Genomic DNA, 72,089 nt, shown 5'->3' with positions numbered 1-72,089 from the left:
ACTTCTTGGGGATCTAGTTTGACTCCTCAAATAATTGGTATCAAATCTAGTAGATCTATTGAGGGGTGCAAAATTAGTTATGCGTGTTGTAGATTGTTATATTGAGAAGATGCCTCCAAAAAAAATATATAGAAGGAGATACAAGAGCTGATATAAGCTACTAAAATAATGGATAGAGAGTTGAGGAAACAAAGAGACTAAGATGCAATAAGTTAAAGAGAACTAAGACAAGTAAGCAAGTAAAATGCAACCATCTTGGAAATCTTGGAAGCTTTGGAAAGGATTCCTACAAGGGATGTGCATGAAGAACAAGAAAGTGATGCTTAAGCACTTGAGAATCCTCATGGAGAGGATGGAGGGGACTTAGATCTTGAAGAAAGAAGGATGATAAGGTTGTTGAAGATATTTCAATGTGGTAGAAGAAAGACAATAATTGATTTCCATATCTATCATGGCAAGATAGATAGTGAAGAGGTTTCGGGGTTGATAGATTCCCAAGAGAACTATTATAATTATGGAGATATAAGTGAAGTAAAATAAGGTAAAGCTATACAAAACATAGCTAAGAGGGACAACATTGACATGGTGGATTAGTGTAATGGAAAAGAGGTTTTGTAAGGGTGGAACAAACATGACCAAATGGTGAAGGATGTGCCTCTTCCATCAAATAATACAATCCAAAAATAGAGGATAAGGAATAACTTGAAAGAAAAGGAGATGGGTTTGATGACCTACATAGAGGAATTTCACAAGTTGAGCATAAGAGGTGGATTAGAGCATAAAGATGAAAATGTTGCAAGGTATCTTAATGGGCTCATATAAAACTTGCAAAATGGGATTACCTTGATTTTTCCTAAGATGCTTAGAGATAGTTTCCAATTGTCTATAACTGCATGAGATATGGTCAATAGGAAGAAAGAGAGACAAGAAGGTGGTAGAGGAAATCCGAACAGAGGAAGGGGAAGAAATACCAATAATATAGGAATAGGACAAGGAAGAAATGACAAGGGTAATGAATCTTTTTTTCTTATCAAAGAGGAGGCTATAGAGTTGGAGGAAGATTTTGTTTAGCTAGAGGAACATGGATGTTTATAGGAAGGGTAGGGAACACATCAATTAAGTGTCAATTAAATGATCAAGGTGAAAGGAAGATTAAGAAGAGGGTCAAGAAGTTAGAGCACATAGAGGTTCAGATCCTTATCTTTAACTAATTTTAGAGACTAAAGGATAAATGTTGATATTTATAAGTGAAAACAAAAAAAGTGAAACCAAAGCTATTAATTTTTAGAGCACAATATAAGACTCAAGATAAGTTGTGAATGACAAGAATTCATCTAGGTTCCAATGATAGTTTAGTTTCATATGAAATGGAGAAAAATTTATATTTGGAATGGTCACCACACAATAGGCCATATAGAGCATCACATGTAAGTAGTGATGATTTTTTTAAAAGATAGATGACTATGAGGTGACTATCCTGAATTGAATGACATCTCTAGGAATTGATTGGAATCTAGTTCTATATGATTGTGCTCTACTTTAAACAAACGAAAGTTTTGAGCATTGTAAATCTATTTCAAGTCATTAGAATGTGACTCCCTAGAAGTATGTACTTATAACTATTTTAAACTATGTCAAACTCTTCATAAAAGCTATGACCCAAATGCATCACCATTGTGTTGAATCTTCTAATATACGTCTCCATTAAAATATGCTTGCTAGTGTAAACCTATGAGGAATAGTTGGTATTAGGAATGTGACCAATTAATGCTACAAACCTTAGTATTGACATAATTTAACCATATTGCGGGTTGAATTCAATTGGGTTTGGAAATAAGTTATTATTAACATGTGTATGAACTGCATGAGAAATTCTAAATATAGTAGATAATAGCCTTCCATGTTTGATATTGAGGGATAATGTATGCACATGCTATAACAAAACTGGAGGATCATATTATATGCAGATTGAAATTTCTATTTTTCATTCAAAACATAGTAAAAAAATTATTCTAGGAAGTCTATGCTAAAAACTATAGTGTACAAACAACCATTACTTCATAAATCACTTCAACTCAATCATTACGTTGTACAAACAACCTCATCATATGTCACTTGAACAAACTGATCATGTTACAATAGTATTAACCTCATGGAACACACATGGGATGAATATACATAATCAACTATTAAACCTTTCCAACACGCCAACTTTATGATAATAATGAGTCAAATTCCAACAAATTGGAATCCTTAGAGAGAACTATAAAAGGTACTTGAACAAAGAACACTAATAAATATTGAGGATGTGAATTGATAATACCATTTTGCAGATGATTTTGGCGTCTCACCCTTTATTGCTTGTGTGTCAACTTTATTAGCCCTCTTCTTTGGTGACCTAAAAATGAAGAATTAGCACAGTAAAAAATCTAAGATAAGATTTTAAAAATGGGTCCTATTAAAGAATCTAATATGAATTCAAATAATGTATCTAGATTCTAAACAAATAAAATTAAATCTCATCACTTACACATCATAAAAATACGGTCCACCTTAGTCATGTGATAGTCTTGGGAAAGAGATTGTAACATTGTATTTGGATCCAATTGATCACTTTTTATCTCTCTCCCTCTCTCCCTATTCAGTCTAATGAGTCAACTAGATCTGCTTGACATTTTAATGTCTCAAGTATTGCCTCATGGTCTAACTTGTGAACTTTCCAAAGAATCTTATTATGTCATTTTCCACCATATTTTATCAAGTGGACATTTGATGCAACAACAAGGTTTGAATAATGAAGAATCTTCCTCTCTATTTGCCAATCCTCGAATAACCACAAGTTAGGATTTTTCATAGGATATCATCTAAGCCATGTGCCTGTTACAACCACTGCACCGACATGGTACTCTAAACCTTCACCATCTATAACCGAGTGATCCAATTTTTGTTTGGCTTCAACACAATGACACAAATAATAATCTGACCCTTCTTCATTGTCTTCAGGTGCAATAATAGCAAAAACATGGCCTGCAGTGACAAGTGTACAAAATGCAGTCATTAATTCAAAAAATGCTTGGGTAAAAGTTATAAAGTTACATATTACAAAGATATATATATATATATAACCAGGTTGCACTAGATCTAACAAGCGGTCAAAGTCAATAGACGAATCCATCTCTACCATTTTTAGTGCTTGTGGGGGACAATAGGTATCAATTGGGTCCAACACCCATATATCCCATTTGTCCACCCATTCAGTTGACTCACAGTCATCCCAATTTTCCTCTGCACATGATGGACAATAGCATGCCATTTTTCGTGTGTGGATACTCCATGAACCTGCATCAGAGCTTCTAAAAGAGTGTAACTCACTAGATCCTGTTCGTGTGCAACAATCCTGATATAGTGAAATGTTAGTATTATCTATCAACCAAAACAATCTACAAACTGTAGATTCACCTTCCTTACCTGGACCCATTGTAGCATTACACCATTGGACGATGGATTTTGCATCTATCAATTTTGCTCCATCTTTGTACTTTAGTTCTTCACAAGCCAAGGCTCTTTTAATGCATGCAGCTGCACCATCCTATTCTCCCTTACCATGACTAGCCTTTGTGAAATTCCACATATATTGAATTCTACACAACCTGTGCATCCTACTCAACCAATAGAACATCCATGCATTCTTGAATTGAGATGTACAATTGTCTAACCAAATAATGTGCTAACGATATGATATGCCCCTGTTAGCCAAATCTTCATAAAATAGTTGAAAACAACCATGTACGAACTTCATAGAATGTGATTGATCATCACTGATGTAAAAATGGTAATCCCTCAAAATTTTCCTATCATCCTCTATACTTGTAGGTGAATGCATGAATGCTATGTGAACAAATATGGAAACATGTTGAGATGTATAATACTTTGCTTGCACCTCATTTTGTGGTTGTAGTGTGTAGTTCTCTACAAAATCTACAATCGAAACAATGGTATCCAATGGAAACGTATCTTTGCACAACTTGAATTGCAAATCCAACCATCGAGCTCTATGGGTATGCCTTGCGTACTCATAAATAATCTTTTCATGAAAAATCTTCATGAACTCGTACACTAGAATCTTTTCAATGACTAGATCACATTTTTTACCATGTTTTCCATCTTTTAGAGCATATGTCACTATCTTGAATTTTTTGTAATCTACTATTTCATTCCAATTGCATGTGTACTATCCATATGTTGACAAGTTGATAAAAGTTGCAAAGAACCACAAAATAAGCACGTACTATCCAAGCATGATGTCTTGTAAAATTGTTGGCCATCCCCTATTTCACATAAAATGTTGGATATGAATTCTCTTGAAGATCTTGGTGGCTCTTTTATGTCACAATCCTGCAAAACAAACTGAGAATGCAAAACTACACATATATGCCTAAAAACATCAAAATGGTTAGAAAATTCAATATGTATCCTACAACAAGAAGTTGTGCATGTGTGATTTATTTTCACATAAAAAGGTTTACCCATCTCAAAAAATCTTTGACTTATTCAAATTTGAGGATACATACTAATAAATTTTGCAAAAAATTGTGTCTAAGTTGAGTCCAAAAAATGTTTCGCATGTGGCTCGCAATTTTGACTACCAATCCTCCTTCTTACAACATCTCTTTAATTAGGAGAAACAAGTGTATTACTTTTCCAAAAATCTTCGATCAATGATTTCAAGGTTTCACTAATTTCTTTATCCTTTCGCAGTAGTCTACTGCTAAATGTCCATAACTCATTTTTTGTTGGATCTTCTAATCTCTCACGCCTTGGCATGGCTCTCCTTAGGTTACCTCTACCAATTTTTAGTGTTTTGCTTGTCTTTCTCATCAGTGAAGCTTTCTTCATTTGGCTACTTACTATTGTCGATGTGAGTACTCGTCTTGTGATACTACTATCTTTGGTGCGTGATTTAGAACCCACTTTTCAATAAGCACTCATTAGATTCTTTACAATATTTCTTTCATTTGAATCGTCAATCTTTCTTAGCCCAAGAATCTTCATGATAGGCCGAAATTTCAAATTTCTCATCATTTCAACAAATAATTGGCATTGACCTGTAATATTTAATTCTTCAAAAAATAATCTCCACATACTATTAACTTTTCTTTGACAAGTACGCTTGCTAATCTTGTCAGGCATTGACTTCAAAATGTTAGTATCAATATCAATCAAATATTTTGGTCTTCTAAAATGAATTCTAGAAGGTGTTCTAGTCTCTTCAATTCTCTCAACATTTTGAACATCAATATAAGGTTGAGTGTATTGTGTACCTTGAACTTAAGATGATGTGCCTTGGCAATAAAATGTAAAAGATGGAATATCACCTACTTGATGTGTTGATGTTGTGCTTTCAACATGACATGATGGAGTGTGTATATCGTTAGATCTACAAATCAGTTTCTCTTCTACATGAGAGGATGATATGCCTTCAACATTGAAAGATGGTACTCCAACATTGGTAGATGGTGTAGCGGACAATATGACTCCAACATTGGAGGATGGTATAGCTTCACAATTCAATTGTCTTCTTGAGCGTAACAATCTCATTCGTTCTCTTTGTCTTTCTAATTCTTCCTCTTTGTTTCTTTGTACTGGTAGTTCTTGATCCTCTTCAAAAGTCAATTCTTCATTATTTCTTTGTAATTTTCTTTGTTCACGTAGTAATTTCATTTTATCTCTTTTAATTGCCAAATCTCTTCCCTATCTTCATTTGTTTGAATCTTTAGTTTCTTCCTTGGCATGATGATGATTTCTACATGTCAAATTATTCAAACATTTGAATTACTTAAAATGTGTAAATTACAAATTATTCAATTACATATAAAAATTATAATTATTTGAATGAATACACAATATATATAAAATGACTTGTCAAATTTCTAACCATTTCGAAATAACATTTCATTCAAACATACAATTTTCAATGAATTCACTATATATTAAATAACATGTCAAATTATAATCAAATTTGTATCTATATATTGACAAACAATATTTAAAATGGATTGCACTAACCTTTTCTATACAAGGAATATTCAAAAAGTCTTCAAATCACGTATCCAATGATTGAATTTGGTGTTTGCTACCTTCCAAAAGTGTTGAAATAGTGTTTGCTATGTTGAAACCCATGATTTTTGTCAGAATAACAGACCAAAAGCAAGAACTGGATGAAATGGGCCCCAAGGTTGGTTTTTTACCTTTTTTAGGTGATTTGAGATAATGCGTACACTCTATAGCACATACGCACTATAAAGCGCGTATGCACTATAAAGTGTGTACGCACTATGTGAAATCACATCACTCCCCATCCTCCCTACTCCCCATCCTTCCTACTCTCTCTCCCATCCCATCCCTCTCTCTCTCTTTCTACTCTCTCTCCCCTCTTCCATCCTTTACAATCTCTCACTCTCCCTCTCTCACCCTCTCTCCTCTCCCATCCCCGACTCTTTAGATCTCTCACACACACTCTTATCCCCCCTATCTCTCTCCCTCTCCCTCTCCTACCACCTACTTTCTCTCCCCCATCCCCTACTCTCTCTCTCCTCTCCCATCCCCTACTTTGTCTCTCTTACACACATTCCCATTCCCCCTATCTCTCTCCCGCTCCCTCTCCCTCTCCCACTCCCTCTCCTACTACCTACTATCTCTCTCTCCCTCTCTACTCTCTCTCTCTCCAATCTTGTATGAGCTCTCTCTACCACCACCTACTCACTCTCACACTCTCTCCCTTTCCCTACTCTGTCTCTCTTACACACGCACTCCCATTCCCCCCCTCTCTCTCCCTCTCCCACTCCCTCTCCCATCGCCTACTTTCTCTCCCCCATCCCCTGCTCTCTCTCTCTCCTCTCCCATTCCCTACTCTCCCGCACTCACACTCTCTTCCATCCCCTACTCTGTTTCTCTCACACACACACTCCCATCTCCCCTCTCTCTCCCTCTTCCACTGCCTACTTTCTCTCCCCCATCCCCTACTCTCTCACACTCACACTCTCTTCCATCCCCTACTCTGTATCTCTCTCACACACACACTCCCATCCCCCCTCTTTCTCTCTCTCTCTCTCTCTCCCACCGCCTACTTCCTCTCCCCCATCCCCTACTCTCTCTCTCTCCTCTCCCATCCCCTACTCTCTCACACTCACACTCTCTCCCATCCCCTACTCTGTCTCTCTCACACACACTCCTATCCCCCCTCTCTCTTTCCCTCTCCCACTACCTACTTTCTCTCCCCCATCATCGTACTCTCTCTCTGCCACCCCCTACTCTCACACTCTCACACTCTCTCCCATCCCCTACTCTCTCTCTCTTTCATAGATACACACACTCTTATCCCCCCACTCTCTCCCTCTCCCTCTCTCACACCCTCTCCTACCGCCTACTCTCTCTCTCTCTCAAGTTCTCTTTCTTCCTCTCTACTCTCTCTCTCTCCCATCCCTTACTCTCACTCTCTCTCCCATCCCCTACTATGTCTCTCTTACACACACACTCCCATCCCCCCTCTCTCTTTCCCTCTCCCACCGCCTACTTTCTCTCCCCCATTGCCATACTCTCTCTCTCTGCCACCCCCTACTCTCACACTCTCTCCCATCCCCTACTCACTCTCTTTCACAGATACACACACTCTTATCCTCCCACTCTTCTTCTCTCCCATCCCCTACTCTCTACATCTATCACACAAACTCCCATTCCGCCCTCTCTCTCTCTCCCTCTCCCTCTCCCACTCCCTCTCCCACCACCTACTTTCTCTCCCCCATCCCCTACTCTCTCTCTCCTCTCCCATCCTCTACTCTCTCACACTCTCACGCACTCTCCCATCCCCTACTATGTCTCTCTTACACACATACACACACACTCCCATCCCCCCTCTCTCTTTCCCTCTCCCATAGCTTACTTTCTCTCCTCCATCGTCATACTCTCGCTCTGCCACCCCCTACTCTCACACTCTCACACTCTCTCCCATCCTCTACTCTCTCTTTTAGAGATACATAGACTCTTATCCCCCCACTCTTCTTCTCTCCCATCCCCTACTCTCTACATTTGTCACACACACTCCCATCCCCCCTATCTCTCTCCCTCTCCCTCTCCTATCGCCTACTATCTCTCTCTCTCTCTCTCTCTCTCTCTCTCTCTCTCTCTCTCTCTCTCTCTCTCAAGTTCTCTTTCTTCCTCTCTACTCTCTCTCTCTCCCATCCCTTACTACCACTCTCTCTCTCCCATCCCCTACTCTCTCTCATGCTCTCCCATCCCGTAATCTCACTCTCTCTCTCTCTCCCATCCTGTACGAGCTCTCTTTGCCACCACCTACTCTCTCTCACACTCTCACACTCTCTCCCATCTCCTACTCTATCTCTCTTACATGCACACTCCCATCCTCCCTCTCTCTCCTCTCCCATTCCCTACTCTCTAGATTTGTCACACACTCCCATCCCCCCTCTCTCTCCCTCTCCCACTCCCTCTTGCACCGCCTACTATATCTCTCTCTCTCTCTCATACTCTCTCTCCCTCTCTACTTTCTCTCTCGCATCCCCTACTCTCACTCTCTCTCTTCCATCCCATACTCCCTCTCACACTCTCTCCCATCCCCTACTCTCTCTCTCTCACCCCCATCTCGTACGAGCTCTCTTTGCCACCTCCTACTTTCTCTCAAACTCTCACACTCTCTGCCAACCCTTACTCTATCTCTCTTATAAATAAATACACATTCCCATTCCCCCCCCCCTCTCTCTCTTTCGCATCCCTTGTCCCACTACCTACTCTCTCCCGTCCCCTACTCTATCTCTCTTACACGCTTTCATTCCACCTCTCTCTCCCTCCCACTCCCTCTCCCACTGCCTACTATCTCTCTCTATCACACTCTCTCCCTATCTCTCTCATCCCTCTGCCATTGCCTACTCTCTCTATCTCTCTCTCCCTTCTCTCATTCTCTACTCTCTCTCTCTTTCACACATACACACACCCATCCCTTCTCTCTCCTCTTCCATCCCCTACTTTTTCTCTCACTCGCTCTCCCTCTCCCACTCCCTCTCCCATTGCCTACTCTCTCTCTCTCTCTCTCTCTCTCTCTCCCTCTCTACTCTCTCTTACATTTTCACTCTCCTATCCCCTACTCTCTCTCTCTTTCTCTCTTACATGCATTTCTATTCCCCCTTTCTCTCCCTCTCCCACTCCCTCTCCCATCGCCTACTCTATCTTCCATCCGCTACTCTCTCTCGAGCTACTTTGTCTTCCCCCTCTCCCATTCCATACTCTCTCTTTCACACACATGCACTCCCATCCTCCTCTCTCTCACTCTTCTTCTCCCACTCTGTCTCCCATTGCCTACTCTCTCTCTCCCCCATCCCCTACTCTTAATCTCTCTCTCCCAACCTGTACTCTCTCTCACACTTCCTCTCTCTCCCATCCCCTACTTTCAATCTCTTTCTCCCATCTCGTACTCTCTCTTTTCCACCCCTACTCTCTGTCACACTTCCTCTCTCTTACATCTTGTACTCTCTCTCCCATCCTATATTCTCTTTGCCACCCCTACTCTTTCTCACTTTCTCTCTCCCCTCTCCCATCCCCTACTTTCTCTCTATCTCTCTCTCATGCACACATGGCCATTCCTTTATCCCCCCTAGTTTTCTTATGCAATTTAGGTCTTAATAGTGCACGTGCACTATAGTGCGTGCGCCCTATAGCGCACATGCGCTACTGAGAAATCATGTTTTAGATAGTGTGTGTGTGCTATAGGGTGCACACGCTATTGAAAGCTTATTTAAACCCAAGCCTAAGGCTTGGTTTTGCCTTGGAGATCCAACCCAAAGGTTTGGAGTTTATGAACAGGTCTGAGATGTGTTTTCTAGCAAACATACCAAAAATGATTATTTTTTCTTATGTGCTCCCCTTCAAGATTCCTCGTGGTTGGGTATCGGTAAGATCAGGTTACGCAGCATTATAGGTCTCTGTGTTAGCTATCTAACCATATAATTTATTTTTAATTTGAACTATTTCAAACCTTTCATCTATAACTTCTTTTGAATGTATGTTCATTTTTTGTCAAAAACCACCATGTACTAATTGGGCTATAGATTTTACTCGTTCATCGAATGTTGCAACAACTAAGTTTTTTAGAAACTAGACTCCATTCTACACACTTTGAAAAAAAAAGTTTTGATTTTAGATTAGTTTTCAATTATTTCTAGGGGGAGCACATAGATATTTCATGTTTTTGGGATGTGTCTAGTTAAAAAAATTATTTTTAAAAAGTACACATTATAAAATTACCTGAAAAATCTGGGATAAACTTCATAGTGTTAAGTAACTTTTGACTAGAGTGATTAAAGAATTTCAAAAAAAAAGTTAAAATTTTAGGGGGGCCACACTTTGTGTTGTGTTATGTTTTTTTGGAATAAACAGTACCACTTTTTGTGGCCCCCTTTTTTGAGGACCTAAAACTAAACTATTTTGAAAAAAAATTAGTAGTTTAGAAACTAAATTCAAAGGACTACGACTTTTGTTTTTGTCATATCTTAAAATTTTGAGTGTAACTATCTTCAAATTCTTGTTGAAGTTCAAAATTTACAGATTTCAGGAAAAAGGTGTCCACTTATACCCCCCTTTTGGCACCACAACTTGGTGCACTTACCTAGTTATGAAAAGAATCTTCAGATATCTAAATGGGATCGAGGATTACGATTTTTGGTATCCAAAGGGATCAAATTTATAGTGACAACATACACAAATGTTGACTTGATAGGTTCTTTGGATGACCAGAAGACTGCCAGTGGAGGAGCATTCTTTCTTAATTCTTGCAAGTAGTTTCTTGGGCAAGCAAGGAGTAATACTTTCTACTTCTAAATTTAAATATATAGCAATATCTTCATGTTGTACACAAGTATTGTGTATAAAGTAAACCTTGAAAAATATTGGGATTAGTTTTCCCAAACTTATTTTGATAATGTGTGATATGACAAGTGTTATTAGTATGTGAAGCATCATGTAATGCATTGTAGAATGAAGCATATTGACATCGAATATCACTTTTTCAAAGAGAAGGTTGAAGAAGGAGAATTTTGATTGGAGTGTGTACCCATAAAGGACTGGATAGAATAAATATCCACTAAATCTTTGTGCAAAGATGCTTTTGAGCATCTTCGAGGGATGTTGGGTATGTTGTCCCTTCCTAGTGCTCACTAATGAGTATCAATTTTTTCATTGAGCCAATGTTTTTCACTTCATATTTCTCCAGATTTGTATAAGGGGGCTTCCTCACAAAGGGATATGTTTGTAGAAGTCGGGGAAAAAAAAAAATTTGTGGTATTCTTCACCCTTTTTTATTTTTGTTAAAGTGGGAGAGTTTTTGCAGAGTTTTAAATGCAGAGTTGTTTGTCTTCCAACAATTTTATTTATTTTTCTTCGTTATTGATAAAAGTTGTCATCAATGAAAAAGGGGATATTGTTAGAATTTTAGGTTGATGATTATCATTTTGGTTATCATTGATGTCAACATGGTTATCATTAGTGTTAACATCCTTATCTCAACCTTTTGTGTTTTGATGGTGCGTGAGTGGTTATAGATCAACTTTTTTTTAGTACTTGTGTTGTATCTATATATGAGCAATGTTAGTATGCTAATAGAAACCAAATTTAAATAAAGCTTCTACAAACTAAACAAAATTCATAAACTTCAAGATAGACTAAGATGAGCTCTCAATTGAGAATATGAGCCATTAATGGGCTCTCTCAATGAGAAGCTCTCTTGTTGAGCAGCTTTGTCTAAATAGATAGGATGTATGCTCAAGCTTATGCTTCAAAAAGGGCTTCAAATGGAGTTGGAATTTGGGTGTGAGTGTATGGTTTTGATGTAAAATGGCTTCTCAAAATGGCATTATGACTTTACTTCATGGATTGTGTTATTTTGCGAAGGGGAAGGATCCAATTTATAGGCAAGAGGCTTGAGGGATTGAGGGCTAAGATGCAAGGATGGGAAAAAGCTCATGGAGGGCTCAGATTGCATGAGAAGAGAGCACATAGATTGTGCTTCCTTATAGCCAATCAAGGAGTGACACATGTCACATGGTGAGAGGATGGAGGAAAGGGAAAGTATGAGTCAACAAAGGAGGCTCAAGGGATAAAATCTTCATAAAGACCCTCATAATGACTTGTAAGAGCAATAAAAGGGCTTGTAAGAGTCATTTATGACCTAGTGGACTTCATAAAGTTTTATGGTTGAGATATTTTGAGGGTGATGAGAGCAATTTTGACTTGGACTTGATTAGGAAGGTTTTAAGCTTGTTTAGTATTGTGCAAATGATTAGAGGATGGATTAGAATGGTTTAGGATTAGCTTAGGGATAGGCAAGTGGATGGCATTTAATGAGGGTGGGTGAAGGAGGAGATATTTGTTAACTTTGGCTTGGGTTAGTAAGTTTTAACCCATGTTTAGGGAATGTGACAAGGTTAGGAGGGGATTAGGATTAGGTTTAAAGACATCTTCTAGAAGAGTCTAGACTTTGGATGAGGATAAAGACTTTCTAGAATAGTCTAGAATTTCCTAGGATGAGGATGAAGACTTTCTAGAAGAGTCTAGAACTTCTTAGGACGAGGATAAATTAGATTTTTAGGAAATAAATAAAGTTTTATTTATTTCAAGGGTTTGGGTTGAGGAGATATTTATTAAAAAAAATTTAATAAACATGAGGATTAATATTTAATCTTAATTAAATATTTTGAGTTGGGATTAGGGGTAGGAAATGATGGGATTAGCCTTTAATCAAAATTAAAGAAGGATTAGAAGATTTTGGAAGAGGTTATTGGTCATAAGGAAATTGGCCAAGTTTTGGGCAAAAAATAAATTTTTTTATTTATTTTAGGATTTTTGGTCAATTTATTAATTAAATAATTAATAAATAAGGAAATAATGTTTAAATAAGATTTAAACATTTTTGGGAGGGATTCCTTAATTAAATATTTTTAATTAAGATAAAGGGATTTAATGGCATAAAAATTAATTAATTAATTAAATAATTAATTAAATAATTAATTAATTAATTAATTAATGATGATGTCATCAGGTATTTTTTCAAAAAATAAAAATACTTTATTTTTTAAAGGATTTTTAGGTGTCTACAGTATCAATTAGTTATGTATTGGTTATCTTCCTCACAAATAGTGTATGCTTCATGTGCTTCTTGCCTTGGTGGTTTCTTAGATCATCTCAATGATTACATGGAGCTTATATTTTGGGGTGATCCTCATATTCATCATATTTTTTGTTATTGAAGATTGCAATAGCATGTAGGTGTGCTCGAGAATCATTGTATTTCTTGAGGTGGTGTGTACCATGATAAATATTCTTTTATTGGTAATTTTGTGTCCCTAATTCATTTTAAGCTAGTGGAGGTGTGTGTGTGTGTGTGTGTGTGTGTGTGTGTGTGTGTGTGTGTGTGTGTGTGTGTGTGTGTGTTTGTGTGTGTGTGTGTGTGTGTGTGTGTGTGTGTGTGTGTGTGTGCGAGCACACACTCAAGACTATGTTCATGTGTAATAAAAGTTTGAACTACTTAGAACTAAGCAAGGAGGTGTTGTCAATTCTTAATTGGAATGGTAGAGGCTTGTCACTATACTCTACTTTAGTTTCACTTTTCATTCTATTAGCAATTAGCCTTTGTATCTATAGTGAGCCTCTTTGTATTTGAGGTGCATCAACTAAGATAGTTAGCCTAGTGTAAGTACCCCATGTTCAGGAAATTAGCCTTGTTGTACTAAATCATCTAATCAATGTCACCTTAAATTATATTGTTATCATTTCATGAGAATTAGCTTCTCTATGGTTTTTCCCAAGTTGGAGTTTTAATGTATGAATCTTGTGTTCACTGTGTCAGTGTACCTATGCTTTAATGTTTATCTTTTGGTGGTGTATTGTTGTGCTTTAAATAAATGATCTTAAGTAGAAGTGGATGTATGTTAAGTGTTTACTAACAATTGACAAATTTTTATGAGTGTGGAATAACTAACCCATCTCCCCCTTCTCATTTATTTGACCTATTCAAAATGATGTATCAAACTTTATATATCCTTGTAGCATTAATCAGAGTTGTAAACTTATATTATATATCTATAGATTAGCTACTATGAGTGTGAAGCTACAAGCGTAAACCTTTTTATTCCAATGAAATTGATTGACATGTAGATGTATGATCTACCAAATTATTAAGAAAAGAGGATATTATTCTTGATGGCAATCAAATGTCACTACATAGGTTGGTGCAATTGTTATGATTTTTATAAGTTTGCACTCGAGATCTTGATCTACTATAGTGTTGGATAGTGTAAATCTCAAAGAAATTTGTGCATAGTTGTTGATGTATAGTATACATAATTTAAAGGGACATGGTAGAGGATGTTTTTTTATCTTCCATGAGTTAATAGTGTCATTTTGGTTATGTTGGTTCCCAAAACCACAAATTGGAAATCCAAGAGCCTGCCACTTCTCTAATAGGATTCCACAATTAGTTATGGCCAACAAATGAGAATTTCCTTGATTCTTGTGCACTTCAAGCTTTGCTACACCTAGGCAAGGTGGCTTTCTCCTTGAACCTGATCACATGGTTCAGAGCTTTTCTAAAGAAAATTTAAGCTTTCAAGAGTTCTTCAGTTGGAAAAGTCCTTGAACTCGATCAAAATAATGTTGAGTGTTATATGTTTGAATTGAATGTTTTGTATAAGTTTTTAACAATGAATTTGAGGTTTGTAAGAAGGAAGTTATAGATTTTCTGACTTCAAATACAAATCCAATAGTTCAATGATAAAAAACTAGTTCTTTAACTTATTTGGGAAACAAAGTCAACTACAATGAAGATTTTCATGTACAACTTTATAATGTTCTATGCACATAAACTATAAACAGTTTAACAATCAAGATGTGACAGATCAAATATATGCACACAATTCCAAAATAGTCTAGATTGCACTTTAACTCTTTAAGGTTGGAGAGACTAGACACAAATTCAGAAATAATTAAATATTTCACAATATCTACAATGATCAAATTTAAAATTCCATAGATGACCATGTTGACTTATTTGACATAAATTGCTTATGGAATTTTTAAAAATAATTATAAAGGATGAATCAGCTATGCTTTAATTTTTAACAAACTCTTATGCTTATTGTTTTGATGTAATTGCTTCTTCATTGTGACCCTCACAGCATGATGCTTGATAACATATGTTTATGATTTGTCCATGATTTGGATGCCTTCTACTATATCATTGTGTATACCTGTTCGAAACAAGATTACACTCTTTTGTGAATGCCAAAAGATCACTCCTAGAACTCTTTCATACACACCCATGATGTGCCTCTAAATGCTTGCCATTTTTTTTTTGAATATCCAAATATTTAGAGACATGAAAATACACACCATTGGCTACCTTTGTTGTGTGGAATTAGGGATATGATCCTAAATTCTAAGATTGTCTCCATAATCACTTCATTTCCAGGACAAGCTATACTTCTTCTGTGTTTTCAAATCATCATATCATCACCAGTTTGGCACCTATCATTCCCTTCCAACAATTTATAATCTTAGTCTTGGGTGGAATGTATTGAATAGCATCCTTTATATATCATGCATACATATCATATGTATTATTAGGGACTAATCAGCTATGCTTTAATTTTTAACAAACTCTTATGCTTATTGTTTTGATGTAATTGCTTCTTCATTGTGACCCTCATAGCATGATGCTTGATAACATATGTTTATGATTTGTCCATGATTTGGATGCCTTCTACTATATCGTTGTGTATACCTGTTCGAAACAAGATTGCACTCTTCTGTGAATGCCAAAAGATCACTCCTAGAACTCTTCCACACACACCCATGATGTGCCTCTAAATGCTTGTCATTTTTATTCTGAATATCCAAATATTTAGAGACATGAAAATACACACCATTGGCTACCTTTGTTGTGTGGAATTAGGGATATGATCCTAAATTCTAAGATTGTCTCCATAATCAATTCATTTCCAGGACAAGCTATACTTCTTCTGTGTTTTCAAATCATCATATCATCACCAGTTTGGCACCTATCATTCCCTTACAACAATTTATAATCTTAGTCTTGGGTGGAATGTATTGAATAGCATCCTTTATATATCATGCATACATATCATGTGTATTATTAGGGACTCACTGGCATTCTGTCAAATTTTTCAAATAGTTGGTTGCCCCTAGAGCCACATGCCAACCTACCCACCTGACAACATTCAAATCGATAGGTGAGTTTGAAAATTGAAAAGAGAGAGAAAACTTTTTTGTGACAAGTAGAAGGGATGAAGATCATTCATTTGAAAGATATGCAAAGAGAAGATCAATAGATCAAGTGCAGAAAGTTTAGAGAGCAAAAGGAATTGGAAGAAGACAAAAGTTGCAACAGAACAATATTTGTTCTTTGTGTTCTCTGTGAGTTTGTTTTAGTTTGTCTTATGAAGTAGTGATTTCTCCAGGCGTTATTGTATGTAGCTTTTAGTGTTGTAAGTTTAAGAATAGTTTTATTAGTTGAAGTACTTTGTATTTCTCTAGTTGAAGCCAAATGCTCCTAGATTTTGTAATAGTTTAACTCAGTTGAATCAAAAGAAATCAAGAAGGCATACTACTATTTGTGGTCTTCTTTCTATTCATTATTGCATGGTGCTTAATATTTGAAAAGATTAGGGGTACAAGTTCTCTATTATCTTTCTCTATGTTTTAATGGTGGAAAAGTTTAGTTAATTTATCTATTGTTAACTCACTCAGTTCACACTTTATACGAGTTCTTCTCTTGGTAACTTGGTCAACACTTGTTAGCATTGAGTCTATTGAGTTACAGTTGTGTGTACCAAGCTTCCACCCTATGCCTATCAAGCTCACTTGGTTCCTTCTTTGTCTAAGTCCACTTGGTCCTTGTGTTTGTTGTGTGTTGAGCTTCACCTTCCTTTGGTGACCAAGTTCACTTGGCATTCATTATGTTGAGTTCACTCAACATATATTATGTGAAGCCCCCTATCGCCAAGCTCACTCAGCTCCTTAGTGTGTGGAGTTCACTCGGTACCCACTGGCTATCACTTGGTACCTTTTGTTGTTGAGAAAAACTATCACTCGACATTAACTAGTATTTAGGAAAATTTTAAGTTGTTAAGTTTTGATTTCTCACATGGTATTAGAGCTTTGTGTCCCCACGTCCATAGTGAGTTAGGGCATTTTTCTAGGTATTTGACATGGCAGGAGATGCAGAAAAAATATGGCAACAGTCATTATCCTTCAATGGAAATAATTATGATACATGAGAAAAGAAGATGAGAACCATGATGGTCGCTAATTATTTGTGGGAGTTTGTGATTAATGGATTCAATGATGTTACCAACCCAACACAGTATGCTACCTTCACAAACCCATATAAGACTTAGTTGAAAGAGTCAAGGAGAAAGGATGCAAAAGCATTATGTCTAATTGAGGCAACAATGATAGAGACTATTTTTCCCAAGATTGCAATAGGAAATTACTCAAAAGAATCATGGGATATCCTTAAGACAAACTTTAAGGGAAATGATAAGGTCAAAGTAGTAAAGCTATAGATGATCAAAAGGGATTTTGAAAACTTTCAAATGAAGGACAATGAACCTATTGCATAATTTAGCTCATGAATCTCCACTTTTTTAAACCAACTCAAATCAAATGGAGAAGAGTATGAAGAGCAAAAGATTGTGGAAAAGATATTGACGAGCTTACCTCAAAAATATGACAACCTTGTGATGACCATTGAGGAAGCAAAAGACCTCACCACATTGAACTTGAATGAGTTGATGGGAACTCTTCGAGCCCATGAGCATCAGATCAATATATCAGTAGCAACTTCCCAAGAGCAGTCTTTCAAGGCTCGAGAGAATTCAAGAGGTAGGGGGAAAGGAAGAAATAGCTCCAATAGAGGCTCAAGAAGCAGAGGTTGTGGAAGGAATGGTCAAAGGAATGCTTGTGTAAAAAGCATAGGATGAGCAAGCAACCTAAAGGGAGCAAGCACCTCTTAAAACAACTCTAGAGGAGGTAAGAAGAATTACAACTCCAATAAGAGCAATTTAGAATGCTACTACTATCATAATTCTGGGCATTATGCAAGTGAATGTTGAAAGAAGTAGGGTGATCATTCAAGACAATGCAAATGTGGCTGATGTGAACATGGGAAATGCAAACAATCCCACAGCCTTCATCATGTGTAACATTGGTGAAGAAGGCAACCCTGAGGTATGGTACTTGGACATCGGTTGTAGCAACCACATGAGTGGTAATGGAAGTTTATTTTCTTTCATTTATAAAAGTTTCAAGTCTAAAATTAAGATGAGAAATAATGAAACTATTCCCATTATGGGCAAAGGATTTATCATGGTCTGCACCAAGCAAGGTGAGAAGGATATACAAAATGTATACTTTTCCTTGAGTATGAAGCACAATTTGTTGAGTGTTGGACAACTCATTCAAAATTGTTACAAGGTGCTAATGGAAAATGACAAGTGTGTCATTCATGAAAAGAATGGTAGTAATAGATTACTTGCAACAGTCCAAATGAAAAAGAACAAGATGTTCCCTTTGAGGATAGAGACACATTTCTCTTCTCAAGTTGGTGTTGCACCTCCTAAACATGCATGTACAATAGTACATCAGCAATCAGCTCTTAGCAGCTTGATTGAAAACCCCTCCAAGCTATGGCATCTTAGGTATGGACATCTTGACTTTACTAGTTTGAATTTGTTGTCCAAGAAAAGAATGGTAGGTGGTTTTCCAAGTATTGTAGATTCATGTGATAAGTGTGAGGCTTGTATTTTGGGTAAGCAACATGTTAGGATAAAACCACATACATAAATAACAATTACATGCAAATATAAACAATAACAGAAAATAATAGATCACACAGAAGAGAACCCAAGACACCAAGATTTAACTTGGTTCACCCAATCCTTGGGCTACGTCCACCAAACATCAAGTCCAATATTATTATGATCCAATGATTACAACCTAATTACAATCTCTAATCCCTTACAACTCAATACCACCACAAGAAGCAATTTTCACATCACACCTTATGAAAAACCCCTAACCCTAAGCCCTTTTATACAAGTATTTTTACTCCTTTAGGGTTATAATTAACAATTACATATCGGTCCAACATCCCAATAAAATAGGGCCAAATTTTTTTTAGGGGCAATATCTGTCATGTCCCCAATTTTTTTGGTGACAGTTCGATTTAATTAATTTAATTAATGGTTGTCCAAGGATGACTAATTAGTTATTTTAATTAAATAAATAAATATTAAAAGATGACCTTGTATTTAATAAAGTGACTTGGAAAATATTTAATAAAGTCACTTATGAGATAAGATCAAAATTGTTCTAGAAGTCTCTGGAGAAGGTGGAGAGAAAAGAATAAATAGGCACCCCGAGGCTCCATTTGGATCAAGCAGTTGTGTTATCTCTCTTGTTTTCAGATTATGATTAAATCACAGGTGCATTGTGGAACCTAGGGTTTCTACAATTGTCTCAGTTGGCCATTGAGAACGAAAAATCTCAATAGGTACGCAATTTTGAGGGTGTGAAATATCATCTGAATTATTGCAGACTGGAGGTGACATTCAGTCATTTCATCGGAGCGATCATTTGTGGCTTAAGGCCAACTTTAGGGTTTATACATCACTGTTTAATGTTTGGATCAGTAAGAGTGGAAAAATCAACATCCTCACAAATTATTGCAGGATATTGGTTGACATTGGATTCGAGGATTCAATAGAGACTGATAGCAAGGTTTGAAATTTATTATAATTTCAAGTGGCAAGAGGAGTAAGGCGATATCTTTAGTCTTCTATAGAGGGGGACGCGGTATGAGCAGATTGGAGGTATGAACTAGTTCCCAAGTTTTCCCTTCCAGCTAGCATTTCCGTATATGGAGCTGTTTGTATAGAAGGCATTTGAAATTATTTGCACAAAGCGAAATTTTGGAAGACCAGATTAATGGCATCTGGCCGAGCCATGAAGGAATCGGGCCGCTCATATTGTTGATACTCACCCTTCAATATCCGGAGCTGAGTCATATTTGAGATGACGGCTACCGGTAACGGATCGGAGAGATGATTGCCACTTAGACCGAGGTTGCAGTCGGGATTTGAAGGGCTGAACAGTTGGAGAGTTTTCTGCCTCTGTTTAGGAACTGCTCTCCCGCAGCTAACCAAGTGCAGATCGAACATCTACTACAGCAGCTCTGTCGAATTCCACCTCCATGCCAAATGCGATGGCGACCAAACCCTCGGTGTCACCAGCTTGGACCTCGTCTTGACTGATGATCGAGTTATTCCTGTTGATGCAGCTAATCGCTCCGTCAGTGACTATGATCCGACCGAACAAAGGGGCATAATCAAGTGGTTATACATGACGCGGAAGCTTACGCATATGGTGATGAGGTTTTAAGGAAAGCAGAGGATCAGGGTAAGGTTCAAGAGGATAAAAAACATAGGGGAATATATAAAGACCTTCTAGATCCTGAACAGAAGCTCCAATTCTTCACAGCTCGACAAGTGGCATATCGTTTGTTAGGCAGCAGAGGATATCTTTGCCAGAATTGCTGGCTTCCACATGAGGATTGTATGTGCTCAAAACTTATATAGCATTCTGCTTGGCAAGGAATTCTTTTTTGGTTATACATGCACCCAAAGGATTTCTTGAGGGAACCATGGCTAAAGACACAAACAAAATCAGGTTCTCAATAGATCATTAGAATCAATTAAAAATTATCAGGCATTGTTATTTTTTCCTGAATTACCCATAGGGTAACTTGTTATTGATACTTGGGTCTGTAATCATTGCACTATTACGAAGGGTTTACTATTATTGGTGTTCCAGTTATCATGGCATCCCTTGTATAACCATTGCAAGAAATTTCAGAGACAAATTCATTCCAGCAGTATTAAATTGTTGGCTAACTGTTTGACAAAATGTCAAACCTTTGAAGTTTAAGTTTTTTGGTGCTGGAGAAAGCAATAACCTGTCAGGGTTATTTCAGTGGTATCAGAGCTGAAGAATAAAGAGTTATTTTTGGTGTTTAAGAAGCAATAATCTTGTCGGGATTATCTCAGTGGTATCAGAGCGGTTTTCTTGCCATCCTGTGGGGTGAGAACCAAATTACATGAGTGATCAGCACTCTACTTCAACCAAGATGGACAGGTACAACACAAAGTCTCCAAGGACACAATCTCGGACAAGTAATAGACGCAGTATTCAGAGTCAGAATTGTGGAAAGGAGGACTATTCAGACATTCAGGATGAGCTCAGAAAAATCAAACATAACATGTCTGAACTGTTGGTTAAACACCACCGTATGCTTGACAGGCTGTCCGTCCCAGCTAAGGTGAATAAATCAACTGGATTTCATTTTGACAAATCTTCTCACAAAGCGTTGACTGATACAATGAGAGATGCTACTAGGAACCTTAATGAGGAGTTCGAGAAACAAGTGTGCAACCAGTCAGAGACTTCAGTTCGGTCACAGGAAGAAGTGGTGAAGGATATTACGCTGATGGATAGTAACTGTCAACTTGACACTCAAGTTGAGACAGTTGAATACGAGTTTCCCAAAGGTGATGTCTCATGTACTCAGGGTAGTTTGGTTCCGACAATCAATGATTACAGTAAGGTGAGTTCAGATGATGATGATGTCATTGTGCATGGTGATGAGATACCTGGTGAAAATGAGCAGACATCGAGCATTTATGATTTTGCTGACAGAGAGTACCAGGCTCAGTTAGATGCTTCGTCACATGAGAATGGCAGTACTTCACATGATTTGTCCAGCCAGCTGAAGGTAAGCAAAGATAGTATTGTGGCTTCTTTATCTCATCATGATAGGATGCGGGAGATGATAGAAGAGCACATCCAGATGATTCAGTTACAAGGAAGACATAAGGGAGTTCAGGCAAATTCTTCCTGCTGTGACTTACATGCAATTGGTGAAGGGATGGGGACGACAAAGCTGAGCTATTTACATCTTCTATCAGATCGTGACCATCTTCTAAGCCTTGCCAAAAACTATTCAGATGCCTTGAGGAGGAAGGAGGAGGAAGTTGTCAAGCTTTCTTGTGAGCTTGAGGACACTCGAGCAACTTTGGCATTACAGGACTGGGAGAGACATGAGAATGAGCATGGCATGGAGCTAAGTTTCATTTCATCTGGTACGTCTAACACTCAGCTTTCTACATTTGACGGATCATATATGGTAGCTGATAATGCTACGAGTTCATCTTGCATTCACATCCAGGATACAAGGACAATGGCAGACAGGTATGTGAAGTTAGCTGGTATTGGTCACATTACTCAGGTAAGTAGTTTGCTTGAGTTACCAGTTGTTTCTTGCATATGGATTCGGGAATGTTTCAGCAGCATTTGGGATTCAGTCAACCGAAGATCTTTAGCACTTTATGATAGCCATGATTGTTTGAGTACTATCATGGATTTGATTAGTAGAATATACGGTGTTATCTTTCCTTGTGCCAGCAGAACATCCGATGTTGGTATTAGTTTTTATGCACCGTTGTTGGGTTTGGTTCATATTTCCAGTCGACCATCCTTGCTGAAAGGTGTTGAAGGTTTTTCATATTTGGAAGCATGTACAGATGAGTCCCAGGATCGTTTTGACCTTGATGACATCCGGGAGAATGAAGTGAACAGTTTTGAAAATTCAGCTTCCTTGACAGTCTCTTTAGGTACAGAAGAGCTTGATAGCAGGACTACAGATTTTGACACTCTGGATGTTGATATGAGTTTTAAAGTTGATTCGGAAAATATGGATGATAATAATCCAGAGACCAGTATTTTTGAAGACATTCCTCCAGTCAATGTGTCAGAGGGAGTTTATAGAAGACAGTCTAGCCAGAGCCATCATGTGGTTAGCCAGTTGAAAGTTAGTGAGCGAGACATTGCTATCGCTTGTGAGCATTTTGATACTGCTCATCATTTGTTGTCCATTACTGGTTGGGGTACGGCTATGACAGATGAGTCCAGCGGTGGTTACTTTTCTTTGGCAGAGATTCATGCCTTGCGAGAAGCTGTTCGGATTTTGAAGCAGGATTATTTACGATTGGTAGCCGACCGTGATCACTTGGTTGAGTGGGGGAGTACAGCATATGAGGCACTCTTGGATCGTGAAGAGGAGGTGAGTGAACTTTCCCAAGGGCTCATAGCGACTACTGAGGCATTAGAGGACACACAGCGAGATCTACAGAAGTCACAGTTTCAGTTGAAGGAGGTGACCGTGGAGTTGGAGGATTTGCGGTCAAAACCAGCCCCAGACCCAGTTCATTTGACTATTGAGGTGGACGATGGTAAGTACACTTCCGCAGTTGCTACTAAGGAGCATATTGTTGAGACTGACACACATGTTCAGGGTTTGGAAGAAGTTGGTCTTAATGAGTTTGGGATACCGGTAGAGTCAAGTTTTCAGATTGATTCTTCTCAGATAGTTGATAGTGTGGTACAGTTGAATATGCCACCCTTACAGGAGGACCCGTTGTGGTGTAAAGGGGAGTATGTAAATGTTTCCTCATATAATTTTTACTGCACTAAATCATTTATGGAGTATTTGCTGGACAGTGCATGTGTTCATTTGGACTCGCATGAAGTGACAGAAGGTGTTCTCATCCATGATACTAGTGTTATTTGCAGATTGGTTGAGAAGATTATAGGGGTCCTTTCTACTATGCTACCTCACAGGGATCTCGAGGAGGGGTTTGTTGAGCGGAATGCACAGGGACCTATACGACCTACAGTCACTCGGAGTCAGAGATTGGAGCCATATGTTGATTACCAGTTCAGTGATGATAAGCTAGCAGCAGAATTTGGAGGTTCTTACCGGCATTATACGGTAGGGTATGCTCATCATTTCTCTTTTGACACAGAGATAGAAGATTTTATTTCATGCAGATGTAGATTGGCTCCAGTTTCTTACCATCCATTAGGGGATAGATTGGCACCATCTTTTGAAAATAAAGTTGGTAGTAGCAAGTTACTCAGCCTGCAGCATCGACACACCCGGAGTAGTTTTTCAGAGATTGGATTTGATGGCAGTGATTCAGGTACCTATGGCTGTTGTCATATCTACAATGTAGTTGGGTGCAGGTGTCTTTTTGACAGGGGCTTGAGTTTTGATAGAGTTGATGTTTTAGTTGGCTTGAGTTCCGCAGAATGGGTTCTTCTACTGACATCTACAGTTGGTTTTCAGAAGATTTCATCAGAGTTGTCAATTGTTTGTATGTTGAGTACAGTTTCTCAGATACTGGTATTGATGATTTCTCCACGGGAGTATGATGAGGATTGGGATGATACACAGATTTACATTTGGGATCCAGGAAGACTGATTGGTTCATAGTTCAGCCATTGCTTGGGGACAAGCAATTTCAGGAAGGGCGGACTGTCATGTCCCCAATTTTTTTGGTGACAGTTTGATTTAATTAATTTAATTAATGGTTGTCCAAGGACGACTAATTATTTATTTTAATTAAATAAATAAATATTAAAAGATGACCTTGTATTTAATAAAGTGACTTGGAAAATATTTAACAAAGTCACTTATGAGATAAGATCAAAATTGTTCTAGAAGTCTCTGGAGAAGGTGGAGAGAAAAGAATAAATAGGCACCCTGGGGCTCCATTCGGATCAAGCAGTTGTGTTATCTCTCTTGTTTTCAGATTGTGATTCAATCACAGGTGCATTGTGGAACCTAGGGTTTCTACAATTGTCTCAGTTGGCCATTGAGAACGAAAACTCTCAATAGGTACGCAATTTTGAGGGTGTGAAATATCATTTGAATTATTGCAGATTGGAGGTGACATTCAGTCATTTCATCGGAGCGATCATTTGTGGCTTAAGGCCAACTTTAGGGTTTATACATCACTATTTAATGTTTGGATCAGTAAGAGTGGAAAAATCAACATCCTCACAAATTATTGCAGGATATTGGTTGACATCAGATTCGAGGATTCAATAGAGACTGATAGCAAGGTTTGAAATTTATTATAATTTCAAGTGGCAAGAGGAGTAAGGCGATATCTTCAGTCTTCTATAGAGGGGGACGCGGTATGAGCAGATTGGAGGTATGAACTAGTTTCCAAGTTTTCCCTTCCAGCTAGCATTTCCGTATATGGAGCTGTTTGTATAGAAGGCATTTGAAATTATTTGCACAAAGCGGAATTTTGGAAGACCAGATTAATGGCATCTGGCCGAGCCATGAAGGAATCGGGCCGCTCATATTGTTGATACTCACCCTTCAATATCCGGAGCTGAGTCATATTTGAGATGATGGCTACCGGTAACGGATCGGAGAGATGATTGCCACTTAGACCGAGGTTGCAGTCGGGATTTGAAGGGCTGAACAGTTGGAGAGTTTTTCGCCTCTGTTTAGGAACTGCTCTCCCGCAGCTAACCAAGTGCATATCGAACATCTACTGCAGCAGCTCTGTCGAATTCCACCTCCATGCCAAATGTGATGGCGACCAAACCCTCGGTGTCACCAGCTTGGACCTCGTCTTGACTGATGATCGAGTTATTCCTGTTGATGCAGCTAATCGCTCCGTTAGTGACTATGATCCGACCGAACAAAGGGGCATAATCAAGTGGTTATACATGACGCAGAAGCTTACGCATATGGTGATGAGGTTTTAAGGAAAGCAGAGGATCAGGGTAAGGTTCAAGAGGATAAAAAACATAGGGGAATATATAAAGACCTTCTAGATCCTGAACAGAAGCTCCAATTCTTCACAGCTCGGCAAGTGGCATATCGTTTGTTAGGCAGCAGAGGATATCTTTGCCAGAATTGCTGGCTTCCACATGAGGATTGTATGTGCTCAAAACTTATACAACATTCTGCTTGGCAAGGAATTCGTTTCTGGTTATACATGCACCCAAAGGATTTCTTGAGGGAACCATGGCTAAAGACACAAACAAAATCAGGTTCTCAATAGATCATTAGAATCAATTAAAAATTATCAGGCATTGTTATTTTTTCCTGAATTACCCATAGGGTAACTTGTTATTGATACTTGGGTCTGTAATCATTGCACTATTACGAAGGGTTTACTATTATTGGTGTTCCAGTTATCATGGCATCCCTTGTATAACCATTGCAAGAAATTTCAGAGACAAATTCATTCCAGCAGTATTAAATTGTTGGCTAACTGTTTGACAAAATGTCAAACCTTTGAAGTTTAAGTTTTTTGGTGCTGGAGAAAGCAATAACCTGTCAGGGTTATTTCAGTGGTATCAGAGCTGAAGAATAAAGAGTTATTTTTGGTGTTTAAGAAGCAATAATCTTGTCGGGATTATCTCAATATCCCAAGCCTCACTCCCAATCAACTGTGAGACTCCCACTATCTCCCACTTGGGGACTGATCAAAGTCCACACTAGACAATGCAACATAGGCTTCCCTTTAATTCTATAAATTCTAGAAGGGCTTGGACACCATTAGAATTGGTGCATTCTAATTTAGTAGGCCCTATGCAAACTACTTCTATTGGAGGGAGTACTTATTTTATGACATTTATAAATGATTTCAGTCGTAGGACTTGGGTGTATTTCTTGAAGAACAAATATGAAGCCTTTGATAAATTTTTTGAATTTAAAGCCTTGGCTAAAAAAGAATGTGGACACTATGTAAAAGTCCTTAGGTCAGATAGAGGAGGGGTGTATACCTCCAATTTGTTTTTAAATTTTTGCAAGAAGAATGACATTAAGAAGGAGCCTACAACCAATTATACTCTATTGCAAAATGGAGTGGCTGATAGGAAGAACATGACCATTATTGAGATGGCAAGAAGCATGATGAAAGCAAAGGGACTCCCAACTAAATATTGGAGAGAGGTTGTAGCAACAACAACAAATTTGATAAATGAGTGTCCTACAAAGTCAGTTCATGACAAGATTCCTCTTGAGGCATGGTCAAGGAATAGATGGATAGTTTAACACTTGAGAATGTTCGGATGTGTAGCATATGCACATGTGACAAAGGAACAAAGGCAAAAGCTGGATGACAAAGGTGTGAAGTGTATCTTCACTGGTTACAACTCAAAATCAAAGGCTTATAGGTTATATGGTCCAATCACGAAGAAGATCATCATTTCAAGAGATGTGGAGTTTCTTGAAAATTAGTCATCAGATGGATTGTTAGATGAATCTTCAAGCACTTCAAGTAAAGCATTGACCATTGAAGAAGAAGAAGATATTGGTGATTAGTAAGATGATGAAGTAGCAAACATGGATAATTACAAACAAAGGAAAAAGGGAAAGGAGCCTTGAACATACCAACCAATAGCTCCTAGCAGTTCAAGATAGACCTGAGCTAGCATACAAAATAATAGTAGCAACAATACTGAGAATTTAGATCCTACTCTTGTCTCCCTATTGCCAAGAAAGACTAAGAGTCTAAGGGAGATATACCAAGAAGAAAGGTATGATGAAGAGTTTGATGAGAGTGTAAATTTTTAATTATTTTCTCATAGTGATCCAATGTACTTTGAAGAAGCTATGAAGGAGGAGAAATGGTATAATGCCATGGATGAGGAAATATACGTTATTGGAATAAATGAAACATGTGAGTTAATTACTTTGCCTCCCAAGAAATAATTAATTGAACTGAAATGGGTTTATAAGACTAAGTGCAATGTTGAAGGAAAAATAGATAGGCATAAGGCACGTTTAGTGGTCAAGAGGTACAAGCAGCAATATGGCAGAGATTATGATGAGACATATGCCCCAATTGCAAGAATGAAAATTGTGTGTTGTCATAGCAATTGCAGCCCAACACAAATGGAAGGTATATCAAATGGATATGAAATCTACCTTCTTGAATGGTGTATTGAAAGTAGAAGTATATGTGCAATAGCCACCTAGTTCTAAAGTCCCGAGTGAAGAACACAAGGTGTATAGATTGAAGAGAGCTCTATATGGGCTCAAGCAAGCTCCAAGGGCATAGTACAATAGAATTGATGCATATTTGATGAGCAATGGCTTTAGCAAAAGTGATGGTGAGCCCACTCTCTACATCAAGGCAGCAAATGGTAAGATTTTGATTGTTGTCTTGTATGTAGATGACTTAATCTTCACTAGAAATGATAGTTTCCTAATTGGTGAATTCAAAGAGGCCATGAAGAATGAATTTGAAATGATAGGCCTAGGCCTCTTGAAGTATTTTCTAGGCATAGAATAAAACAAATGCATGATGACATCTTCATCTCTCAAGAAAAGTATGCAAATTAGATCTTGGAGAGATTCAAAATGCAGAATAGTAAGGCAGCTCCAACACCAAAAACAATAGGTCTGAAGTTGGGCAATGAAGATTGCCGCAAAAGTGTGAATCCAACATTATACAAGAGTATGGTGGGAAGCTTGATGTATTTGACAACAAATCAGCCTAACATGATGCATGCAGTAAGTTTGATTTCCAGATTTATAGAAACACCAAAGGATTCCCATTGACAAGCAGGAAAGAAGATCCTAAGGTATGTGAATGCTACCAAAGGATTTAAGATTTTGTATACTATAGATAATGATTTCAAGTTAGTTGGCTACACTGATAGTGATTAGGCTGGAAGCTTAGATGATAGGAAGAGCACTTCCGAATACATGTTCCATATGGGATTGGGTGCAATTTCATGGGCATCTAAGAAGCAACTTATAATTGCTCAATCTACAATAGAGGTTGAATACATAGCAGCAAATGTAACAGCATGTCAAGCTATTTGGTTAAGGAGACTCTTGATAGATTTGAATGACAAGCATGGAACCACAATCTTCTGTGACAACATTTTCTCAATTGCACTATCTAAGAATCCAGTGTTCCATGGGAGAAGAAAGCACATAGAAATCAAATATTATTTCATCAGAGAGTTGGTGGAGAATGGAGATATCAAAATGAAGTTTTGTAAGTTTGAGCAACAACTAGCATACATTTTCACTAAGCCTTTGGGCATAACAACTTTTGTGCACCTAAGAAGGATTCTAAGTGTAGTTGATTTGGATAAAGTGTGATCCTTGTTTATATGGCTCAAGAGAAAGGGGAGTGTCAAATTTTTCAAACGGTTGGTTTCCCCTAGAGCCACACACCCACCTACCCGCTGACAAAATTCAACTTGGTAGGTGAGTTTGAAACTCAAAAAGAGAGGGAAATTTTGTTGTGACAAGTAAAAGGGATGAAGCTCATTCATTCAAAAGATATGTAGAGAGAAGATCAGTAGATCATAGCAGAGGAAGTGCAAAAGAAAGTGCATAAAATTCAAAGAGTTCAAGAAATTGGAAGAAGATAGAAGTTGTAGCATGTAATGTTCTCCATCTTTTAGGCCCTCAATGGAGTTCTTAGCTTTTCATTCTCCAAAAGCTAAGTGGAGAAATAAGAAGAAATAAATTAAATTGAAGTCAATAAATAAATAAATCTAAAGGCGACTTTATATTTAATTAATTTAATTTTCTAGAAGCACAACTAATTATTGTATTGAAAAGGGGGAAGCTTCTAAAGAGTACATTTTCTAAGACAACTAATTATTGTATTGGAAAGGGGGAAGCTTATAGAGAGTGCAATTAAACAATATTTTATTTTTTTCTAGAAGGGTGAAGGAAAAGAATAAATAGAGGTGAGAGCTTCATTGTTAGGCATCTGATTATTAGTCCCTGCCTTGCATAAGGCAGGTACTGATGCTTTTGGTGATGGCATACTATTAGTGCAAATTAAATCAAAACTAACAATCTAATGTTTCAATATGGAAATATTTAATAATTATTTTCTATTTTCAAAATTCTAATTTTCTATTGGTTGGACGGATTTTTGACAAGGGTAATTTTTGACAAAAAATTGTGAAAAAGCATCCGAAATTAAAAAGGCGATAAGTATTGATTTATTAGCATTTATTATGTAGTGGAGCTATTAGAGAGTGGCAACGACCAATTTATTGCACATGATTACGATGCAATTTTGTGTGAGAAGAAAGGTTTTAAAACATTGCTATCAAGGGTTTGGGAGTTATTTTTAGTGATAGGGACGATTGCAGAAAGCGAGAAGATTACAGAAAGTGACAGTTGAAAATGAAGAAGAGAGAGATGTAAGTTGCAAATCTTAATTTTCTTCTTTGGCAGTCATAGATCATTTGTTCATATTGCATTTGCCCTGTTCACAACCCCATTTGCATTGTTAAGAAGGCTTGAAGTTGTTTTCCGTTTGTTTAGGGAAGACCCTAAATAATCGTTTGCCATATGCAGGCGCATAATGTTGTGGTTCCATGTTCATTATATTAGTGAAATAAATCGAAAAGGAATTATATCTATATATAACTACGAGTTGTGTCGAGATTTCCTCATGACGTTTCAATTGGGCTTCTTGATGAGTTAGAATCCAAATTCTCTTGTGCTCCTCAAAGTCCTTCCTCGCTTTTTCCACAACCTCGGCCTTAGCCTGCTCCTGCAATTTAATCCTCCACTACTCTTCTGTATCATTTAGTTGCGTTCTCTCCTTCTTTGCACCCTCTTTCCTTGCAGGCTTCTTTTTTAGCTTCTTCATGTCTTTCATCTTCTCTTTGCGGGGCAATTGATCCCATTTAGAAACAAGGGTTACTTGAGGCTATGTTCTTGTAAAAGTTTGAAATGATCTTTGATTTTCTCGATTTCTAACTTTACATTCGGTTGCCCTGGATTATGAGTAGTAGTATTGAAACTACTTTTCTCAATAGGCTCCTCGCTAACATTTTTTTGGGAAATAACATAATACGTATAAACAATTCAAAATGGTTTATGTATATTATTAAATTTTAGCTTTCTTAACAATCCTGGAGTGGTTACCTCATATTCTAGAAGCTGCTCTTCCTGCACTTGACTGGCATCGACCCATGTTGACTCTGTTCTTTGCACTCATTCTCCTCAACCCACACTGGCAGGCCAGATCCAAATTTCCATTGAAATGTCTAGCACTAGTAGACAAAGCCAACGAATTTGATTATGTATCGTACAAGCATTTTCCTTTTTTTCTTTGAATGCCTCTGTACTTCACCATATTTCGAGCGAATAGACTCACGAGGCAGCTGGAAAATGGTAAACGAATGTAGCTAAATTAAGTTCCCACCTCCAGAGTGTCTGAAATATTATTATTGTTGTTTGTAATTTATTTATTTGTTTATTTTAAATCTTAAATTTCAAGTCCATTGATCGGTGGGAAAGCTTTGATGGTTCAGGTTTAGTTTGTGAAACTAAAAACTTGGGAATTCGCCGCAAATATCATTATTAGATGACAAACTAGAATTGGAAGGTTGGAAGCCAATCGAGCTGGGTACTTATAAATTACAAGATTTGAATAAATAGTATTCTGTACAAAATATGAAGGAAATCTAAAAGATTTTTTTGGCTTCATCACATTTGGCATTGGTTAATAAAATATTTGTACCTGTGTTCAACTACCCTCCATTTCAAGCTCTACTCTGACGGTATACATAGCTTCTGATTTCCTTTGCTGGCTTTATCCTCTCCTAGGATTTCTTGTTAAACTTGACTAATTGATATATAAACTGTTATGGTTTCCTAGGTTGTACTAAGATTTCATGATCATTGGGATTCATATTCTAATGTTTTAATAGTCCATACAGCCGTAGATGTAAAGTGAAATTTTCAATTTAGCTTGCATGTATTCCAAATCTTTTGAAGGTTTCAAGTGTCCAGTCTTGTGCTGAATATTTTTGCATATATCTTGTCCTGTTACTTGATGAAATATGGTACTGATAATAGTAAAATGCATTCAAAAGTGCTTTAATATCTATAGCTAACAAATTTATATCCACAAAGTTTTCAAAATAGAGGTTCACAAAACTTGAAGTTTTTATGGGTAAAATCTATTACACAAATATAAGTTTATGTAAAATTAATTACTCAGAACAACAAAGCTTTCTATAGAATGAACCAGAGTTGGGCTTCATGATGAAACATAATTTAATCAGGGATGGGCTTCATGATTAACAGAGTTCAGTCACAGTATATACAGATTGTAGAAAGAGTTATTTTTTTTAAACATGAAAGGAAAAAATATCCAGATAAATACAGCTCCATAGGTACTCCATAAATCTGAATCCATAATTTGAGCATCGTGATTTTCTAATAAATATTTCAAATTCAATTCCATCCAGCAAACTGATTGAAGCATAGTAGTACAATATTAAAAAAAAGCTAGTACAGTTATAAATGTAAGGCTTTCTGCATGCTAAATGAGTTTGTTTTTTCCAGTATTCTGCTCTACCAAAAAGCACACTAACATTAGTAATTTAATACTTACATCTGATGTCAGAAAAATGCTTTACATGAAACTCAAAAGGCTTTGTTCATTTCCCAGACTTTCTGAGATTGGTTGTCATGTGTAGTAAACACTATAGACAGAGCTTCTTTTTATTCATGATACATAATTATATTTACAATCTTTATACTTTAAAGACAATAAGCCAGTCACTTTACCGTAGAACATGAACTATGTTACTGATTATTATTATCATGTACCGTTGTCATGCGCATAAACCATTTCTAGTTGATCGTTCTACATTCGACTTCTATTGTTTCAATTTTCTAATTTCTCTTTGGTTCATTCTTGTACATTAAACTTTTGCTATTTCAATTCTCTAATCTCTTTTCCCTATCACAATATATGGTTGCCAGATCAGGACAAGTTGAAATAAAAGAGCTAACAAAACTATCACTTCCTCATGATACATGGTAAGTTATTCATGAATACATCTAATTTGTCAAGCATAGAAATTACATTTCAAATATTCAACTATTAAATCTTACCATTCCTATTTCAAGTTCTAGATATCTTGTAGCAATGGAAAGTTAAGATAAAGGCAACTATGGACATGTTACTTTGGCATAGTTTTAGAAGCTGACATGTACATGTCGCATTGGAAACTGTATGTTCGCTTACTTAGATTTGAAATAGTCAACCAGCAAATACATTAAACTTGATATTCTGCGCACAAAATGCATGGACACAATGTCAATGTTTGAAAATAATGACTATACTCAAGAAAACCTCAATTGTAGTTACATTGTTGTAGCAATGCAAACAACAAATGTGCTTGTCATAAAATCATTGAATACTGTAGTGACTACAAACCCAAAATCTTGCTGCTCTTTGCACTCTATCAAAGTAGCAATACGTGACAAAAGTAACATCCCAACAAACCAATGCCAACACCGAAAAACCAAACGAACTCACACTACCAGAAATAGATTCAAAGAATCGATCTCTACATACCGCCACACAATAAATGACACACCAATACAAGCATGTGCCATTTGTGAAATGCTACACTTTTGCAAAAGCATCTGTCAGATTGACCGAGACATATGAACAACTTTTCTATGCTTCCCATTACTACTGATGTAAAGAAAATTAAGCTAGGACAATTGATTTGCAAGCAATGTCTCACAACAATATCATTTGGCAAAGTGCCTTGCTTTGTTGTGCCTTGGAACATAAGACGAAATCCTTCCATAAATGCAGTCAAAATGTTGACTTCATTAGAAGAAAGACTTGTGTCTTTGCGGATAGCTTTTGCACAAATATGGTAGTTAGGCTTCAAGAGGTCACAATATGGACTAAATGGAACAATCATCAACATTCCTGTAGACTTTGACAAAGTACAAGCAGCACTTCCCAGAGAAATTGATCAAACAAAAATCGTGGCAGTGAAACTAAAGAGAAAGCTACAATATGAAAGCGCATATGCCTAGGGTAATGTTTGTCTTGTTTTTATAATGAATGCACTTGCAACTTTAGCAACCACCCCACTATACAGGACAAAGAAAGTTGTCATAAATAAAGAATGGCACATGTCACTTGTAGCCAAGGCCCATGAAATGAACTCAGAGGTTGAGAACATAGAGGACATAGATGATGCGACATCGAACACTAATGAAGATCCAATAGATGAATCACTTATACATTGGTTTAATGACTCCCACTCAATTAAAGACCTTGAGACAACTGTTCTTGAAATTGCACCTTTTGAAGCCATCAAACCTCTTGGCATTTTCCAAGACACATACTTAGAAGAGATGAACTTCCCAACATTATTCTTTGGACATCCTCGTCCAACTGACATATCTAACAGATTATCGTACAAGAAAATTGCAAAATGGAAGCTAATGCATCGAGATAATGACTTTGCAATGCATATCACTGACATCTTCTTCAAGGCTATCAAGATCATAATACAAAAAATATCATCCCTAGCTTGGGTTTTATAAGGAAAATAGAACTCAAAGGCAAAAAACTTCTGGCCAAGGATGTACATGGCTGAATGAATTTGGAAAAGATACTACGGTCACCCTTGGGATTCAGATCACTGAAAACCATTCAAACATTCCCTGACTACTTGGACAACACTAGAAAGAATATATTTGCAATGATACAAAAACTTGGACCTCTAACATTCTTCGTTACATTAACTAGTGCTGAACATTATTGGCAACCACTATGCAAGGCATTAGACCATATATATGTATATGAGCAATGTTAGTATGCTAATAGAAACCAAATTTAAATAAAGCTTTTACAAACTAAACAAAATTCATAAACTTCAAGATAGACTAAGATGAACTCTCAATTGAGAATATGAGCCATTAATAGACTCTCTCAATGAGAAGCTCTCTTGTTGAGTGGCTTTGTCTAAATAGATAGGATGTATGCTCAAACTTATGCTTCAAAAAGGGCTTCAAATGGAGTTGGAATTTGGGTGTGAGTGTATGGTTTTGATGTAAAATGGCTTCTCAAAATGGCATTATGACTTTACTTCATGAATTGTGTTCTTTTGCAAAGGGGAAGGATCCAATTTATAGGCAAGAGGCTTGAGGGATTGAGGGCTAAGATGCAAGGATGGGAAAAAGCTCATGGAGGGCTCAGATTGCATGAGAGGAGAGCACATGGATTGTGCTTCCTTACAACCAATCAAGGAGTGACACATGTCACATGGTGAGAGGATGGAGGAAAGGGTAAGGATGAGTCAACAAAGGAGGCTCAAGGGATAAAATCTTCATAAAGACCCTCATAATGACTTGTAAGAGCAATAAAAGGGCTTGGAAGAGTCATTTATGGCCTAGTGGGCTTCATAAAGTTTTATGGTTGAGATATTTTGAAGGAGATGAGGGCAATTTCGACTTGGACTTGATTAGGAAGGTTTTAAGCTTGCTTAGGCTTGTGCAAATGATTAGAGGATGGATTAGGATTGTTTAGGATTAGCTTAGGGATAGGCAAGTGGATGGCATTTAATGAGGGTGGGTGAAGGAGGAGATATTTGTTAACTTTGGCTTGGGTTAGTAAGTTTTAACCCATGTTTAGGGAATGTGACAAGGTTAGGAGGGGATTAGGATTAGGGTTAAAGACATCTTCTAGAAGAGTCTAGGCTTTGGATGAGGATGAAGACTTTCTAGAAGAGTCTAGAACTTCCTAGGATAAGATTTTATGAAATAAATAAAGTTTTATTTATTTCAAGGGTTTGGGTTGAGGAGATATTTATTAAAACTTTTTTAATAAACATGAGGATTAATATTTAATCTTAATTAAATATTTTGAGTTGGGATTAGGGGTAGGAAATGATGGGATTAGCCTTTAATTAAAATTAAAGAAGGATTAGAAGATTTTGGAAGAGGTTAGTGGTCTTAAGGAAATTGGCCAAGTTTTGGGCAAAAAATAAATTTTTTATTTATTTTGGATTTTTTGGTCAATTTATTAATTAAATAATTAATAAATAAGGAAATAATGTTTAAATAAGATTTAAACATTTTTGGGAGGGATTCCTTAATTAAATATTTTTAATTAAGATAAAGGGATTTAATGGCATAAAAATTAATTAATTAATTAATTAAATAATTAATTAATAAATGATGATGTCATCAGAGATTTTTTTCAAAAAATAAAAATACTTTATTTTCTAAAAGTTTTAAGGTGTCTACAATACATACTGCAGAACAAACCAAACACAATGAAACAATTGAAGACAAGGATATAGATTTCAAAATTAGGCAAAACCCTGTTCTTTGTAGCCGATATTTCAATCATAGAATCAATGCTTTCGCAAAATGATGTTGGCAAATGACAGGCTATTTGGAAAAGTCTAAGACTACTATTTCATAATAGAATTCTAGAATCATGGAAATGAACATGTTCACTTCATGTTGTGGATAAAAGATGCTCCAGTGTATGGAACCGACAAAAATAGTGACATTGAACAGTTTGTAGACAGATACATTTCATCTAATTCATCACTGCTTGATGAGAACTTGCTAAAAATGCAAACTCATCATCACACAAGGAGTTGCAAAAAATATCGAATCTCAACTTGCCGGTTCAATTTCCCAGTTCCTCCGATGAGAACAACAATAGTGCTTGAACCATTGGAGACAACCGACATTGCTTTCAAGGAGAAAGCAAAAAGCTTCTTCAAAGATTTAGAGAATATGCACTTTACAAAAGAAACCACATTTGACAACTTCTTAGACAACTTCAACTTCAATGAACATGAGTACATTACAATGCTTCGATCTGCATTGACAAAAAGAATTGTGCTGCTAAAAAGAGAACCAAAAGACATTTGGACAAATTCATTTGCAAAACTTGTGCCATCTCTATGGTATGTTAACATAGACACACAGTTCATACTAGATGCATATGCTACTACATCTTACTGTTGTTCATACATGACGAAACAAGACAAGACAATGTCCACTGTATTTTCTCGCTTGCAAAAAGAAAGCACATTTGCATGTGATAACAAGATTCAGTTTATACGAAAACTTGGAAATGCATTACTTAACTACCATCAAATGTCTAGCAGACAAGCTATCCACATTGCTTTGTCATTGCCCGTGTGGAAGTTATCACAAAAAATTGTCTTCATTAACACTGCCCCATTCGAGAGTAGAGTCATCATGTTGAAAAGTCCAAAGCAATTAGCAAAAGAAGAAGACAACTCAAAAAACATAATGTGTGCTTCTGTAATAGACAAATACATACAATGACCAAATGAATTGGAAAACCCATCTCTAGCTAAGTATTGTGCATTTTACTATAACAATGGAACAAATGTCAAAAAAAGACGAAAGCCACATATCATACACTATGTTAGGTACAATGCACTTATTGATTATGAGAACTACTACTAAGAGAAACTTATGTTGCATCTACCTTTTAGAATAAGTAAACAAACACTCCTAGCCAATTACAACACATGGACGGAAGCGTTCACTGCACATAAAACACAATTAGCTAGCAATGAGCAATTGTTCAATGCATAAATTAATCCTACATGGGGAAACATAGAAAAAGCTACAATAGAAAAAAAGACAGAAAAGTTTCCAAAACCACTCTTTGACCATGACAATAGCAAACCTGACGAACAAGCCCAACAAGAAACCTATGACATAATTACTGACCTTGTGCAACCAAACTCTGGAAAATGCAAAGACAAGATTCCAAAGCAACTATTTTCATAAACAACACATCCATGTTTACTCAATAAAATGAATATTTAAATTTATGATGGCAATTGAACAAAGAACAACAAGTGATAGTCAAAGACATCGTCATGTGCAAGAGACTAGCACCACAGACACCATTGTACTTATTCTTGATAGGTGGTGCTAGAACTGGCAAGACATTCATAGCCAAAGTACTGTATTAGGCTATGCTTTGCCTATATGAAAAGGACCTATACAGTGACCCACTTAAACCAAAAGGCATTAGAGTCGCCTCAATAGGTAAAGCTGCATTTAACATAGGAGGTACAACTGCACACTCTATCTTTCGCCTTCCTTGCAATTCTTCCAAAATGTCGTCCCTTGATTTCGACACTTTGGATAGCTTAAGCAAGAAACTTGAGTAGCTACAGATCCTCTTAATTGATGAAATCTCCCTTGTCAGATCTTCAATGCTATATAACATTGACCAAAGACTACGATAGATAAAGCACACACCAACAAAACCATTTTGAAATGTTGACATCATATTCTATGGGGACCTCTACCAAGCACAGCCTATCTGTGACAATTGGATATTTGAATCGCCCATAATTAACAATAATCAAATCCCCTACGCATTTTGGATAGAATCAGTCAAATACTTTGAACTTTATATAGTTGTAAGACAAACAAATGAATAGTTTATCTCCATACTCAATCGAACTAGAACCTCAAACCAAACTGATGAGGACATTTTCTACCTCAATAAAATGTGCCACAAGAATCCTCCTAATGATCCAAATTTATCATATTTGTTCCAAACAAATTCAGCTGTTTAGCACCGCAACCAAAAAATGTTGAGTTTCTTGCACACAACTCTATATGTTCTTGAAGTAATCGACCAAAAAGACATACCACTCGACATCAACAAATACTAGAACGAGAAGACATCACTACCTGCAACAATCCTTGTCAAACTAGGAATCTTAGTAGAACTCATAGCAGGTAATCTAGACATCGAAGATGGTCTGGTCAACGGTGCATACAACATATTCCAATTATACACAACAAACAAGCAAGACATTATTTGGGTATAGTTCAATGATCCAACAATTGGCAGATCCCGCTGCCAACAAATGTAGACCTTGTACACTGAGTTGATTCCTATTACATGGACACCAATATTGAGAATCACTAAAAGAGTCAAAGCCATAAATAAAATTGTAACACGAACACAATTCCCCATCCAACTAGCATCTGCACGAATGATACATAGGGCACAAGGACTCACAATGGAAGCAGTTGCATTGGACCCATCTAAAGTCTGCCAACATGGACTTGCATACACTGCTCTATCACATGTGTAGCAAATCGAATCACTATACCTCACTCATAAATTGCAACATACCAACTTCAAAGTCTCCCACAAAGTAAAAAATGAGATGTAACGCCTCTACACAATAGCACAATGGATAATGAATTACAACATTCCTGCCATACTTGAAACTAGACACATTATATGCTCTCTAAACACACGTAGCTTGCCACTACATAAAGAAGACATAGCTCATGATCATGCACTACTTGCAGCAACTGTCCTTTGCCTTCAAGAAACAAGGATTGCACATACTTCTCATATGACACTATTGACTAAAAACTTTAATTTCCACCCCTTCTTTCATATACATGGCCTACTCACATGTTGGACAAAGCATAGTGTACTAAACAAACTGCAGACCTTTGCAGCAAAGGACTTTGAAACAACGACAATTGACATCTTACATTTGCAAAATTCCCTATGCATCACAAATATCTACCTAAGGCCAAATGCCCCTATTATCAAATTACTCACTTTCCTTGAAAACATTACCAATACAGTACCACAAAATTAAGAATTCATTATTGTAGGAGACTTCAACATAGACATGCTTAGCTCAACAAAACAAAAAAACAATCCTCATAGACTTCATGGAACAACACAATCTGCACTTTGTAGTAAACAAGCCAATGACACATGCATTAACAATAATTGACCATTTTTGGATACGCATCATTGACAATGCACCAGTTACATTCACTATATTAGACACCTATTGGACAGATCATTTTGCAATAGCATTGTGCCTTTAGCTATACTAAATATAGTATGTTTCTCCACCCATCTCAGATCATGGCTACTACAATTGACAAGCTCAAAGACAAAGCAAAAGTTGACACTGTTGATTCAACACAACATGAACACACTACGCACCAAAGCAGCATCCAAGAGGATGAACTGGCAAATGATCTGCAACAACAAAAAAGGCAAGTATATTTATACATTTAAAAAGTATAATACTAGACATATAAACAGAAAAAACTTTCAACACTTATTCTCCAAACTAACATGAGCTCATTGATTGCAGGCTCAAGTTGGAGATAGTCCACCAATCCACCATACTTGACATATGTAAAATGCAATTAGTAGAAGCATTTGAGGGTCATGTTCTAGTCACATATGGCCCAGCATGCAAGACAAGCTCAATAATTGACCAAAAAAAATCCATCGCACACGTTGACCTTACTAATAGCTAGTGCCAGATGACAATTATAGCAAACATTACAAATACATTAATACAAAAATTCCTACCATCATTCCAGCCCAGGACAAGTGTTCGTTTGGAGAAGTTTAAAATTAGGAAAAAAAGCCAATTTGAAAGGGGTGATGCCAAATATTACTTACAGCTGATAGCCAAAACAAAAATACAACTATTCATCTAGTTTTCATGCAACAATGACGCATACCAGATACAAAAATATTACAATTGGTCCACTCCCCAAAGACATATCCAATCGGAAGCCTTGGTGTCCTTGTACCATCCTACAAGCATAAGAGAGATGAATTTTGTTTGCAAATTAGAGATGGACCACTCCCTTCGGATGTTGCTACTATATGAAACTCTACAAACTCATACTTTCTTCTCCCTAAAAGCTTAGAATAAAAACTATTAAGATAAACTCATCATTTCTGACAACCATCATTCTGCCTCTGTGCAGCTCATAGTCATAAAGGATCATGTTGGACCCTACAACAGCCTACAAAAAATATTTGCAGCCTGCACAATTCCAAACCCACTGCTTCTACTTTTGAAAAATGTAATCTGCTAGGGACCATGAGGCTCTGCAATCATACGATCAGGCCTATCTACGTTCATTGGCATACTACATGATGTAGCAATAGAAAAATCACTCACATAATTGGACTCAAAAAATTTACAGGTAATAAAATAACAACCTCCTCTTTGCAGTTATTAAATTAAACTAATTCAATACAAAATGCTCAACTAATTTAGATCTATATGCCTTTGCCAATAAAAGGTAACAGTCACACTAAGGACAAAAAATGTCCATCTCTCATTGTACCAACCTGTCTGCAACATATGTTGCCAAACTGTTTGCCCATCACAAAGTACAAATGATAACAATACACATTGCACCAAATGTGCATGAACCATGCCATTCACTTATCAACCTTATCTACAATGCATACTTGAGACTAAAGACAAGCTACTTGAATGCAACTTGCATGGATGACTTCTACAAAAACACTTTCCAGAGCTTACTGCAATACCATTTCAGACTTACACAAAGGACATGTCATCAACAGTCTACCTTATGCGACAATTTGAGCTGCAAGGAACTTTCATCATTGAAATGAACAATTCAATTGTTGCTATCATGAGCGAACCCACTACAGTAAGCAACTATCCACTTACATCTACCATTTATGCATTGACTGGATACCATTTTCAACACAAAATACTAACGTACAATTACTTGTTCTTTACAAATTTCAGAGCACCTAGCAGAAAATAGATATACGACAACAGAATTTTCCACCACCATACAGTAACATCAAAGGTATGCATGATAGCTTCCACTGATCTTTTCACATTAAAAAAATTGTATGCAACCTCCATTTATTACAACCATAAACTATTCCTAACTTACTCAAACATCTATTGTGTTTGCAAGTTACTTGCACAATACAAAGAATGGATTTTGAAATAGCCAGCACCGTTCTGAAAATCATGCTTTCACAATCATTTTCTACATGTTTTGCTCTCAAAAAACAATGTAAATGTACTTGAATTATTTTTGGAGGCCTTCGAACACTTCACCAGAAAGCCAAATATTAGGATTACAGCATAAATTTTCAGCAAAAAGATAGTCTATTAGGCAACTCATAATTGTTGCACAATACATATTAATACTTAGACTAATTGCAAAATGATTTACATATCTTCTTTTGTCCATGGTTTGATATTGATATTTATATGCTATTTGTAACAAATCTATAAATTTTTGCACAACAATAATGGATAATAGTCATTGAACTTGCATACTTGATCAATCAACACATGTTCATTGATTATTTCAAGAGAGTTGATTCTGAATGAATGAATGAAAGCAAGTTTTAACTAATATTCTGTGATTGATTATGTTTCACATTAAAATCAACTTGTGGTCTAATTGCAATAGACATATTCAGTGCTTGATTACTATTTACAACATTCTTTAACAATTCATTCTTTTACTAAACAGATCATTAACCTTCTTAAGAAACTTCTTAGACATGATTGTGAACATAGCAAATTTAATTATTGAAATCAAATGTCCTTTTTATGTGATCTGAAGCCCTAGTAGGTTGGAAGCTCTTAATCTTATTGATTTTATCCTTGTACCTATTGAAAGTGAGCCTGTATATGGATCTATTGGTGATGATCTTTTTGATTTTAGGTTCCTTACATCCAAATTCTGTGTTAATGAGAAAATTGACGCAATTGGATGGGCTATGATCATTTCCTAAACCTATAAGTTCACCAAGTTCTGAACTAATTTTATACAAAATCTAACTATTATTTAATTCAGGCAGTATGTTTTTGCATTCATACCAAGAAGGGACTATTTTTTTTCCAAATTTTGTTCGTTAAAATTGGGTTCCCAAGCTAAAAATGTAACAGAATGTCCTTTATTAAGTAAATATGGAACTGCAATTAAATCGTTTATAATTTCTAAATTTTAACAATGCAAATACAATACATTATTGGAATGGATAGAAATACTTACCCGTTCTTCATATTGGTCCCTTAACCATCTAATAAGATTCTGATATATGTCTTGAGGACCATTCCATATTGCAAAGATGACTAAGTCATATTGCAAAGATGACTAAGTCTTGGCATTCCCTCCATCTATCCTTCATATCCTCATTGCTAATGATCAAGGCATCTTTAAAGTCAATATGCTCTGGTTCAGAGGGATTATTATTTGAATTACATATAGAGTTCATCAAGGATGAGATAATAACTTTGTGAGAAGTTTGTATGTAAGTAGGTCTCCTAAGAGGAGGGATGTAAACTTGAGTACATATGGATAGAGAGGCAGAGTTGGAGAGCTTGGAAGGCAACATGGAGGGCTTCCTAGGGCCAATAAGGATACTATTAGCTTCAAAAACTTTTGATGGCTTAGATGAGCTCAGATGATCTATTGAGGATAACATTGACTTATTTGAAATCATGGTAGAGCTAGGGTTGTTAGCATATTTGGTTAATGCAAACATCTCAGTTTGTTTTCTAATCGATGATCATCAGACTTATGAGACAACTCCATGTGGGTCTTAAGTTTCAGATTTCCTTGATCTTGGTATTTTTGCGACTTCGTACCTGAATCCATCCTTCCTATGATTGTTTAGATCCGTAATGCATTGGGGTTATCTTTTTAATAGCTTCTTTATCTTTGATGCTATGTGGTTTGAACAAGGAAGCAAAGGAAAGATGGTGTTTGCTTTGATTGACGGTCTAAGTTTGCTTGCTAGACCTAATATTCAGATTTTACGATGATTTTGGATTCTTTCTTTATTCTTGGGATGGATTGGCATTCTAAACTTCTGAACTTCTATGTGCATGAGGTTTGAGCAGATTAATCCTAGAGGCCAGATTTGTTGGAGAAGGATTCTTGTCATTTTATGAATTATGATTATGAGCGCGCTATCACATTTTAGGGGAAATGTCATGCCCAAAATTCAGGGCAAAGACATACTAACAATTTTTTTTTTTTTTAAAATGATAATAGGATTAAATGTAATACATAAGTACTCGAATAGAATTACTTAACTTCCTCATACTCAGGTATAATTACGAAATTTAAGTACCAATCAAATGCAAATTTTCTTAATATATTTTAAACTTAAATTGCATAACTTAATATATATAAATCACTATGTTATATAATTAATCTCAATCAAATGAATAGGATTTTGAAACATAAGAATGTTGCAGGAAGGTGAAACATCATTACTTCTGATTTCGAGAAAACATATGCATAAATTGAAATACCAAAAATATCATAAGCAGGAATATAACTCAATTTTTATAAACAAATGTGGTTCAGTCATTTCTCATTCATTTTATTGAACCACCTGATTCAAGGGCTCTGCCGGGAAAGAACCAAGAAGAAAACCTGGCATTGTTGCCACTACAACAAAAAGTTTAAATACAATTTACACTGGATTTCAATCCCGAACATAATTGAATTTCAACAATCAATTTAAATTTCCTTCATGGCCCTTAACAAGGGACCCATTTCATTTTCTGTAATACATCACTGAGATCATGGAGAGAACGGAAACTGACCGGGTGACAACAACCATAATAAGGAGACAAAATTAGACATTCATTTCCATACCGAGTTTTCACAACAAGTTTGACATTGAATCAAAACTAGGGGGAAGGTGAATTTTTCCAACAGGAGATGTTAGACACAACACCAAAACGAGTGCCCAATTGGGGCTATAACTCAAGAACTTCTATTCTCGCATTCTTACATGCCAAAACTCATACGTGATTTGTGCTAACATGTAGGGGCACATAACACCCTACCCTATCTCCCTCTTCTCATCTTGAGAAGAGACTGTACACTGTTGGAGTCCAACTGAAGACCTTTCCTCGAAAATGGCCACTTCTGCCCTATCCTAGGGTGAGTAATGCCAAATACCCATGAAAGAAAACTTCAAAAATTCAAAACAAACACAAAGGAAAAACATTGAAGAAAAATTGTTTCCCAATCCCTCCCAACATACTCAACACACATATAAACATACATAAGTAATAAAACTGAAACATGAAGCACTACATAAAACCAAAATGAGGTAAAGTATTCCTACCTTCAAGAAAACAGGTTATGGCAATGAACAAGTTTGAGAAGAGCTAGCTTTCCTCTCCTTCTCCTTCAATTCTAAAAATCTCTCTAAAACTAGAGGTTGGGTGAAAAATCCAAACCTCCTCAAATTTGCCTCTAAATAAGACCATAACTCAACCACCTCTAAAAGAAATAACTCCCCCCACTTGCCCAAAAGATCTAGAGGTTTCTAGTTCAACTAAACATAAGGCTAACCTCAAGGTGGGGTTAGGGTCATTCAACCCATGGTGAAATCATTATATTTTCGCACTAAAACAAAAATAGACTTTTTGAGTGACCATAAAAGTCAACAAAAGGGGCTAGGGGGGTGGAAAATGCCCCCAACCGATACCCATACCCCTTGGGTATTAAGATTTCATGATTTTAGGCCTTTAGGATTAATTAGGAACCTAACAAATGCTAGGAAAAAATTAGGACTTACTAACAACCTACTAAAATGCAGATTACTCACTAATCAAGATTAGGGTAATTAACCTCGATTACTCATTGATTAGCAAAAATATCACTAGCCTAATCTGACTTATATCATTAGGTCACTCGGTTAACTCTAACTATCATTTTGGAATGCATATACAATTCACAAGTGTCAAGCGACACTATAAAAACACTGTTACGAAACATTAACATTTAAAGATTACAGAATGATACATTCATTCAATCCATGACACAAATAAAATACGAACAACGAGGTTTGCATCTTTCATCATATTTAACCCTGGTTTCCACAATTGCTACATAGGCTTCAGTTTCGTTTCTCCATTAGATCTACCGGCTAAAATACCCTGCACACTCATTGCACACATTAGTAGCTCAAGAAAATTACATACATATATTCAAAACTTATCTATATAGTTACATAATTCAAAACATGAATCTTTCATAAAATCAACTATTTAATTCATTTCTACCCACATTTAATCATTCGAATCACATAAACAATACCACATAACTCATTCGTTAATTCAGATTAAAGTACTAGAATAATCATCGGTAGGCATGCATACACCTAATCATCATAACAACACCAATTAAAGAATACTGAACTATCTAAAGCATAAAACTCAATCATCAAAATACCAAAAAAAATCAACACCCTTATCATCAGGTGAAAATGCCTCATACCATCGTTAGTGAAATTTTAATGTTTTAATAGTCGAGATAATGTAGTAGTTCTTGAATCACTAAATATCTAAAACATGAATGAATAAGCTAATCTTAGTTTCTTTTAAGACATTCGCAACATAACACATTACTTCATTTCCGATACAATCTCCCATAACAGTTTTAACAAAGGATTCATAATTAATAAGTACGCACGAGGAGGGTCCTTACAGGGGATATCTATTGTAGAATATCAAATTTGTTTGTAATAGGCAGTAGGAAAGATCATGCATATTTTGTTTTCAAAAAGTGTTGCTCTGATTTTTTTTGCTATTTTTTTTACTTTTCGTGGAAAAAACATTTTTTATTTTGAGGCTTAAGAGTAAATGTATAACTTTTATTCATTTTTATAAATTAATTGCTAATTTATTTAATTATCGTATATTATGCATTAAAAAATCATATTTTAGAGAAATGTCTTAGAATAATAATTAATAGTTTTGATTATAATAATCGAAAGATGTTATGCTTTTAAATATTTTATAACATTTATTTTACTAATCTTTAATACTTTTTAAAATGTAATGTCTATGCATTAGCATTTGCATTAGTATTTCCTTCTTTAATATTCACAAGGAATGTGTTTTAAAAAAATAAAAATAAATTAAAAAATGAAATTGAAATGAATGTAATATTTTTTAGCTCTTAGTATTGTGTAAAAGAAAACTAAAAAGTTTGAAAAAAAATCAGTGAAACACATTGTGTTAATGTAAATTAGAACTTTTTTAATCATGTCATTCTATGTGAAGATTAGCTAGAGCTAAAAATGTACTCTCAACTAACAATTGGTACTAAAAATTGCATCTTAGTATATAAATATATTGAAGAGATGATAAAGTGAAACAAAACCTTCAAATCTATATGATAATCAAGCTCCATCACTAACAAGGGACGCAAGTGTCATAGTTCCTGCCTATTGTATAATGCTTTTACTGGTAAGACATGGTGAATTGAGAAGTTGCTTGGTAGAGAGTGGACAAATTGTGTCATAGTAGTCATTTACAAATAGGCCATTTGTCAAAATTCCTGTACGAATTTCTAAGAGACTTTGCAAAAAAATAATTTTTTAATGAAGAAAGTAGAAAATTTTGGCTAAATAAACCTAAAATATGAACATATCATATTTTTTCGAATGCATGTAAAGACATGAACAATTTGTGCAATAAAATATGGTCAAATTTGTACGTTGTTTCTTGATGAAAAGAAAAGAAAAAGGCTCCATCCTATAGCTATTAATCTCAAGTCAGCGAAAAATGTCACGTACAAATAATTGTTAACTGACAGAATAATATTTAAACATAATTAATTTATATTATATTGTATTTTGTAATAATTTTTAGAATTTGTAATTATTTTATATTTATATCCATATTATTTTCCAATTTTCTTAAACATGTATTTTTATTAATTATTCATTTTTCAAATTGTATTATAAATCACATTTTTAAAATTCTAATATTACAATGTTACTCATTAAAATTTAAAATCAAACATAAAAAAGTACATGAAATATTAAATAGAGGGCAATATAAATTTTTAATACCAATACAATTATATTTGTATTTTCTTTCTTATTTTTCTATTCACTTAAATAAACAAATAAGTACAAAAAACAACACATCGATTTATAAAATGTAAGGTGAAGCTCTAATAATAAACAACTACCCCCAATTCCATACAAAAACATTAAATTAATAAAAAAAATACTAGCATAAATATTCTTAGTGTGAAAGGGATTTTTTGTTTTGTTTTTTTTCTATATTTTTCCTATTACTCTATTAATTATATAATTTATTTTCTTATTAAAAAAATAAAGCTATTTTTAAGTAAACTTTAACAAGCCATTTTAATACCTTAAAATCAATTTTATAAATATATTATTTAGAATTTTATATATAAATAGACATATTGATAAGGACTCATAAATTATGTTAAAATATTTAAAGGTTTTATAAAAATTATCTTAAACTTATGTTCACCTCTAGTAGCTATAGATTTTTGAGAGTAACCACTTTATATTTTAGTACTTTTAATTGAATTTGTTTTTAAATTATTTTTTACAAATATACCATGAGTAGACTAAGTTTAATCAAATGAAGTATAAAGTTGCCTTATTAGAGTAGATGACAACTAGGCTAACCTAAGAAATTTAAATTACTTATATATCAATCTATATCCAACAACATCAAGTATCACCATTCTTATCAAACTAAACTTCGCCTCTGTGCAGCTCACAGTTGTAAAGGATTATGTTGGACCCTACAACAGTCTATAAAAAATATTCACAGCCTACACAAGTCCAAACCCACTGCTTCTACTTCTAAAAAATGTAATTTGCCAAGGACCACGAGGCTCTGCAATCATATGATCAGGCCTATCTACCTTCATTGACATACTGCATGATGCAGCAACAGAAAAATCACTCACAGAACTGGACTCAACAAATGTACAGGTAATAAAATAACAACCTCCTCTTTGCAATTATTAAATTAAACTAATTCAATACAAAATGCTCAACTAATTCATATCTATATGCCTTTGCCAATAAAAGGTAACAGGCACACTAAGGACAAAAAAATGCCCATCTCTCGCCATACCAACCTGTCTACAACATATGTCGCCAAACTGTTTGCCCATCACAAAGTACAAATGATAACAATACAAATTGCACCAAATGTGCACAAACCACATCATTCACTTATCAACCTAATCTACAATGCATACTTGAGACTGAAGACAAGCTACTTGAATGCAACTTGCATGGATGACTTCTACAACAACACTTTCCAGAGCTTACTGCAATACCATTTCGGACTTACACAAAGGACATGTCATCAGCAGTCTACCTCATGCGGCAATTTGAGTTGCAAGGAACTTTCATCATTGAAATGAACAATTCAATTGTTGCTATCATGAGCGAGCCCACTACAGTAAACAATTATCCACTTACATCTGCCATTTATGCATTGATTGGATACCATTTTCAACACAAAATACTAACGTACAATTACTTGTTCTTTACAAATTTCAAAGCACCTAGCAGAAAACAAATATATGACAACAGAATTTTCCAGCACCATATAGTAACAACAAAGGTACACATGATAGCTTCTACTGATCTTTTCACACTGAAAAAACTATATGCAGCCTCAATTTATTACAGCCATAAACTATTCCTAACTTACTCAAACATCTGTTGTGTTTGCAGGTTACTTGCACAATACAAAGAATGGATTTTGAAACAACCAGCACCGTTCTAAAAATCATGCTTTCACGATCATTTTCTAAATGTTTTTCTCTCAACAAACAATGTAAATGTACTTGAATTATTTTTGAAGGCCTTCGAACACTTCACTGGAAAGCTAAATATTAGGATTACAACATAAATTTTCTGCAAAAAGACAGTTTATTAGGCAACTCATAATTGTTGCACAGTATATATTAATACTTAGACTAATTGCAAAAGGATTTACATATCTTCTTCTATCCATGGATTGATATTGATATTTATATGCTATTTGTAGCAAATCTATAAATTTTTGCACTACAATAATGGATAATAGTCATTGAACTTGCATACTTGATCAATCAGCATATGTTCACTGATTATTTCAAGAGAGTTGATTCTGAATGAATGAATGAAAGCAAGTTTTTACTAATATTTTGTGATTGATTATTTTTCACATTAAAATCAACTTGTGGTCTGATTGCAATAGACATATTCAGTGCTTGATTACTGTTTACAACATTCTTTAACAATTCATTCTTTTACTAAACAGATCATTAACCTTCTTAACAAAATTCTTAGACATGATTGTGAACATCGCAAATTTAATTACCATAAATACAAACATAGAATAAATTTCCATATACACCTGCAAAACCACATACCTCACCTTACATCAATGCCTCCTTCACTCTCCCCACACAAGGCAGGGACTAAAGCTCAATCAGAGGCCTTGTTGTCAATTGCATTTGATATGAACTTGAGAGAAGAAACTAAGGGTTTCTAATTTCAGTTAGCCATTGGAGAGCATCAATTCTTCAGTGTTGCAACCATTTGAGGTGGTAAAATATCCATTCAAATTGGGATTCAAGAGAGCTTTATTCTAGACTTCTATTTGTGCTTAAAGTTAAGGAATAACTGAAGGGTTTGAAGAATATTGAAGGATTAACAAGCGTAGACTTGAAGATTCATCCTTGGCAACCATCAGTAATCATTTTTTTCTTTGCTACTATAGTGCACATGAATAGTGTTGCCTATAGTACCCACACTATAATATTTATGCTTGATTTTGATTGCAACTTTCATCTCCATCCATGGACATCACTATTATTAGGTTCCTCCTGCAACTATTAGTAGTTAACATTGCAATCTTAGGCATATAATTTTGTTGTTGTAAGTGATAATTCATAATCACATTTGGCATTATTGTAGTCATTATTGTAAGCCCATTTGTATTGGCAAATTCATAGCAACATTATACATGGGAATGAATTCAATAAAGGAGATATATGTACCATACCATTTGTTTGACAAAATGTCTATCTAATAGCATATATGATCAGCATAATAGTTGTATGTCAATTGTTTGTCAAAATGTTAGTTGGTTGTAGGTATGCATTCCATATTTAGTTTCCATGTATATGCATTGAAAATTCCAAAAAGAACTGCACTTGCATATTAGTTCATTGTAAGAGGTATTGTAATATCATTTGTGAACATTCTAAATTTCTTAGCATCATTCAAACTATATCAAACAATCTAAAACACAAAAAATCAGAAATGAGAAAGGCAACATACAAGTGTTTGACAATATTCTTTAAACTAAAATTAGTTAGTTTGGGCAGGGATATTACATTGGTAACAAAGCTTGGTTGCAAAGTGTTTGACGAAATGTCAAACAACTAAATTAGAGAAGAATTTGGTGTTTGATGAACTTATAATTGGTTGGGGTTATTACACAACAACACAATCTTTGTTCTCTATGTTCTCTGTGAGTTTTTTTTTTTGTCTTGTGAATCAGTGATTGCTCCAGGCATTATTATATGCAACTCTTAGTCTTGTAAGTTTAAGATTAGTTTTATTAGTTGAAGTACTTTTTATTTATTTGGTTGAAGTTGAATGCTCCCTAATTATGTAATAGTTTAACTTAGTTGAATAGAAAGCAAGCAGTTAGGCATACTACTCTTTGTTCTCTCCTTTCTATTTGTTATTGCATGGTGCTTAGTATCTAAGAAGATTAGGGTTGCAAGTTCTCTATTATCTTTCTCTATGTTTTAATGATGGAAACTTTCAATTAGTTTATTTGTTGTTAACTTGCTTGGTTCACACTTTAACTGAGCTCTTCTCTTGGTAACTCGATCAACACTTGCTAGCATTGAGTCTGTCGAGTTACACTTGTGCACATCGAGCTTCCACCCTGTGCCTACCAAGCTCACTCGGTTCATTTTTAGACTGAGTCCACTCAATACTTGTGTTGGTTGTGTGTTGAGCCTATTGAGCTCCACCTTCCTTTGGTGACCGAGTTCACTCAACATCCACGGTGTCAAGTTCACTCGGCATCTATTGTGCGGAGCTCCTTATTGTCGCGCTCACTCGGCTCCTTAGCGTGCTGAGTTTTCTCAACACCCACTACCTATCACTCAACACCCTCTGTTGCCCAACAAAACTATAATGACAACCAAATATTAAATAATATTTATCTGTTAAATATTAATATTTATTAATTTTAAATATTTTTTCATTACAAAATATTCTTAATACTATATATTCAATTTAATAACTTATCAAAAGAATTACTTAACCATGCCACCCAAGGTAAATTGGTACTTTTCTTTATTTTATTCACTTCATCCTCACCCATCCCATGCTTTGTGTCACCTTTTTAGGTGTAACTAAAATATGAGTCTTGGTTTATTTAAAGTTCATGAGTAGTTTTATTTTCGAAAAAGAAATATTCCATGCTCCTTTATAGCCTTAAATGGTGGGATGTGTTTTATCAGCCGATAGGCTTTCCTTCTAGAGTTGCCTCCAGTCGAAATTTGTCTCACGCTGGAAATTTGTTATCAATAAATGGTTATGGTTAAAGATCGTCGGTAAGTGGTAAGCAAAAGAAGTGTGCCAACGAAGAGCATTAATTTTCATTACTTCATATGTATTTTGTAGCTGGTAAGAAAATAAAGAACATTGATTAAATAACTATTTGCATGGGAAGGTGCAAGATTAAATGTTGTACGGGTGCTAACATTCATAACTTCATTGACTTAGTATTTAGCCCATAGGCTTCTCCACAAAAATGGTTTTTGGAAGCAAATAAGTGGTTTCTGATCAAATGCATGGCACTTGAATATAAACTTTTGACTTCTCCTATTTACTTTTATAATGGAAAGAATCTAAAAAAATATTCTTTTCAGATATGTCGATATGATGAGATTGTGACAATTAACAACCTGTATGTAAATATATGATTTGGAGAGATTTAGTAGATTTTTGTATAGTTTTCAGGCATTACTATCTTTCCATTACTTTTTTCCAAAATCGATCGTATAATTTTATAACTCTCTTCTGTGAATTGGTTTGCAATCTGTACATTAATACATGAAAATTGTAAAATTTAGAGGAAACTGCAGAGGCACAATGAGACTTTAAAATGACACAAGGCCATCCAACACCACAACTCTAAAGAACTTGTGAAAGCCTCCTGGTACATAGGTCCCTTTTATTTACATATCTCTATACAGTCTTCTAATTTTTCAATCTTTTTCTAAATTTCTTTAGAAGATGTCAACTGCTAAGAACTTTGGAATATTTTGTTTTTCCACCTCACAATCTGTGAGGCCTCGCCTCGACCCATCCTAGCCTCGATGATACTCTATATTTTTTTTTATGGCTCGATATGTCAGAGCATTATTTGTGGCACTGAACATTATTTTGCTGATTATGATGTATGATGCTTTATTTCAGATATTTGATTTCTGTAGTTTAATGTTTTATAACGTATATGCTGAAAAAATAAAAATGAATGAATGCAAACTAACACTTTGAATCTCTAATTTTAATGAGTAGAATGAGATGAATGAATAGGTCATAGAAGAATGGATGTTTTAAATTTCATGAAAATTGTTGAAGCGTATTTTTATATATATATGTACATGTGCTTCTCGAATTACTGACGTGTGCAATGAGTGTGCAGGAAATTTAGCCAGGAAATCCAATGGGAAGACAAAAGTTGGACCCCATGTTTATTTTGTGCTATATTCTTTTTTTACCTAGTCCATCTTTAAGGTGTATGTTTTTTTGGTAGTTTGTTTTCCCTAGTTTTATTGTCCTTATTAAATCCTTAAGTCTTAAAACTTCAAAATTAAGTACCCTAGGGGTAAGGGTTTGGGTTGGGAGTGTTTTCCACTCCCCAAGTCTCCTTGGTTGACCTTTATGGTCACTCAAACACTCCATCTTTGCTTGAATTCGAAAATTGGTTGTCACTTCATAGGATGGTGACCTTGACTCCACCAAGGGGTTACCCTAAGCCTAGTTAAGTAGATTCTTATTTAGAGGCACTTGGGAAGTAGTGGAGGGTTGTTACCCAATCTCTAGTTTTAGAGAGCAAGCTTGAAGATTGAAGGAAAGAGAAAGGAAAGAAGCTCTTCTCAAAAACTTCCATTGTTGCCATAACACTTGTGGAGGTAGGAATTTCTCTCTCATGGGCTTAGCTTTCTTTTTTTTTTAGATCATGTGTGAATCTTGTTTATAGTATTGTGAAGGTTCTTGTCTTTTTATGTTGTGTGTATTGGGAGGATATTGGAGGGAATTTTACCTTGTTTTGGATTTCATTCCTTGCTTTGTTGAGACCTTGTTCTTTGAGTTTTCATGGGGATTGTGATGTCATCACTCACCCTTGGATAGGGAAGAAGTGGCCATGTATGGGGGTAGGGCTTTAGTTGGACCTCATTGGTGAGAGTCTCCTTTCATGGTGAGAGGAAGGAAAAAAGGGTAGGGTGTATGGGCCCCTACTTGTCATCACCTTCCTTATTGATGTTGTGAAATCATGTGTATGAAGAGAAAATGAGTATCCTTGTGATTGGAGCCCCGAAAGGGCCTTATATAGAATGAAAATTCTTAAAATTCAAGCCCCGAAAGGGCCATGTAATGGAATGGTGATTGACTTCTCCCATTGGGAAAATCCACCTCCCCCCTTGTTTTGATTCCATGTATAGATCTATTGTGCAAACCGGGTTTGGAGTGTACGTTTGATTTGATGTTGTTGTGATTATCCACCTTATTTTAGTTTTGTCTTCCCCATTATCCTTTATTGTAATTTTGAAGTTATTTGGAAGATAGCACATGTTGGAAGTTTGTAGAGATTTATGTGAGTTGTAAAATGATGTAAAATGGATTGGAAACTTGGAAGTATTGGGCAATGACCTCGGGTTTTCTTACTGGTTCTTTCCCGAGTGGAGCCTTTGAACCAAGATGAATAATACAAAAAAAAAAGAGATTATGAGAATTTCCTTGCATTGCTCCCATGTCCTTTGGAAAATTTGCGTAATGTATGTTAAATGGTCTTCTCATTGTGTGAAACTTGTTATAGACAATTCAACCACTTTTTTTGTTCATGCATATTATTGTGATGGATGTATAAAAAGAAAAAAAAAAAAAAAAAAATGGATATGTAAGGGAGAATTGTTGGTTGTGTGAGACTATATTATTTACTCTCAAACCTTGGGATGTATTGAAGAAAGAAAGGAAAGAGGTATTGAGTTATCTTATATCTTGTATGATGGATTGAGAATGTTGAATGTTAATCTTGTATATGAAGGAATTATGTTAGGAAAGGCTGAGTTCAAATAGACATTAGAATGGTATGGAGAAAATATATGCATATGAAATTATAGAGAATTTAAACATCCATTGTGATCTTTCTATTTTCCATTCCCATAGAGTAATTAGTTGCATTATGTATAAAATTGGATTCATATGCAGTTGTTGCATTTGTATGTGAAAGAAAATAGAATTGTATTGATCCAACAACAAAGGAAGAGAAACTAAAGTAAGTTTTAAAAAAAAATGTTATAAGCATATCATTTGATTAAATTACGGTTGCGTTCAAGATGTATTATGCAATGTATAGACTCATCAATCTATTGACACCCATGTCTCAAGATCAATGGAGAAATTTGATAAAGACTTAAACTCCAAAAAAAAATTAGAGGCCTGTAGGTGCTCAAACTTGCTGGAAAATGTATGGGCAAAAAAAAGGGGAGACCCCTCTATTACAGTCAATAAATTATAGTAAATCACCCTCCTATTATAAGTCTTCAAAGGGTGGGTGACCTACCTTAATTAATACAACCCATCAACAAAAAAAAATTATAAAAAAAAAAAATTTCTTTTGAATTTTCGGGCAGAGCTTGCGGCTCGTACCCGGCGGCCCCTGTACTGTATGCGTGGTTGACCCCACGCATACACATGCGTGAGGACCACGCATTTAAATTTGCGGGATCCCCACGCATGTGTATGCGTGAGGCCCACACATATATTGCGTGGGATTCCCCACGCATATATATGCGTGGGGCGGTGTTTTAAATTTTTTTTAATTTTTTTTTAAAATTTTTTTTATAGTTTAGTTAAAATTAAATTTTCATTTATATAGTTTAGTTAAAATTAAATTTTCGTTTATATAGTTTAGTTGAAATTAGTTGGTAGTAGTTTTTTTTTATATATTTAATTATCAGTTTAAATTATAATGTGTATTAATGAAGTTCATTAACAACTTATAAATTTAATAATTTTAGCTTAGCGAATTTAATAATTAATGAATATTATTAATTAAAGAATCGTTCTAAAATAGTTTTATCTGTTTATTTACTAATTGTTAATTTGTAACGTTAATTATTAAATTCTGTGAATGCAATATAGTTATTATTTAATGTAGTTAAGGATAACTTAATTAAGTTTAATTAGTCGATTAGCAGTTCTTAATGGGAAGTTTTATTTTCGGGATTAGTAAAATGTGGTTTAAATTTATAAGTCTTAAACATTAGAATTTTATAGTTTAAAATTGATCTATGTCTATTGGAGGGTCATGCAATCCAGATTAACTCATAAAATGAATGATAATTTTAGTTTTACTCCTTGTCGAAGTTGACGACAAATTCATATGTAAAAATTGAAATAAATTGTATTTAAGGAATTTACTAATGTTCTTAGAGTGTAAATCTTTTAAAGGGATTTATTAAATCTATCAATTAATTGGGTCTTCTAATTAAGTTAGAGTAGCTGTTAACTGAATCAATTGATTGTTAAGAGTTCGTGTAACCGCCTTCTTGGCATCCTTGTTTCATGTGAACTTACTGTATCAACTTAGTGCACTTAAGTTTAAATAAATACATTTAAATAAAAAATATTTTTAAAAAAAAAAAATTTGGTGTGTTTTTTTGGCCATAATTTTTGGGCATGACATTTTGGTATCAGAGCCTAGTTTCAACACTAGGAACCTTAACCACTATGCTTCTGAAATTAATTAAAAACTTTCATTGTGTAGGATGCCTCCTGTTACACGGAACAACCGCCGAGGTAGAGGTCGTAGGGCGAGAGGTAGTGGAGTCAGACAGGAGGATGGACCACCACCTCCACCACCACCACCACCACCTCAGAACCCGAATCAGGACATTTTGGATGCCCTTCAGACACTGATTGGTGTAGTTCAGCAGAGACTACCCCCACCTGTAGCAGAGCCAGTTCAGCAGGTTCCCGAAAGGGAAGCACAGGATCCTGGTGGTAGAGAGAGGAGTAGGAGTCCCCCACCGAGGCAGGATGAGGGACAAGGTGAGCACGAGGGGGAATCCATTCATCAGAGAGTACCACCACCCGAGAGACCTCCTAGACACATAGGGGATGACATCAGAGAGCTGATACGTCTTGGACCCCCACTTTTTGCCGGTTCCACAGAGGGGACAGTGGCAGAGGCTTGGTTGCAGAGCCTCCAGCGGTGTTTTGGATTACGTCCCTATGGGAGTAATCTGATGGCACGTGTTGCAGTCCATCAGTTGAGAGGAGATGCCTCCAATTGGTGGCATCAGGAGGAGACGATCGGAGGGATGAGCATGGATACCCTCACATGGGAGACTTTTTTGGAGAGATTCAGAGAGAGATTCCTGTCTGAGCATTTCAGGCAGAAGCAGATAGAGGAGTTTCATTCTCTCCATCAGAGAGGTCTCACTGTAGCTCAGTATGAGAGCAGGTTTCTCGAGCTCCTTCCTTATGTCGAGTACATGAAGGACGAGAAACAGCGTGTGCATAGATTTATCATGGGCCTAAATTTCTCTCTTCAGGGTCCAGTGTGCATGGCTTTTCCTACTACTTTCAGACAGGTAGTTGAGATGGCCTTGGTTGCAGAGGATACTCGGGGTAGACAGGAGTCACGAGATCGGTCTCAGAACCGAAACTCTACCCAGCAGAAACCCCCTTGGAAGGGGAATCAGAACTACTCAGCAGGGTCCTCTAAGGGCCAACAGTCTCAGCAACAGAAACTTCAGCAGCAGCAGCACCAAAAACCCTCACAGGGTTATCAGGGCTCCAAGCCCAAGCAGTGGTACTCACAGGGTCCGAAGCAGGATCAGAAAGTACAGGCCCCACAGTCTCAGCCAGCGAAGTCTCAGCAGTCTTCTAGGGGTGGTTTCAGTGGGTCTAGCAGGTCAGGAGGGCCACAACAGACTGGTTCACAGGGTGCACGGCCTTATGCACGGGGACCATGCTACACTTGTGGTGGCATGGGTCACATAGCTAGAGAGTGTCCACAGGGACAACCATCTAGTGGTCAGGGAGGGGCATTTTCAGAGCCGACAGTTGGTGATGCAGGCAGATCACACAGAGTATTCGCAGCGGTTGACAACCGCCAGGCCGAGCATCAGGCTACAGTCATTGAGGCTGCAGGTATCATTCAGGGTAGCATGGTTACAGTTTTATTTGATTCAGGAGCTACTGACTCCTTTATATCTCCTTTTGCTGTGGAGCGTTGCGGGCTAGTGGCAGTTAGACAAGATGTCGGTTGGGAGGTAGAGTTAGCCTCAGGAGCTAGAGTGTCAGTTAGTTCCATGGTGCATAGTTGCCCGATTCAGATGGGAGCCACATTCACGGTGTCTGATCTACGCATTACCCCACTAGGTTCTTATGATGTTGTTCTTGGCATAGATTGGCTTTATTCCCACAGCGCCAAGATGGATTGTCGACAGAAGACAGTGGAATGTGTGGATGATGATGGTATCAGTAGAGTGATTCTTGGGGTTAAGAGACCCATATCCCTTCGTATGATATCCGCTATGCAGCTTAGGCGGTGCATGCGAAAGGGGTGTCAGCTGTTTGCAATCACCATTAGTGACAGAGAGGAAGGCTCAGAAGGGGAACCATCCCTTGATGACTTTCCTATATTGCAGGAGTTTGCAGATGTTTTTCCTTCAAAGCTCCCTGGTAGACCCCCACCTAGGGCAGTAGACTTTCATATTGATCTTGTGCCAGGCGCGGAACCAGTATCGAGAGCACCATACAGGATGACTACACATGAGCTTAGTGAACTAAAGGTTCAGTTGGAGGAACTCCTAGAGAAGGGGCATATTCGACCTAGTGTGTCACCTTGGGGTGCACCAGTGATCTTCGTTAAGAAGAAGGATGGATCACTTAGGTTATGCATTGATTATCGGCAATTGAACAAAGTAACCATCAAGAACCGATATCCCCTTCCCAGAATTGATGACCTATTTGATCAGTTGCAGGGTGCTCGTGTATTTTCAAAAATTGATCTTAAGTCAGGTTACCACCAGTTGAGGATTGTGGGGAGTGATATCCCTAAGACCGCTTTCCGTACTAGGTATGGACACTATGAGTTCACAGTGGTGCCATTCGGTCTCACAAATGCTCCAGCTGTATTCATGAGCCTCATGAATGGAGTATTTCGTACCTTCTTGGATAAGTTCGTAGTTATGTTCCTGGATGACATCCTGATATATTCTCATGATGAGGAGGAGCACGAGGAACACCTGAGGCAGGTGTTGCAGAAGCTGAGAGAGAATCAGTTGTTTGGTAGCTTATCGAAGTGTGCATTCTTCAGATCAGAGATCCATTATTTGGGCCATATCATATCAGGCGAGGGTATCTCAGTAGAACCATCAAAGATTAGAGCCATCATGGATTGGCCTGCACCCGCTAGTGTCACTGAGGTGAGGAGCTTTATGGGATTAGCAGGCTATTATCGACGCTTCATTGCAGGATTTTCTAGATTGGCACACCCCATTACATCGCTGCAGAGGAAAGGAAAGAAGTTTGAATGGACAGAGAAGTGTGAGAGAGCTTTTCTAGAGCTCAAGAGAGCCCTCACGAGTGCACCTATTCTTGCAGTACCAGACCCATTGGCGGACTTTGTGGTGTGCACTGATGCATCTTTGGATGGCATTGGGGCAGTGCTTATGCAGGATGGTCGGCCTATTTCCTTCGAGTCTAGGAAGTTGAAGACTCATGAACTCAACTACCCTACTCATGACCTAGAGCTTGCAGCTGTGGTTCATGCATTAGTGAAGTGGCGACACTTCCTACTAGGTCACAGATTTGAACTTCATTCCGACCATCAGAGCTTGCAGTACCTATTCACGCAGCCAAACCTGAATGCTAGACAGAGAAGGTGGATGGAGTTCCTTTGCGAGTACGATTTTGATGTACATTACATCAAGGGAAAGGAGAATGTAGTTGCAGATGCCTTAAGTAGAAGGCGCCATGAGCTCTCATCTATGACTACGAGCACCGATTTGAGAGAGCAGATTTTACAGCACTTGCCAGCAGATGAGCTTTTTACAAAGGTTAGTCAGGTTGTGCATTCTCAGAGACCCTTGGAGGGGAAGTATTCAGAGTATTCCTTGGAGTCCGATGGACTCTTGCGTCATAGAGGACGTGTGTATGTACCTTCCATCGGGGGTTTGCGCGAGCTCATCATACTTGAGGCTCACAGAGCACCTTATGCGGCACACCCTGGTGTTAAGAAGTTGCATGCAGATTTGAGATAGTTGTATCATTGGCCAGGCATGAGAGCACAGATTGCCGACATAGTGGCGAGATGCCTCGAGTGTCAAAGGGTGAAGGCAAAACATCGTCATCCCGGTGGGCTCCTTCAGCCTCATGAGATTCCAGAGTGGAAGTGGGATGTTATATCGATGGACTTTATTGTTGGTCTTCCTTTGTCTTCTCGTCGTCATGATGCCATTATGGTGACAGTAGACACATTGACCAAGGTTGCTCACTTCTCACCTGTGCGTACTACGTACACAGCCCGAGACATAGCTCAGGTGTTTTTGCGAGACACTGTCAGACTTCATGGCATTCCCCGTAAGATTATCTCTGATAGGGACTCACTATTCACCTCATCTTTTTGGAGAGAGTTGCAGTCAGCTTTGGGCACTAGGCTCAATTTCAGTACAGCGTACCACCCTCAGACTGATGGGCAGACTGAGCGTGTGAATCAAGTGTTGGAGGACATGTTGCGTATGTACGTGATGGATCATCAGGTCAAGTGGGAGGAATACCTCCACCTAGTTGAGTTTGCCTATAACAATGGGCACCATTCCTCCATAGGTATGCCGCCTTATGAGGCCCTGTATGGGAGACCTTGCAGGACGCCTTTGAGTTGGGACAGGATCGAGGATCGAGTTTCCATTGGACCTCAGTTAGTCAGAGATATGGAGCAGCAGGTGATTCTGATTAGGCAACGCCTGAAAGAGGCACAGGATCGACAGAAGAAGTATGCTAATGCAAATAGGATGGATCGGGAGTATCAGGTTGGGGATAGAGTTTTCTTGAGGGTGCAGCCACACAAGAGTCCGATTCGATTCAGAAAGGGCTCTAAGTTGGCACCCCGTTTCGTTGGGCCATTCGAGATCCTAGAGAGGATAGGACCAGTTGCCTACCGTCTAGCTTTGCCACCTAGCCTGTCACGCATCCACGATGTGTTTCACATTTCAGTACTTAGAAGATATATCTATGATGAGTCTCATATTATAGATTGGGATGCTTTGCAGGTGGAATCGGACGGCCAGTTAGCGCTGGAGCCCATCCGTATTATTGCCCGACGGACCCTCGCACTTCGAGGTCGAGAGCTGGACCAGGTTAGGGTCCAGTGGGATTGCTACGATGAGGTCACGGCCACATGGGAGGATACGACGCAGATGCGATCTCAGTACCCATACCTTTTTGATGAACTCCAGGAGGAAGTTCATGCCTAGTGGGGGAGGATGTGAGGCCTCGCCTCGACCCATCCTAGCCTCGATGATACTCTATATTTTTTTTTATGGCTCGATATGTCAGAGCATTATTTGTGGCACTGAACATTATTTTGCTGATTATGATGTATGATGCTTTATTTCAGATATTTGATTTCTGTAGTTTAATGTTTTATAACGTATATGCTGAAAAAAAAAAATGAATGAATGCAAACTAACACTTTGAATCTCTAATTTTAATGAGTAGAATGAGATGAATGAATAGGTCATAGAAGAATGGATGTTTTAAATTTCATGAAAATTGTTGAAGCATATTTTTATATATATATGTACATGTGCTTCTCGAATTACTGACGTGTGCAATGAGTGTGCAGGAAATTTAGCCAGGAAATCCAATGGGAAGACAAAAGCTGGACCCCATGTTTATTTTGTGCTATATTCTTTTTTTACCTAGTCCATCTTTAAGGTGTATGTTTTTTTGGTAGTTTGTTTTCCCTAGTTTTATTGTCCTTATTAAATCCTTAAGTCTTAAAACTTCAAAATTAAGTACCCTAGGGGTAAGGGTTTGGGTTGGGAGTGTTTTCCACTCCCCAAGTCTCCTTGGTTGACCTTTATGGTCACTCAAACACTCCATCTTTGCTTGAATTCGAAAATTGGTTGTCACTTCATAGGATGGTGACCTTGACTCCACCAAGGGGTTACCCTAAGCCTAGTTAAGTAGATTCTTATTTAGAGGCACTTGGGAAGTAGTGGAGGGTTGTTACCCAATCTCTAGTTTTAGAGAGCAAGCTTGAAGATTGAAGGAAAGAGAAAGGAAAGAAGCTCTTCTCAAAAACTTCCATTGTTGCCATAACACTTGTGGAGGTAGGAATTTCTCTCTCATGGGCTTAGCTTTCTTTTTTTTTTAGATCATGTGTGAATCTTGTTTATAGTATTGTGAAGGTTCTTGTCTTTTTATGTTGTGTGTATTGGGAGGATATTGGAGGGAATTTTACCTTGTTTTGGATTTCATTCCTTGCTTTGTTGAGACCTTGTTCTTTGAGTTTTCATGGGGATTGTGATGTCATCACTCACCCTTGGATAGGGAAGAAGTGGCCATGTATGGGGGTAGGGCTTTAGTTGGACCTCATTGGTGAGAGTCTCCTTTCATGGTGAGAGGAAGGAAAAAAGGGTAGGGTGTATGGGCCCCTACTTGTCATCACCTTCCTTATTGATGTTGTGAAATCATGTGTATGAAGAGAAAATGAGTATCCTTGTGATTGGAGCCCCGAAAGGGCCTTATATAGAATGAAAATTCTTAAAATTCAAGCCCCGAAAGGGCCATGTAATGGAATGGTGATTGACTTCTCCCATTGGGAAAATCCACCTCCCCCCTTGTTTTGATTCCATGTATAGATCTATTGTGCAAACCGGGTTTGGAGTGTACGTTTGATTTGATGTTGTTGTGATTATCCACCTTATTTTAGTTTTGTCTTCCCCATTATCCTTTATTGTAATTTTGAAGTTATTTGGAAGATAGCACATGTTGGAAGTTTGTAGAGATTTATGTGAGTTGTAAAATGATGTAAAATGGATTGGAAACTTGGAAGTATTGGGCAATGACCTCGGGTTTTCTTACTGGTTCTTTCCCGAGTGGAGCCTTTGAACCAGGATGAATAATACAAAAAAAAAAGAGATTATGAGAATTTCCTTGCATTGCTCCCATGTCCTTTGGAAAATTTGCGTAATGTATGTTAAATGGTCTTCTCATTGTGTGAAACTTGTTATAGACAATTCAACCACTTTTTTTGTTCATGCATATTATTGTGATGGATGTATAAAAAGAAAAAAAAAAAAAAATGGATATGTAAGGGAGAATTGTTGGTTGTGTGAGACTATATTATTTACTCTCAAACCTTGGGATGTATTGAAGAAAGAAAGGAAAGAGGTATTGAGTTATCTTATATTTTGTATGATGGATTGAGAATGTTGAATGTTAATCTTGTATATGAAGGAATTATGTTAGGAAAGGCTGAGTTCAAATAGACATTAGAATGGTATGGAGAAAATATATGCATATGAAATTATAGAGAATTTAAACATCCATTGTGATCTTTCTATTTTCCATTCCCATAGAGTACTTAGTTGCATTATGTATAAAATTGGATTCATATGCAGTTGTTGCATTTGTATGTGAAAGAAAATAGAATTGTATTGATCCAACAACAAAGGAAGAGAAACTAAAGTAAGTTTAAAAAAAAAATGTTATAAGCATATCATTTGATTAAATTACGGTTGCGTTCAAGATGTATTATGCAATGTATAGACTCATCAATCTATTGACACCCATGTCTCAAGATCAATGGAGAAATTTGATAAAGACTTAAACTCCAAAAAAAAATTAGAGGCCTGTAGGTGCTCAAACTTGCTGGAAAATGTATGGGCAAAAAAAAGGGGAGACCCCTCTATTACAGTCAATAAATTATAGTAAATCACCCTCCTATTATAAGTCTTCAAAGGGTGGGCGACCTACCTTAATTAATACAACCCATCAACAAAAAAAAATTATAAAAAAAAAAATTTCTTTTGAATTTTCGGGCAGAGCCTGCGGCTCGTACCCGGCGGCCCCTGTACTGTATGCGTGGTTGACCCCACGCATACACATGCGTGAGGACCACGCATTTAAATGCGCGGGATCCCCACGCATGTGTATGCGTGAGGCCCACGCATATATTGCGTGGGATTCCCCACGCATATATATGCGTGGGGCGGCGTTTTAAATTTTTTTATATTTTTTTTTTATATTTTTTTTATAGTTTAGTTAAAATTAAATTTTCATTTATATAGTTTAGTTAAAATTAAATTTTTGTTTATATAGTTTAGTTGAAATTAGTTGGTAGTAGTTTTTTTTTATATATTTAATTATCAGTTTAAATTATAATGTGTATTAATGAAGTTCATTAACAACTTATAAATTTAATAATTTTAGCTTAGCGAATTTAATAATTAATGAATATTATTAATTAAAGAATCGTTCTAAAATAGTTTTATCTGTTTATTTATTAATTGTTAATTTGTAACGTTAATTATTAAATTCTGTGAATGCAATATAGTTATTAGTTAATGTAGTTAAGGATAACTTAATTAAGTTTAATTAGTCGATTAGCAGTTCTTAATGGGAAGTTTTATTTTCGGGATTAGTAAAATGTGGTTTAAATTTATAAGTCTTAAACATTAGAATTTTATAGTTTAAAATTGATCTATGTCTATTGGAGGGTCATGCAATCCAGATTAACTCATAAAATGAATGATAATTTTAGTTTTACTCCTTGTCGAAGTTGACGACAAATTCATATGTAAAAATTGAAATAAATTGTATTTAAGGAATTTACTAATGTTCTTAGAGTGTAAATCTTTTAAAGGGATTTATTAAATCTACCAATTAATTGGGTCTTCTAATTAAGTTAGAGTAGTTGTTAACTGAATCAATTGATTGTTAAGAGTTCGTGTAACCGCCTTCTTGGCATCCTTGTTTCATGTGAACTTACCGTATCAACTTAGTGCACTTAAGTTTAAATAAATACATTTAAATAAAAATAAATAAATAAATAAATAAAAATAAAAAATAAAAAATAAAAAATTTTGGTGTGTTTTTTTGGCCATAATTTTTGGGCATGACACAATCTATAAATTGAAACCCAACAGGTTTTATCCATTCCTTTTATTTTATCTTGTTTACTATTTAGGTCTCACGTAGTAGGGGGAAATGATAGGAAGTCATGGGGTATTTCAATAAAAGGTGTTGCTTTCCTCCATCTCAATAAAATAGAGGAGTCTTTGCACTATACAGCTTCACATTGATGGAGATATGAGCCTTTGAAATAGAGGAGCATAAACATTGTGATGGTTGTTGAGCAGAGAGTCAAATGAGATTTGAAGAACTGAAGTTTCTATGGGTATCGGGTAACATTCCACAAATACCATTGCAGTTTGAGAAGCTTGATAAATTGGGTGTGTTATATGGGCCTTTCTTCACTGAAGGTGAAGTTAATCTGTGCAAGGCAAGTCCCTTTTCTTTAATTACCTTATGTACAATATTTTAGTATTTATACATTTGGATTGTTTAGTACCCATGTTCTTACGATTGGAATATTTATGTACTCCGGAAAAGTTTATTATCAATGGTGGTTAGGAATCAATCGCCTTACATTTAGTCCAGAAACTCTCGTATGACAGGAGTTCCTTTGTATCTCTCTTTGAAGAAACTAGATTTCTGTGATTTGGAAGAGTTGCCCAAGCTAGCAGAGGGATTTAATCAGTTAGTGGCTTTGGAAGTTTTGATTCTGGATGACATGTATAAAATGCAGGAGTTGTCTAAACAAGTCTGCCAACTTCCTGCGTTGAAGATACTAAGCATGAGGGAATGGTGGAGACTAAAATGTCTTTCAGAATCTTTTGGACAGTTGACTACTTTAACATATTTAGGCTTGGAAGGTTGTACAATACTGGAAAGCTTGCCTCAAACCTTTGAGCATGATGCAAGAGCATCTTGCATCCAAAATAAAGGGGAGGCATGCTGAATGTAAAATTTATAAATTTTTAAAAAAATAAAAAAAAAATAAAAAAATTGTGGAGGAGAGAGAAAGTGACGAAAATTAGAGGAAATAAATAAATAAAAAGGAGAAAAAGGAAAAGAGAAATTTCTATTTTTGAGGTGCATAGGTGGCATAATAGAAAAATAAAATAAAAATGGTTGTCATTCCATTTATCGAGGTGTGTGGGTAGAATTCTAGAAAGTTATGAATATTGTAGAAAGTTGTGGATATTGTAGAAGGTTATGGAAGTTGTAGAAGGTTGTGGATATTGTGTAGGTGGAATTCTAGAAGGTTGTGGATAAGTCATGTATTGGGTGGTAAGTGCCTATTTAAGCAAGGCATATGAGAATTTCTAATCAAGCTCGAGAAGTAGAAGCTAGAAAGCGTGAAGACTTCAAGGTGTGAAAGCTCTAAAAGTGTAACTCTTCAAGTAGAAGTTATTGGTGAAGCTCTTGGTGTGAAGACTCTTATTTGGGATTTCTCTTATGTTGAAGAATTTGTAAGCTTCTTTTTGAAGAAGTTATATCTATGATATCATCTTGTGGGTGTTGTAAAGATTTTCAAGTATAATAAAATTGCTTGTGAAGCATTTTTTTATATTTCTCTTGGTCTCCATATTGTTGCATTCTTGAACTTGAATATAAATCGGCGTTACCAATTGGAAAGTTTGCCTACAGGCTTCAAACAACTAACATCTTTACAACATTTAGAATGTTGTCAGGAATTAGAAAGTTCGATAAAAAATGTAATAGGTAGTCAGGCTAAGGTGCTAATTAACAATGGATTCTTTTCTAAACTTCCAAAAAGGATGACAATTCTTGAAGAGACTATTAGCAAAATCAAAGCTTATGGCCAATCTATTGGGGCTGCGCACTGTTTCAAGTGTAGTATTGGAGAGATGCTGCAGATGAATTTCATTAGGATCCCTTTAGTTGTAGTATATGAATGATTATTGAGAATAAGAATTGGAATGGAATAAGCTCATTTTAAAAGCAAAATAGAAATATGTATTTCTATTACTATTCTAATTGATGCACCAAATAGAAAATATAAAACATATTCCCTAGCATGAATTAGAATACTGTGGGTATCAATAATAGATGTAAGAAATGACAAAAAATAAATAGAAAGATTTTTTATTTGAAAAGTATGTAGGTTGAATTAGAATAGAAAGTATATGAATAATGGATGTGGCAAGTTGTATATGAAGGGTGGATGTGGCAAATTGGATATTTAGAACTATATATTGAGAAGACATCACCGTCTAGGTCGGGTTGAAAAAATGATGAAGGAATTTTTTTGTCATAGTCATGGAGCCCCAAATCTGCAATTTTCTTGCCCTTCTTCTCACACCCCTCTTCTTTAAGCAGTGAATCTGTATCGCTCCTAAACATACAACTTTCTAACTTTCTTAAACTCACAGCAGATGCTTTTAGCTCGATCAGGACTCGTGGGGCGCAAAAGTTCCATGTTTGATGGCTTTCAGTATGTAACACAAGATCTTCTCGAGACGTCATGATTTGACCATTACATTGATTTGTATTACTAAATTTGTGTTGTAATACTTCCAAAATTGTCAATCGGAAGATGAGATCTGTCCATGGTGTAAACAACCATTTGACATCTATACAATGATATTTTCTTGATCTAAATAAAGGAAGGATACTATTGTATTAGCCATTCAATATTTGGCTCGAGCATCCTATGGAATAAGAACAAGTTTAAAGTTTAAAGAGCATTTGTATGTGGAGTTACTATTTTCAAATAGGTTTTATTTAATTTAAGGTTATTTTAAATTTGGTTTAAATTTAATTTAATTTATACCTTTTATTTAATTTAAGATTATTTCAAATTTAATTTAAATATAATTTTATTGATAGAATACTTGTTCCAGTGGAGAATAGTTAATCAAGAAATTACCTTTATGTATCATTTCTTCATACCCTTGCGTTTCTTCATCCTACTTCGGCCTTGGACTTTTAATTCTTTCATTTTAATTTTTCTATTTAACACAATTAAATTGGTTCTAAAGTTTTATTAAAAATAATCTAAATAATAATATAAATATTTATGAAAAATATTAATTTATCATTTATAGGTTGTGATCTATAATTCAAATTTGTGTTGTAACTTTAAATGATATTATATTTTGATGTTTAATGAAATTGGAAGTTGTTATGATTGATTTTAAACTTCAAAATATTTTATAGGAAACAAATGTGAATATAATTGATTGTTCGTAAGCAAGTAATGTATCAAAATGAATAAAAATGAAACAAGTGCCACATAGTGGCATGTATTTGCAGTAATTTATAATAGTTTAATTAGATAGAGTAGTAAAGTTATAGATTTGATATAATTTTATTAATATTTGATTAATATTATAAAATTTGATAAAAAATTTAAATTATGCTTTTATATTAAAAATTTAATTTTAACTTTTAAAAATTTAATAAAAAATTATAATTAAAAATAATTAATGCCAATAGGCATTCTACAATCACAGAATGGGGGAGTGGGATGGTGTTCTTCTTGATTATCGTGTAACAAATCTTAAAAGTGCACATCAAATCTCTATAAAATGATCTTCAAGATTTCCATTCTACTTTGCAATTTCCACTCTGCTTTGCAATTTTGACTATCGCCAATCTTTAACAAATCTTAAAATTGCACATTAGATCTCTATAAAATGATATTCCAAATTTTCATTAAGTTGGGTGTGACTGCTCTTCTCTTGTTAGTATCACACCTTTTGAGTGGCACTACACTTGTTCCCATATTCCGTTTCAAAGTTTTTTCTCCCATATTTCACTTTCAGAACTTTTTTTTACCTTCAACCTTCCACTCTAACTGTGCACATACATGTATGGTTACCAAAGTTTTCATAGAGGCCATCTAATTCTTAATTTAGCATCCATTTTGCAATTTCTCATCTTATCAATTGAACTAGAAAATAACAAGCTAGACTTTATAGGATTTGTAGTGTCATATTACAAAGTTGAATGATTTTCTCTTTTAAAGCTTAGAATTTATAGGATTTGTAGCGTCATATTACAAAGTTGAATGATTTTCTCTTTTAAAGCTTTTGCATATTATTTCTACGACTTTTTTATTATACAAAATTTAGGCAATTTTTAATGTTGTTAATATGAAAAATTGCACTTTCTAGCCTTAGTCATGCTTAGCAAATTGAGTTATTGTCAAATTTAAAGAATTTAATGAAAACTACTTCTACTTTCTAACATTTTATGATCAAAGCATTTTCCATTGAGTATGCACATGGGTTGGATACACATGCCATTTTTTTCACAATTGTTGTTAGGATATGGTTCAAACATCTTGTAGAGTTCATTACACTATTTTTAGGTTTTGAATTTATTTTTTGGTTTTCCCTTTTCAACATATTTATTGGTAAGGTTGGAATTTTACATCATATATTTTAAAATCATTGTTTTCTATATCATTTTTAACTTGATATTTTCCTTCGTTCCTTCTATTTTCAAATAGAGACCACTTGAAACACAAATTTGACTCTTTTTTCCTTTGTTTATTTCTTTCAATATATTTTGGCTTAATAAGTAATCCATTACTCCATTTTATAGGTTGACTATTGTTGAGATTAAATAGGACTCCTATTACTTTTCAATTTACAATTTCAATTTTTTTTAAAAAAATGTTCAATTTAAATCAACTCTAGAATGTATAATCTACACTATCATTTTGAAATCTTTATTTTAAATTTATATCTCTTTTATTTGTCTTTTCTTTAAAAAAAACTATCGGTGTACCCCTTGCACCTCTTTTTGGAGCAAGTGCTAGTTATTTTATTTCACAAAAGAAAACTACACTTGTCCCCTTTCCAAAATTTAGATTCTTATATATACTTTTTAATTTATAATTATATGATATAAACAATCTCTTTATCATAAATTTGTTTGTATATATAAACGTTTCTAATTTAACTCCTTATTATTGCTTTTTAAATCTATTTTATCTAAACAATTATTTTCTCTTTAATTAAATCAATAAATTATTATATATGGATCTTATAATTTAATATCTATATAAAAATAGTAATTAATTATTTTCAATTAATAATATTTATTTTATGACAACTTTTTCTTCACCAATGATTTAGGAAGAGTGGTTGTTTCTAAAAGACTATTTAATAGTTTACTAATATTAGATTTATGCATGTACACATTTTTTTTTAAACAAAAAAAACTTATGATCTCTCATTATTTTAATTTATTCTTATCATCTTGCATATATTTAACTAGTTGATCTTCCCTTATAATAGAACAAGCCCATGAGTTTAATTTAGGAACGAGTTTTTTAATCACTCTGTAATTTTTTTTTTTTACACAATAGATTTATTTTGTCAATCCCATAGAAAAGACATAATTCTTTGGGGAATCTACAAGTTTCGAAATGTTTGGTAAAAATTTGAAGTGTTAAAAACTTTAGACCAAAATGGACAAATCCAGCAAATCCAAGAAATCCAATAAAACCAGATTTGGTGACTATGTTGTAAACAATCTTTTTTTTTTTGCAAGGGAGAGCATCAAGTGTGTGGAAATGACAATGGAGAATATACTCTTCCTAAGATTTTTTTTTTTTTTTTTTTTTAAAGTTCATAATCAGAATGTGTTGAACTCAATCCTGAAGATGACGTGTATGAGACAAAAAAATTATTTTACATACCTTGTTCTCTCAAGGATTGCTCTATGTCTACATAAATGGTAAAATTCTTTGGTTGACATCATTGGAGTAGTATATCCAAAAGTGTTGTGATATTCCTCAATTTATCTAAATTACATTAATAATGGCTTGAGATACCTATTAGTATTTAAGGTTGTTCGTGTTCAAGGCCAAGAGATAAATATCATATTTGTTGCGTGCTGACCCTTCACTTTCTATTTGGACATTCTCACTAACAACGACATTATTTGTGAAATAATTCAATTAAACATGCACACTACTTTTGCATGGGTTGCTAAGCTAATACTTGGGTATCACCTTCGAATTTGATGTTCATCCTTTCTAATCAAATGAGGCTAGTGCTTCAAAGATTTGAAAGCAAGATTCACAAAAGATTTAATATGGATTTCCACCTAGCTTGGAAAATGGTTTTATTTGGTGGTATAACTATTGTACTTTTCATTTGTCCTGTAGGTGACCTTTTGAGAGTTATCACACACACATATATAATTATAAATATATTAAATATTACATACAAAACTATATTAAATATTACATATAAAACTATATTTAATATTACAAAATAATATATATCAATTTGAAAATAATATAAACTAAATAATAAATATATCAAATGTAAACGTATTTTTTAGAACAATGATAAAATATTTTAAAGAGTGTTTTTTTGTTTGATATTTATTAAATTTCTAATATCCTTGCCATAGTTTTAGGATACATTCTAGTTGATTGATTTTATTTCTAACTAAAGTTTTTTTTTAATAGGAATATTGATTTGAATAAATAAATAATTTGAAAACTTCACTTTTACAACTAATGTTTGAATTTGGACTTCATGTCTCTACCTCTTTCTGAGGATAAATCTAGGAGTTTATTTAGAAATTTTATTTTATCTTATCTTATTTAGTAGGCATCTTTTAGGAATGATTTTAGGAAGTTAATAAAGATCTCTATATAGTGGGTAGATTTATTGTGCAGGAATTAAATTTTTTTCCTCAACATAAAATTTTTTTCAATTTTTTTTGGTTTTTTTTTTTTTTTACATGGGTTATCTTTTTAATTAATTATTTTTTTATTTTATTTTTTATTTTATTTTTATTTTTGGGTTTTGCAACTAGGTGAGGAAAGTCTCTTTTGCTATCATTATTCTATTCCTAATATTAGTACATAAATCAAATATTTCAAAATGAAAAGATGTAAAATCTTTCTTTTTTTCATTTTTTATTTTTTTCTATCTTTTTTGTGTGGAAATAAAAATACTGAAATAAGACAATTGATATATTCCTACATTCCACTGAACTCATTTTTTTTGGTTTTACCCTAATGTTTTCAAAAACTACACTCTGATACCAAAATGTCATGCCCAAATATTGGACAAGACACACACACACATACTACTCAATAATAATAATAAATTAAAAAATTTGAAACAGTTTAAGAAACCATATCAAATCATTTATAGATTATTGCTACAAATTTTCAAATACATCTAATCATATTTTAAGAAATATTTTAAAGTGAAATGTATTCACAACTTTGACATGTCTCTTCTAATATTACAATCACAT

At 35.6% G+C, this 72,089-nt stretch overlaps 1 long non-coding RNA gene across 1 annotated transcript; it reads left to right on the top strand.

The window, feature by feature from the left end:
- Window positions 1-30,009: 30,009 nt before the first annotated feature.
- On the top strand, window positions 30,010-49,626 carry LOC149538151 (uncharacterized). The gene is made up of 3 exons (XR_016355994.1): window positions 30,010-30,183; window positions 32,768-32,824; window positions 49,176-49,626. It is a non-coding gene; the product is annotated as an uncharacterized LOC149538151 (long non-coding RNA).
- Window positions 49,627-72,089: the final 22,463 nt, after the last annotated feature.

Source organism: Cupressus sempervirens, chromosome 9, assembly GCF_028749045.1.
Source record: "Cupressus sempervirens isolate cs-2001-9-10 chromosome 9, ASM2874904v1, whole genome shotgun sequence".
NCBI lineage: Eukaryota > Viridiplantae > Streptophyta > Pinopsida > Cupressales > Cupressaceae > Cupressus > Cupressus sempervirens.
This window is presented reverse-complemented; position numbering and strand designations above follow the sequence as displayed.